The sequence below is a fragment of the Lygodium microphyllum genome, chromosome 5 (assembly GCF_053477565.2).
Source record: "Lygodium microphyllum isolate KBCC chromosome 5, Lygodium_microphyllum_v1.1.10, whole genome shotgun sequence".
Lineage (NCBI taxonomy): Eukaryota > Viridiplantae > Streptophyta > Polypodiopsida > Schizaeales > Lygodiaceae > Lygodium > Lygodium microphyllum.
Window position 1 is genome coordinate 95,627,225 of NC_141139.1, and position 72,089 is coordinate 95,699,313.

Here is a 72,089-nt window from a genome sequence, read left to right on the forward strand (position 1 = left end):
AAGTCGGGCGCGTCTATCATCGCGTTTGTATATGCATGTAAAAGAGCATGTAAATAGATGCGAATTTTACATCTATATATCCACGCAAATAGACGCGAATATAGACGCGTATACTACAACAAGCAGCAGTTATAGACGCGCGCACAGACGCGCACTAAAATTTTAAAAAAAATTGAAAAATATAGACGCAATTGCGCGTCTATATTTGCGTCTAATTTGTAGGTGAAATCACATCTATGTGCCCATGTATATGCGCATCTATAAGCGCATGTATATGTGCATCTATAAGCGTGTGTATATGCGCATCTATATGCATATCTATAAGTGCGTTTAACTGTGCGTATATAAGCACGTCTATAAGCAATTCATGCTCTATATACATGCGCTTATAGACGCGCGCACAGACGTACACTAAAATTTTAAAATTTTAAAAAAAATATTGCTGGTGTGCCATTCTTTTCAAAGTACTCCTGTCTTGCATTTCTTTTGGGTTTTTTTTACAGGCGATGACACAGAGAGAGGAGAAAGGAAGAGGCAAAGAAGAAAGGGTAAAGAGAGGAGGAAGCAAGATGCAAAGAGAAAGAGGGAGGAGAAGGAGTTTGTAGCCCTGTCTCGCCGCCCATCACAACACCAATTCAAGGTGAGTCCTTCTTCTTGTCTCACTCACTCACTCACTCACTCTCTCTCTCTCTCCCTCTCCCTCCCTCCCTCCCTCCCTCTCTCTCTCTCTTTCTCTCTCTATCTTTGCTTTGAGTTGTATTTTGCTACCTTCTTAGCTTTTGGTATGTTTGTTGCGACGAGGAGAACAGCCAAAGAGCAAGGAGATGGAGGAGAAGAAGGAGTTTGTAGTTGTGTCGCTGCCCATCACAACAAATATTCAAGGTGAGTCCTTCTCTCTCTCTCTCTCTCTCTCTCTCTCTCTCTCTCTCTCTCTCTCTCTCTCTCTCTCTCTCTCTCTCTCTCTCTCTCTCTCTCTCTGTGTTTACTCTGAGTTGTATTTTGGTTCCTTCTTAGCTTTGGGTATGTTAGTTGTTGTTTGCTTTTCCTAGCTTTATTTTGTGCTTCACTGCTAATTCGCGTCTACAAGTGTGTCTGATATACAGAGTAGACGCTCTCGTAGACGTGCAAGTGTTGAAGATCCATAAAACCTCCTAGGTTTTTTTGAGTTTTGTGGACCTGGCGCGTGTAAGAGTGCATCTAATCCATAAAGTAGACGCGCCTATAGACGCACTCGCATTAAACAACCACATCTCCTTTGAGGTTTTTTTTTTCATACACTGTTTTCCGCGTCTATAATCGCATCTATGTGCGCATGTATATGCGCGTATATATGCGCGTGTATGTGCGTATGTATGTGCACATGTATATACACGTGTATATGAGCATCTATATGCGCATCTATAAGTGCGTCTATCTTTGGGTGTATATGCGCGTCTATATGCGTGTGTAGTTTTCACTATAAGCGCCCTTGTAGACGCGCTAGTAGACGCGGTAATAAACGCACTTGACATTTTTAAACGCAATTCAAATATTGCATCTACAAGCGCGTCTATGGAGCCTTTTTGTTGTAGTGGAAGCGTGCTCCTCTGCTCCAAAGAATTCCACCCTGCAACCAAGCAATCGAAAAGAGAGATCAAAAATCTATTATATAGATGTCTCTCACTATTCATGAGAGAAAGAGGTAGTGGGGTATTAAAGCCACATTAACCTCCCTCAACCTTGCATGCATGCAATTCAAAAATTCAAAACAGGCTTGGGATTCAAAAATAGGCTCGGGGAAAGAAATGGAGGTTTGGGAGATACCGGACCTCCAGCCAAAATGATAAATAGATATAGATTAACATTAACAATAAACAAAAACAACAACAATAATAATAAAATAGTCATGTTATCTAATCTAATAAATAAACTAATTAGATAAACTAAAAAAACTAATTAGATAACAATATAAACAAACTAATTAGATAGATAACAATAAACTAATAAAACAATTTCATCATGATCATGATCATTATCATTAATTAACATTAACAAAAATAACAATAAACGAAAACAAAAACAACAAGAAGAATAATAAAATAGTCATGTTATCTAATAAACTAATAGATTAGATAACAATAAACTAATTAACATTAACAAAAATATCAATAAACAAAAACAATAATAATAAAACAGTCATACTCATAATTACTAATAAATAAACTTATAAACTTAAACTTCATTAATTAACTTTAACTATTAACTAATTAACTAATTAGATATAATAATAATAATTAACTAATTAGATATAACAATAATAATTAGATATAACTAATTGGCGGGCAGCACCACGGGCCGGGGGGGCACTTGGTGGGCAGCGTCGCAGGCTGCGCGGGGGGGGGGGGGTTTGGGGGACTTGGCGGGCAGCGCCACGGGCCACGAGGGGGGTTGGGAGACTTGGCGGGCCGGGGGGGGTTGGAAGACTTGGCGGGGGGTGCATTTCGAAGGTGCAAAGAGAGAGAGAGAGAGAGAGAGAGAGAGAGAGAGAGAGAGAGAGAGAGAGAGAGAGAGAGAGAGAGAGAGAGAGAGAGAGAGAGAGAGAGAGAGAGAGAGAGAGAGAGAGAGAGGTGCCCCCTCCTCGACACACCACAACCCACAGAGAGAGAGAGAGAGAGAGAGAGAGAGAGAGAGAGAGAGAGAGAGAGAGAGAGAGAGAGAGAGAGAGAGAGAGAGAGAGAGAGAGAGAGAGGTGCCCCCTCCTCGACACACCACAGCCCAGAGAGAGAGAGAGAGAGAGAGAGAGGTGCCCCCTCCTCGACACACCACAACCCAGAGAGAGAGAGAGAGAGAGAGAGAGAGAGAGAGAGAGACTTGCACCTGAGCGAGCTAGCTTCCTTGCTCCAAGCAATTCCAAACGTGCTCCCTTGCTCGAAGCGTGCTTCTCTACTCCAAAGAATTCCATCATGCAACCAAGCAATTGAAAAGAGAGATAAAAAATCTATGATATAGATGTCTCTCACTAATCATGAGAGAAAGAGGTCGTGGGGTATTAAAGCCACGTTAACCTCCCTCAACCTTGCATGCATGCAATTCAAAAATTCAAAACAGGCTTGGGATTCAAAAATAGGCTCGGGGAAAGAAATGGAGGTTCAGTATTCTAGCCAAAATGATAAATAGATATAGATTAACATTAATAATAAACAAAAACAACAACAATAATAATAAAATAGTCATGTTATCTAATCTAATAATCTAATCTAATAAATAAACTAATTAGATAGATAACAATAAACTAATAAAACTAATTAGTTAGTTAGATAACAATAAACTAATTGGATAACAATAAACCAATAAACTAATCAGTAAACTAATAAACTAATTAGATAACAATAAACTAATAAAACAATTTCATCATTATCATTATCATTATCATTAACAATTAACAATAATAAAACATTCATAATCATAATTACTAATAAATAAACTTATAAACTTATAAACTTAAACTGAATTAATTAACTTTAACTATTAATAACTATTAACATAACATTAACTATTTCATTAACATTAACTATTAACTATTTTAACTAATTAACTAATTAGATATAACAATAATAATTAGATATAACTAATTGGCGGGCAGCGCCGCGGGCCGGGGGGGGGGGAGGGGGTACTTGGTGGGCAGCGCCGAGGGTCCTGTGGGGGGGGGGGTTGGGGGACTTGGCGGGTAGCGTCGCGGGCCGCGGGGGGGTGGGAGACTTGGCGGGGGTGCATTTTGAAGGTGCGGGGAGAGAGAGAGAGAGAGAGAGAGAGAGAGAGAGAGAGAGAGAGAGAGAGAGAGAGAGAGAGAGAGAGAGAGAGAGAGAGAGAGAGAGAGGCACTTGAGCGAGCTAGCTCCCCTGCTCCAAGCAATTCCAAGCGTGCTCCCTTGCTCGAAGCGTGCTCCTCTGCTCCAGAGAATTCCACCCTGCAACCAAGCAATCGAAAAGAGAGATAAAAAATCTATGATATAGATGTCTCTCACTAATCATGAGAGAAAGAGGTCGTGGGGTATTAAAGCCACGTTAACCTCCCTCAACCTTGCATGCATACAATTCAAAAATTCAAAACAGGCTTGGGATTCAAAAATAGGCTTGGGGAAAGAAATGGAGGTTCGGGAGGTACCGACCCTCCAGCCAAATGAGAGAGAGAGAGAGAGAGAGAGAGAGAGAGAGAGAGAGAGAGAGAGAGAGAGAGAGAGAGAGAGAGAGAGAGAGAGAGAGAGAGAGAGAGAGACTTGCACATGAGCGAGCTGGCTCCCTTGCTTCAAGCAATTCCAAGCGTGCTCCCTTGCTCGAAGCGTGCTCCTTTGCTCCAGAGAATTCCACCCTGCAACCAAGCAATCGAAAAGAGAGATAAAAAATCTATGATATAGATGTCTCTCACTAATCATGAGAGAAAGAGGTCGTGGGGTATTAAAGCCACGTTATCTCCCTTAACCTTGCATGCATGCAATTCAAAAATTCAAAACAAGCTTGGGATTCAAAAATAGGCTCGGGGAAAGAAATGGAGATTCGGGAGATACCCAACCTCCAGCCAAAATGATAAGTAGATATAGATATAGATGTTTGGGGGATTATCAATGGAGGGTGATTTTTTCATAGGTTATAGCCAAATTTTTTGGGTTTTGGACCTTTTTTTTTTTGTAGTCACATTTGTGGAATTTCGTGCAAAAAGAATACACTGGTACGAAGGCTTAGTCCATATGCCCACCGATTTCATAATGCCGAAGATAGGATCGCGTGATGGGAGCCCGTAGCAGCACGCATGCTGTCATGGTTAAAAGATGCAGGTAATGATGGCAATATGGGGAAGGTCTAGCCTCGTTGAGGCGACTTGCGGGTACGAGGGGGTGGTGGTTGCGTCGAGTGTGAGTTTATCAAAATTTCAATATTGTAATTCGGAGGTACGAAAAAAAAATAACAGACGAGGCCCCATTGCACATCTCCCGATTAAATACATCAGAAAATTAGGGTCAGCGACTCAGCGCAGCGGGCCACGATTCATAAGGTGGTGGGAATAAATCCATCATAATTCATCCACAGGAAAAGGGCAAACTTGATTAACCCATGCCCACTAAGACAAGGGGGGAAAATTGATCTGGAGCTGCTCTCCAACAGTGTAGCAACAAGTGCACGCAATTCGACAATTGACTGTGTCCCCTATCCAGAGTAATACGATGACCCACACGTGTATGTATATATATGTACGCGGCCCATTTCTCTCCAGCTTCCTCAAGTTACTCGCTTGCATCCATGGTGGTCGGATCTCCGTGCTCTCCCCCTTCCACCCGATGCACATTGGGGGTCTTCCGAATTAGCTCGTAGCAGTCTGCCCTGTGCCTTCTCAGGTCAGCCCACTTCCACCCTTTGTGCTGATTCACTTTCTCCATCATTGTTTTGCAGGGCTGCTCAGATTTGTTTGGGTAAGCCCCTGTCTGTGCTATCTTGCAAAGTCACCTGCAAGAAGTTTCAGAGAAATTGCCACTTTAATTAACGCATTGGTGAATTACGACAATACTATGAGCCTTCTGCGAGCGAGGGACCGCATTTCTAGCTAGGCATTGTTGGGGGCAGGGGGACTTGTGCCCCCAACTGCACCTAGGTAGGTATGGGGTGCCTCCCGACAAGAAGCTCATGATGTTGAATGCTATAGGTAAAAACAAGGGAAGAGAGCCCGTTTCCCCAGATGAGAAATTCTCACTTACTTCTTGTGACTTCTTCTGATGACAAATGCTTACCTGCACTCAGTGAAAAATTAGTTTCAGTGGTATTGGATATTTAATGACAGGGAACATTTCGGGTAAAGTATACACAGAAAGTTAGGTTAGTGGTATTGGCTATCGGATCCAAATGCAGACAGAGAGTGGGGAGGCCAAGCAGAAGGTGCATTGACTCAGAAAGAAAATAAGAAAATCCATCTGATTCTCACAGCTCGACCAATCACGGAAGCATGTTGGCAATCAAGAGCTGCTTTGCCTGCTTTGCTCGCAGAAAGTTTGAGATGGATCTGTCACCACCACCGGATATTGAAGCTCTTTTCAAACAGTACAGTGAGAACAATCAAATGAAACTTGACAACTTCCAGAAGTTTTTAAGAGAGGTGCAGCACGAGTCAAAGAGTGATGAAGAAGTGCTTGCTATCATGAGTAGCCCGACTGAGAAGGGCCATCTGCGGGACAAGCTGTTTCGACCCAATGTATTCAATCTGGATAGTTTCTTTGCCTATTTATTTAATGAGCTCCTGAACCCACCGATTTCTTCATCTGTAAGTTATCTCCAGAAAGGATTGTGTGATTACTCCGAAGCTTTTTGATTAACTTTGGATTGTGTGCTTTCTCTTAGTTACGAGTTTATGACTTCATTACTTCTGTTCCATTGGCTAAAACACATCTTTGAAGTATATTGCTCTCATGCTGTATTCTTTTCAGGTTCATCATGATATGACCCAGCCAATGTCACATTACTTTATTTATACTGGGCACAATTCCTACCTTACCGGCAATCAACTTAGTAGTGACTGTAGTGAGAAACCAATCATTGAAGCATTACATAGAGGAGTGCGGGTGATTGAATTGGACCTTTGGCCAAATTCAGATAAAACAAGGGTTCTAGTTCTTCATGGAAGGTATACTGTTTGGCATTCCAAATCTATATGGCTATTCATTTCTGTCATTTCTGCGAATCCACCAGTAGTGCTCCCTATGGACCTTTTTTGGTTGCATAAACAGAACTCTGACAGCACCAGTTGACTTTGAGAAGTGCATAGTGGCAATAAAAGAAAATGCTTTTGTTAAAAGTGAGTATCCTGTTGTGATCACCTTTGAGGACCACCTTCCAGCTCCCTTACAAGCCCAAGTAGCTGAGGTATGTTAATGCCTTATTTGCAGACCTTTTCTTTTAAGCAGGTTCTGTTACATATTATGCTAAGTAATTCAAGGTTTCCCTTCATCCTCTCAAGTCTTAGAATTTGTAAACAAATGAATAGTGATAGATTACCTGAAGGCTAAAGTTTACTGCCAGGACAGATTGTTCATCGGGTTATTGGGGACACTTTGTACTACCCAGATGGACAGGAGGGGTTTGTTGAGTTTCCATCCCCAGAGGATTTAAAGAAGAGAATTTTGATCTCGACCAAACCACCAAAGGAGTACCTCTCAGCTGGTGCACAGGCAGATAATAATGCAGGAGCAACAGCAGGTACAGGACAGAGTGAACAAACAGAACCAGCAGAAAAGGAAGAGCCATGGGGTGAGGAGATTCTTGATAGCACACAAGATTGTGCAGCTTTGGCAGATGAGGTAATCTTATGCTTATAACTCCAAATTTTTTTGTACATTAGTTTGACTTTGAGAGTGGAATGAATGAATGTTACTGATCAATCTCCCAGGGCCAGAGCTTACATGAATTGTTGGCATTTTAACTGAATTATTCTCCAAGGGGACAGAAGGTAGAGCGAGCTTACTGCTGCTTGTCTTTGATAGGAAGCTGAGCAAGCTGCATCTCAACATATGCTTGACGTTGACCTGTCTTATGAGGAAAAGCCACCAGAGAAGCAAGATGAGAGCAAAGTTGCACCTGAGTACAAAAGGATTATCACAATACGAGCAGGAAAGCCTCAGGGTGATTCCTTGAAAGATTCTCTGATTCCACATGATAAGTATGCAAGGAGAGTCAGCTTAAGTAATCCGCAACTTTCAAAAGTATCAAAGGCACATCCGGATCTGGTTTTGAGGTTTGTGCACAGAGGCAGATGCTAAGTACTGGAATTACTGTTGACTATTAGAGTGTGCAATTGTCTTGATTTTACAGTGCCTACATGCTTACATCACTACTATCTGTTATCAGCTTTACCCAAAAAAATCTTCTGCGAATATACCCTTATGGATTGCGGGTTGATTCTTCAAATTATAATCCCTTCCAAGCATGGGCACATGGAGCACAGATGGTGGCTTTCAATATGCAGGTTTGCATTCTTTTGTTCCGTCGATAGAGGATGTAAATCAGCCTTCTCTTGCATGAATTGTCAAGTTTAAAAATATCGATCCTATTGCCTTTTTTTTCCTCTTTTTTTTTGGGGGGGGGGGGGGGGAATGGGGGGTGGCAATAGAAGACCTGCACAAGCATCGTCCTGCAATGGAAGTTTAAGTAAGATAAGTTGAACCCTTGATGCCCATTCACTCGAACTGTCAAGTTTGATATGCAGGGCTATGGAAGACCACTTTGGTTAGTGCATGGGCTTTTCAGAGCAAATGGTGGCTGTGGGTATGTGAAAAAGCCCAATTATCTTCTCTCTCCAATTGCGGATGGGTCAGTTGTACAAAGTGTATATGATCCACAGCCGCCTGGTTCAGTAAAGAAAACTTTAAAGGTAAAGAATGTTCAGTATTTGGGTTTTTGTAATCCTTAGTGCAATCAGTGGTATCAATGAGCTGTTTTTACACGAAGTAGTAAAGAGCATTGGGTAGATCAGGTGCCTCACCATTTTTGTCAAAGAGCTCAATCCACTTGGTTGCCTACTATTGGAATTATAGACTAAACAAGGCACAGTGGGCAGTGCATAACTTTCAAGGTGATGCAAAATTGTTCGAAACCTCAAATGAATTTTACAAGTAGAAGGGTGCATGGAGTTGCCACTCCATCTTAGCTTGTTCCAACTCGGCAACATCCCCACTCTACAAGCTATCTCATTATTTTTGGACCAACATTCAAGACCTTTTACACTAGGAACTTTTGTTGTCTGTTGCTTATGATTCCTTCTCCATATAAATAAAGGAGCACTCAATGTTGGTTTGGATTATTACTAGTGGCTACTTGAGATGTGCGGGCATTGAATGTTTTCCAATACACTCCTCTACATGTAACTGAGCAAGCTAGTTCCTTTATATCAATGCCAAGTTGATGAACATATTAGTTATCCTTGATCTAATTACCTCACGTGCAACAAAAAACTTTGCCTTATGTTTAATGTTTATAGAAGATAGTGCCACTCAGGTTATGAGTAGACATAATTTCAGACTCAGTAAAAATATTGGACATAGTGGATGCATGATCTCCTGTCCGATCCAAGCGGTTGTTACATGTTAAGATGTTGCTTGATGTACTAGTAGTGCTTTACTTTGTTATTGTGAGAGTGTGTAGTGGACAAGGAAACACGAGAATGGAGAGAGAAGGGAAGAGAAAGACTGCAATGAAAGAAGAGAATGGAAGAAAGAAATCTACACTGAACTCCAAAAGAATGCTGAATACAAAGAGGACTGATCAGTCCCTGCTTGCAGCCCAAGACATCAATGAGGGCACCGGATCAGGTTGATGACAGAAGGTAGCATTGGAAGATGGAGAATCCTTGAATCTGGGAGTGTCTGAAATCTATAGAAGATAACTTGTGAATGTGTGGCAACAACCAATTGCCTTGCTATGTATAGCAAAGGGCTGCAAAAGCTGGCTGATCGGATCATGCAGGTGACGAAAATACTAGCCAGCTTGCATACTGGAAATAAAATAATGCTGGCAGCTACGAAAAATGCTGATTGCCGCCTGATAAGTGGAATAGGTCCCAGTGCCACTGGAAAAGAAATGCACAAGCTGAAAAATAACCAGCTTGTTGCACTTATCATGTTCCTCCGCAGCTCTACCATGAATGCTCCCTTATCCATGGGCAATTTTTACCTTCTAGCTAGAAGGGTTTTAACCTTGTGTGAACGCCTGTAACGTGTTAGTGGGTGTGGTACTTTAGTACCTTAGGGATTGTACTTTGATTATCATTCTCACATAGTGGATATAAGTTTCTAGTAAAACTCTCCATTTGTTGTTCACTTGTTCTTTGTGAATGTGTGTCAGTGTGTGTGCATTGTGGAATCCTAATTTGACAGTGGTATCAGAGCTATACTTCCTTTTAGTTGCTACAACCACCAACTCAGCTATGCCATTGAGTCTTAAACTTGACATTTGTTGCTCCTCATGCATCTTCTTCCTTTTGCACATTTGATGAATTGATCGCTTTAGCATGTTTGAGTTGTTCTTTTGATTGCATAGCCTATACCTGCACTTGAAAATCTACCATCAACTGCCTATCACATAGCCTACTTGTCATCATTAGCTTGCATGCAATCAGTCTGCTTCAAAATGTTGCTTGTTGTAGGTTGTGAGCCATGTTGCGTGCTTATATTTGTTGCTTGCTTGTGCTAGGTTTGTCGCCTACCTCTCCATGATTCGGTGCTGCTTGTTTAAGACATTTGCCATTGACAACTTGCATTTTTGCGCTAGACCTTGATGTGACAGCTTCGTGAAGGTCGTTTGGTCAACACCTTGTGGGCATGGATGCAACAACAATTGACAAATTTGCATGTTTAGCGAGTTTGGACAATCGTTAGTCTTATATTTTTATTTGCATTGTTTGTATGATTCTTTTTCACATGCACATGGTTTATTTGTTTCTAAAAATAGGAGGACATGATATTTTGACAATAGAGCTTCCCAACACATAACATCTTTCCATGACTTGTTTGTATCATATGTAAATGCACATGAAGTGACTTAGTGTGAAGACATTGGTCAAAGCATTTGTACACTGGGGTGGTGGTATGGGATGCCAACCCTTGGGATGTGGTCGTGCCCTGAAGTGTTGCTAGCTTCCAAGCTTGGGGTTGAGCCCTTTTGGCTCTATGATTGGGAGGTGAGTCTAATGACTAGTTCCTTTTGTGTTGAGTTTGGCTTGCGTCGTGTCTCATGTGCAGGTTGGATTTGTTAGCAGATATGTCAGTTCATGGTTGAGCCTATGCATGTGATTCAGAGAGCTAGGACACTAGTATATTTCCTAGATTCTTTTTGTTGCTGTTTGAACTGGTTCTTGCTGCTATGATTGGTTTACAGCCTTGGTGACCTTCCTCTACTAAATTCTGGTTTGTTTTTTTGCTATTTTCTGAGCGTGATTGCAGTCTGCCATCTAGATTTATAGTTTTTTGGGGCTGTTCAGGGCTGGGGATCTCTTTTTCCCCCTTCTACATCAGTGTTTTGGTGTCTGCTAGCTGAGGTGACCTGTTTTCGTGCAAGATGATTGCATTTAGTGCCATTCTTGCTCGCATTTTATTGATCCGCCTCTACATTTTGCTTTTTTGCTTTTGTGCAGGGCTGGGTGATACTATTTTGGGCTGGTTTTGGTTGTGTTTGGTTTGTATTTCCTTATGTGATACAATACTCAGCTTCAGGGGGAGTTCATGTGCATTTGGTGGTTGTGTTTTCATCACTACACTCTGGTTATTGTTGATCTTTTCTTTATGTGCTTTCTTTGTTGCATTGAACTCGGGCAATCCTTGTGAGTTTGTATTTTTTGGCACACTTTTCTCCCTGCAGATCCCTTGTTTTTTTCCCCCCATCTTCTGTGTATCTATCTCATCATGGCTCCTCCGGTATCTCATCCTAATAGTCAATATGCAGATATTATTTACTCATCTACAAGTGTTATATTGGAGACTTGTTGTATTTAGCTTTAGGTTTTTGTGAGGATATTTTCTCTTGGTGCTTCAGATGTTCAAGTTTTAGAGAGGTGCCATACGACGGCAGATGAAGAAATCTTAGTGCTATTATTGTGGCAAGAAGCGACATCTCTGAAAGGACTGCAAGACATTTGCAACTTTTAGACAGGAGTAGGAGTGGATAGTGATGACTCTCCTTGCGAGTCTTTCTCATTTCTAGGTCCAAGATTAGGATTTGGCTATGTGGCCTTGGTGATGGCTGCAAGGGCCTCCCTTCCAGGTTGCTAGTATAGATGATGCATTCATCCCTCACAACTCTCCAGTGCTGAGAGGGAGTGAGAGAGGGTGGTGAGATGGGGTTAGAGAGCCTCGTTTATATAGGTATACAGGTGGCAGGTGCACAGGTTCCCGAGAGGGTTTCCTGATACATTGCCCAAAGTTCGGCAGGTTCAAAACTTGGAGCTAGGATTGACATTCAGGTACATGATGAGTTGGTTCTTTGCTAGAGAGTAGAATTGGCTCCTAGTTTGAGCTCACATGAGGAGACACTTTGGCGGTTGCGGAATCCATGGTCACATATATTCAGAGGTATTTTTGACAGGTTGGGCTTGTATGCTACTGTGAGACCTTCTTGATAGATATTGAGAGTTGCTATGATTCTTCTCTATTTTTAGGAGCTAATATGATAGGTTTTCTTTGAGGCACCTTGGTGGTGGCTTGTGTAGCTACTGCTCGGGTATCCATGGTTCTACTTTGGTAGTCCCTGTTGTATGTCTTATGATGGGATTTTATCATTGTATATTGTATTGTATGAGATGACCCATGATCTGAGAGAGGGTGTTGGCAAATATGATAGTTCATGGTTGAGTTTGTGCATGTGATTCAAAGGGCTAGGGCACCTGTATATTTCCTAGATTGTTTAGGTGTTATCTAGCATTTTATGATGGCTATTTTAGCATTTTATGCTGGCCGACATGCTGCCATTTATGGCATTATTTTGCCTATTTATTTCGGGCTCCTCATTCATAGTCATCATTCATCATCTGATAGGTTTTTTTTGGAGAGAGAGGAGCAAGTCCTAGTGCCTTCACAGTTGGTGATTCACATTTGTTTTGTACTCTCTCATATCTTGGTATATGGATTTCATTTCCCGAGCATCTCTTTGCTTCTGAGTTCTTTGTGCAGTGTTCTTTTCTTTTCTTTTGCAATGTTTCTCTTTCCTTTGTCTCGTGTTCAGCAGTCTATTACAACAATTTTCCACCCTTCCATTACTACATCTACTTCTGACAGGATCTTAGGGAGATGTTTCATACGTATCAAAGCGTCAACCTGCAATTGGATGCAAGATCCAATGACGTACACAAAACCAATTTTGTTGACGAAGCCATGATGGTTCATGCTTGACTAGTACGCCTTTATCTGATTAAGGGTGGTATGGGACATTGTTGGCGGGAGAGGTGTGCACGAGGGGTACATGTTGTGGGTGGTGGATACAAAAACAATGTATGTTTTTTGTTTCATACCCATTCTCAGGTTTTGTGTTGAGTTGATCATTGTGCGTGAGATTTTTCAGTGGATTTTTTTTTGACAAGAGTCCAAGGAGTTGCCACTCTAGGGCTATGTCAGACTATTGTCAAAAGCTGTAATCCTGTAGCCTAGATAAGCATGAGACTATTACTTGATTGTAAATTTTGTCAATTTAGCATTTAATTCTAATGATTTAGCATTTAATGTTATTATCATATTAATTTCAAGGTTTCATTAATATTAAATGTTACCATTGACTTAGCATTTGATGTTAGCATTGCTTTAAATTCTAGCACTAAGATTAAATGTTATATTAGTATTGCAGTCAATATGAGACGATTGCTAGGGAAAGCATTAAAATAGTCAAGGATCGTGCCATGTTTTATGCTAACCAACATCATACTCCTAGGGAGCTCTAGAAAGGCATGTGGGTTTACATTAAAAGTCCCAAAGGACTTTGATTCAATGACTACCGGCAAGTACTATAAGTTATCTTCGAAGTATTGTGGTCCTTTCTAAATTACCAAGAAAATAAGTAGTGTATCCTATGAATTAGACTTACCTTCTAAAATCTGAGTTCACCTTGTGTTCCACGTGAGTCGTTTGAAAAAATGATTGGGATAAGGTGACCATACGATCCTGATCGAGGACATCTCGAGGTTTGAGGATGCTGCTTATTATGTTCCACTCAAACCCGAATTGGTTCTTGACCTTAGGACTAAATGATCTTGTTGAACTGTTTATCCCAAGTATTTGGTCAAGTGGAAAAACCGCCTAGAGACGGAGGTTGCTTGGGAGTCGGTATGTTCATTGAAGAGTCGTTTTCCTCACTTTGTCCTTGGGGATATTGTTGAGGATAGCAATCATTTATAAGGGGGGAAGTGTTATGTCCCTGGACATCCAAATGGGCGCTAGTAGCATTGGTCACTTTGGTCATTAAGTGACTTAGTGCAAACGCACTAAGGGCACTTCGGATTTAGGGCAATCAAGTCCTATTTATAGGACTCAAGGCCCTATTGTGCACATTCATTGTGTGATTACATCGCTTGGATTGTTAGCCCACTGGCCAACGCATCTGTACATCAAGGTGGTGGTATGGGATGCCATCCCTTGGATGTGGTTGTGGCTTGGAGTGTTGCTAGCTCCTAGGCTTGAGGGTGAGCCCATTTGGCTTGATGGTTGGGAGGTGAGTCTAATGTTCAATCCCTTCTTTGTTGAGTTTGGCAAGCATCGTGTGTTGTGTGTAGGTTGGATCCTAGGGGGACGTTTTAGTCACCATTAACAGTAATGGCCAATTGAATGTTCTAGGCCAAGTTTTGATACTTGGTACCACCTAGTACCCGTCAAGCATAATTTTTTATAACTTTTGCCTTTGGTACCGATTGATATCTTGGGGTCCTAGGTCCCACACTGTGAGATAATTATTGTGCATCTCACATGTGCACACATTTGTACTTAGTTAAATGGGAAGCAACACAATAAAATTTCACATCCTCATGATAGACCACCCCCTTGAAATCCCTACAATCGTCCTCGATTGCATTGCAATGTACCAAAACAAAACATTTTGCACTAATTTCCCAAAAGGCACCATAGTAATGTGAGAGTGCGCAACGGAAGAAGAACACGAACACGGAGGAGAGGAGAGAGAAAGCAGAGAATGAAGGAAGAAAATCTGCACTGACTGAAATGAATGCTGAATACACTGAAATGGACTGATCAGTCCCTGCACGCAGCCCAAAGCGTCAGTGAGGGTACCAGATCAGGCTGATGATGACGGCAGCACCGAAGACGGAGGAAGATGACGGAGTCGGAGTGTGCACCTGCCAAAGAAGGAGGGAAGTTGATAATACAACTGACTGCCAAGTGGGAAATGGCTATAAATAGCCAAAAAACCCAAAAACTGGCCGACCTGAAATTTGAGGCCATAAATATGTCCGACCAGCATTTAATGCTGATCTGACCAGCATTTAATGCTGGTAAAAATGCCAGGAATGCTTAGAAAAATCTCGGAAAGGGTGGACAATGTCTGGCAGGTGAGGCAGGCTGATGAATGCAGAAACTGCCCCGGGAAATGCACATCTGAGTGCTCTAGAATGAGCTACTTCCTCCGTCAAAACAAGTGATAGACAAGTCAGAGCTCCTAAAGTCCTCGTCTGACTCAGACTGAGGCTCACAGGCAGGAGATGACAAGGCATGACAAACATGACTGCTAACACCCCCTCTCAGATCCTGGATGTGGCGGAAGGCCAAGGGAGAAACGGATCTTGGGGTGGCAAGAGGAATGCCAAGGTCGATTAAGTCCGTCGATGTAGACTGTTGCTGAAGGAGCTTCTCACGATCCTGGAAACCCCCCTCTAAAACACTAGGGGCCAGGGAATCCACAGCCGCATCACCGAGATCGTCCCCCTCTGAAAGGGATGGGGGGTACGAGGGAACCACCGGAGGAGAAGGTGGGGGATGGGAAGGAACCTGTGGAATAGAAGGTGCACAAGCGGGAACAGGTGTAGCAATAGACTGCCTCGGAGGACCCTGCATCAAAGAAGGGGAATGGAGCCTGTAAAGCTCGCTCTCCTGCCAACCTGTAGATAAGACAGCTCCTGTAAAAGAATCCTCAATAACAACGGCATGCTCGGTGAAGATCATTCGTGTGCCAAGCCTCGTAAGGCCATAAACTGAGAGGAGGGGAAGGCCCAAATCTGGAACATGTAGGGCCTGTGAAAAGGAGCTCGAAGGTTGGTCGGTAAACAAAGGCAATGTGCCAACACCACTAATAGGCACCGATAAAATGTCACCAACAGTGACTGAACCCTCTGATGGACGGAGATCCTATAATAAATCACCTCGGGGAGTCATATGACTCGAAGCACCACTGTCCACTAACCAAGGCTGTGCAGAAGACACTGCAGCCACGAAAGAAGGATCCTCCTCCAAAGCATGGATATGAAGGAACACTGACTCATGGGTAACAGCTGGTGTAGAGGTAGAAGAAGGCTCTGATGTAGATCCACCCTTCGCTCCCGGACGAAGGTGAGGGTACTTCTTCCAACATTTCTCCTCTGGATGTGTCCCTTTCCCACAGTGTGGGCACTTCGGTCTCTCTGAATCTGAGTCAGAGCCTGAAGAACTGTCCTTCTGCTTAGCCTTTGACTTCGTCTTCTTCTTCTTCTGTCCTCCCAAACCTGCAACAAAGGCTCTAGTGGAGTCGGATCCACTAGCACTGACCTCTCTGAGTCGCTCGTCATGCTCTAAGACAAGCGGGGATAGCTCCTCCCATAGAACCTTCTCACGGGTCCTCCATGTAAGAAGGCTGGTGTAGAAGACATCAAGCCGAGGCGATGGCAGCTGAGTCAAAAGAATCATAGCCATGTCTTTAGAAGATATCGTCCGACCGAGGGATGCAAGTTCATCCCTCATATCCTGTAATCTGTTGATGTGGTCCTTCATGGAAGGACTATCATCAATAGCGAGCATCCGCAACTTCTTTTCAAGAGATATCCGGTGGGCAAACGTCTTCTGTTGATAGAGAGACGCGAGCTTTCTCCACACGTCTGCTGCAGTCTTCAACCTGTGAACATGAACAAGGACAGAATCCTACAAACTCAGAAAGAGGAAAGATCGGGCTCTTGAATTGAGCCGATCCCATAAGGCTGCACAATCCATAGATGTCCCATCTGCGGGATCCACCTTAGGCCGGGGAATAGGAACAGAAACAAGCTCCCAAAGATCGAAGGAGTCCAAGATACACTCCACCTTGCAGGACCATAGAGAAAAGTTGGAGCCATCCAACTGGTCCTCTTTGGGCAGCTGAGGAAGTACGGGTACCTGTATAGGGGGTACCAAAGGCTGCATCGTCGGTCCACTAGAAGGGGATCGCCGAGATACATGAATAGAAGGGGGACGGGAAAGAGGAATAGACTCCGGACGACGGTCCTCGTGATAGAAATCACGCCTCCGTTTAGATGAATGTCGAGACAAAAGCTCATCATCTGAATCATCAAAACCTGTAAACTGATGATAAGACATCTTCTAAATCTGCAAAATACCAAACACCAAAGAAAACTGTGCCGATGCCGAAGAATGACCACCAGAAGGGTCACCAACCACCAGAAGAACCACCAAACTCCAGGAAATCAGGTCGCCTATCACCAGGAGGTGAAAACGCAGCTGTGTAGGGCACAAAATCCGGAGGGAAAGTTGCCAGGCACCAAAACGCAGCCAAGAAAAGAAGCGCCAGCTGGAGATGAGCCGCCAGGAGGGAAAACAACCACCTTGGATGCAAAACGCAGCCTGTAGTGGAGTCGCCCAGCTGAAGAGAAGGCCGCCCAGCTGAAAACGCAAGTAGACAGTGGCTGGTTGATGACGTGGCAGCCTCTGGAAGGGGCTGATGCAGCAAACGCAAATGTATAGACCACCTGGAGGGGCCGCTTGGCTGTTGGAGAAAAGGGGGGCAGCAACAGATGATAGGTGTGGTGTCTCTCCAGTCGATGAAGACCTCCGTGCTCTCAGTTTGGCGATGATACCATATGAGAGTGCGCAACGGAAGAAGAACACGAACACGGAGGAGAGGAGAGAGAAAGCAGAGAATGAAGGAAGAAAATCTGCACTGACTGAAATGAATGCTGAATACACTGAAATGGACTGATCAGTCCCTGCACGCAGCCCAAAGCGTCAGTGAGGGCACCAGATCAGGCTGATGATGACGGCAGCACCGAAGACGGAGGAAGATGACGGAGTCGGAGCGTGCACCTGCCAAAGAAGGAGGGAAGTTGATAATACAACTGACTGCCAAGTGGGAAATGGCTATAAATAGCCAAAAAACCCAAAAACTGACCGACCTGAAATTTGAGGCCATAAATATGTCCGACCAGCATTTAATGCTGATCTGACCAGCATTTAATTCTGGTAAAAATGCCAGGAATGCTCAGAAAAATCCCGGAAAGGGTGGACAATGTCCGGCAGGTGAGGCAGGCTGATGAATGTAGAAATTGCCCCGGGAAATGCACATCTGAGTGCTCTAGAATGAGCTACCTCCTCCGTCAAAACAAGTGATAGACAAGTCAGAGCTCCTAAAGTCCTCGTCTGACTCAGACTGAGGCTCACAGGCAGGAGATGACAAGGCATGACAAACATGACTGCTAACAAGTAAAAGAAACATTTGCCATTGTTGCGTAACTATGCTAATGCCAAAGACTTGCTGAAAATTTCCAGTTAGAACACATAAAACATAAGACTTGTAAAGAATCCAATATTTTTGCTAGAAACCCATAGAATGCATATGCTAGACACAGTGAATTTAATGCAAAAATCCATTGTTCCCTTAGGTAGCTTACATGCATAACTTTTCCACTTGCTCATAAAGAGGAGTTGGATGATAAGAAGTTACAGGCAGTAGGGCATCCCAAAACTTCTTATTATATTGTTCCAAGTTCTTGCATGGCGTTGCATCAAGCTCGTTCCAGGCTGTCATGGTGTCCACCTTAAATGTATTAGTCAACCAATTTGATGCAAACATTTGCTTGAATTGTACCTATATTGACGATGCTCTACCTTGCATTAAGAGGGTGAACCACCTCTACACTGCATTCATTCCCCTTTGAGAAAGTAGCTACCTTTCGAATCTTAGAGGATCCGGTGAAGTTTCCTTGCAAATAGGCTACATCAAACTGCTGAATAAAAGTCAAGGCTTTTAGCTTGTCTTGTGCACCAAAGGACTCAAACTTCACCCTTCCACCCTCATCATAGTCTTTTGCTGCCCCTTTGGGAGTCAAGTTGTCATACACTGGCTATTGCAAAAAGGGTGTATTTGTTGTATTTGCATCATGACCAATACCAAAAGAAGCATTTGCATGACCAACAGTCATTCCTTGAGCTCCATAAACATTCGGGGATGAAGATGCATTACCAAACATGCCACTTTGTGCCCTAGGTATCATAGCAATGCTGCCATACATAGGGTTACGCATATTACTAGCCATATTTGGATCCATTGGAACTTACACACCATGTGTCGGTTGCTGCATACTATAAGGAGTTGTGCCATATATTCCCATATGTGGTCCCTAACCCACCATAGCATGAAAAATAGTGCCACTACCAAAGTATTTTGGTTGCCCCATCATTGTATGCATGCCTAGCTGTCCAAAACCCATTGGATTGGCACTATCAAGATGGTCTTGCATTTGGGTATCCAATCCACTAGTACCATTTGCTTTTGATCATCCCTAACCTTGGGTGCATCTTTAGGTTGTGGTGGCTGTCCTTTGGAAGCTTCTTGCTGCCCAAAAGCCTTTGAGGATGACAACATCTTCTTGCTCTTGCTGTCCTTTTTGGGAGAATTCAAAAATCTCTCAAATTGTGGATCTTTAGCCAATTGAACAAAGATGTTAGCTGCTACCTTCGATGGAGCCTTTGAATTGGTCATCGTACCTTGCTGGTCATTTATTATCTTGTGGCCTTGATTGACCTGCTGGTTATTAGTATCTTGTGGCCTTGAAGGACCTGCTTCTTGGTCAACAACTGCATTTTCTCCTTGATGTCCATGCTGTAAGTCTATTCCAAGATTAGGCATTGGATTTTTCCTTTCATTATGTGCATTTTTAGAATGAGATGCATCATCATTGCTTGATCCCATCTCACTGTAAGATGACATTCTTATTGTAAATGCTTAGTTGAGCACAAATTCAATACTTGAGCAAAACTTTTGACCCTCAATCCGGTGCCTTGGGGCCTACCAAGTCAAGGGATTTGATGGTATCCTGGCAATGGAACCATGAAACCAGCCTTCCTCCTCAGATAGGGTGGTGTTAACCTGATTTAACACAAATTACAGTAATATAAAATTCACACAAACTAAAAATACAAAATGTTACCACTTAATCTTGGACATTGGATAGCTTGTTGGTCCCAAAACTTGGCGCTCCTTGTGGTATTTCTTTATCTTGTATTGCAAATGGATGGAACCTTAATTTTTTTTGTAAGTTAGGATTTATAGTAGGGATTCACTAGAATCTCTACCTTCGATGGTTGGACTGTTGTAAAACTTGGAGCAAAGCTGAGAAATGGTTGAAGAAAGAGAGAGAATATTGTAGAGAGGGAAAATTTAGAGATTTTTCACGAGAATTTGATGAAGAAGAGTTGATGTCCCAATTTTCCAGCCCCAAATGGATTCACAAACAGCAAAAGGAGCATTAGAAGCTGTAATCTTCAGGAGAAAGTGCATCAACTGTGACACTAGCGTCCCATGGTTAGGAATATGCATTTGTATTCACCAAAGTGGTCTACAATGGCTAAGAAATGTCCCCAAAATGGGCAACAATAGCCAACCTCTCTTTCCAATAGCTCCAATCTGCAAAAAATGAGATTTTCTTATCCCTTCAACCCCAATTCAGCTTTCCCAAACTTGTATGTGCAAGTTTTGCAAAGTGACAAACCTCTAACCTGGAATTGCAGCGTTATCCAGCCCATTAAATTAAATTTCAGAATATAAATTTTGAAGAATGAATTAATAATTATAGCTTATGCATAGTGATATTTGTGGACCATGCTTGCCAAATCCATTGAAAGATACTTATACTTTGTTACCTTCATTGATGACGCGACTCATCATTGTTGGGTATTTGTTTTGAGGCACAAATTAGAAGTGTTTTTATGCTTTAAAACCTTCTTGGCTTTGGTTGAGAATGATAGTGCATGCAAGTTGATCACACTCTGTGTAGATGGAGGGGGGCAATACATGTCATGAGAGTTTAACTGTTTTTTGGCTGAAACGGGCATTACACATCAATGTACTACGCCTTACACACCTCAACAAAATGGTGTGCTTGAAATAAAAATTGCACTTTGATGGAAATGGCACATTGTATGCTATCGCACAATAAGTTGCACCCAAAGTTTTGGCTTGATGCTATTATGTATGTAGTATATATGTTGCGTTGTAGTCCTAAAAATTGGTTGAACGTATGCCTTACGAGGCTTGGAATGGCCGGAAACCACTGGTGTCACACATTTGTTTCTTTGGTTGTTTGGCATATGCTTTGGTGCCACAGCCACGAAGACATAAATTGTAAGACAAGGCTATCAAATGCATTTTTATTGGTTATAGTGCAGAAAGTAAAGGATACCAGTTGTGCCAACCCTCCATGGACAAGATTTTTGCTATTAGAGATATGATATTTGTTGAACATGCTGGCCAGCCCTTCATGGATTGTAAAAATCAGCCCAATGTGGGGCCTATGGACATGTTTGACAATTGTTGCCATTGTTTCGGCAAAGTCCATTTGCTTGTGGTCAATTTCAGCAATCTATTGAGGGTTTACAATAGCATAATCAGCAGCAAACACATGTTGAACAACCACCTGATTTTCAGCCCATTTGTAAGTATGGGGAAGAATGTGAGAATGATGATACTTTAAACGTAACCAACTTGATTAATCATAGAGAGAGAGAGAGAGAGAGAGAGAGAGAGAGAGAGAGTTGACACCATGTTGAGAGGGGAATCAACTCCTCCCCCTTACAAGAATTTATTTAAACAAACCATAGGCACCAGGTGTCTGGACCATATACAAAAGGACTGATTTGTTGCAATTTTGAAAATTAGGATTTCAAAATTTTCAAACTTTGGGCAGCAAGCTGATTTTCTTCTTTAGTGCTTGGATTAGATCAAGCTAAGTAAAGAGTGCTTCTTAAATGAGATATAGATAGGAGAGTACAAAGCATGTGATTGAAATTTCAGCATGAGAGCTTATTGCAAATGAAGAGATGGATCTCCAATATATAGATGTGGGGCTTGCGCGTTAAAAAGTGGAAAGTAGAGGCTACAAATGACAAGTGCTTAATGAAAATGACAAGTGTAGAGACACGGCTTTTCAAAATGACACATGTTCTATTCTTGATGCCATATGTCACTTTCTAGAGAAAGAAGCTTCTAAACCTTTTACTCTAAAAATTTCTTAAATGGTTAAGAATTTGAGATAGCTGTTGAAGACAAAATTGTTTCTTGTGAAATGTTGAAGTCTTTGATACGAATAGAATTTTCATTTGAGGAATTTCCAAAAATAGTAACCTCCAAAATGTTAAGAGTCGTCAAATTTTGATTCTGGAGAGCTTTATTATATAGGTTTCACTGGTTCATTGTTTATTTCTTTGATCACGACTATCTGGTTTCACTTTCTAAAACCACTCATTATATGGGCTTTTAGTTAATGTGACTATCAATCATTACTGAGAGAGAGAGAGAGAGAGAGAGAGAGAGAGAGAGAGAGAGAGAGAGAGTTGACACCACGTTGAGAGGGGAATCAACTCCTCCTCCCTCTTTACAAGAATTTATTTAAACAAACCATAGACACCAGGTGTCTGGACCATATACAAAGGGGCTGATTTGTTGCAATTCTGAAAATTAGGGTTTCGATTTCTTCAAACTTTGGGCAGTAAGCTGATTTTCTTTAGTGCTTGGATTAGATCAAGCTAAGTAGAGAGTGCTTCTTGAATGAGATATAGATAGGAGAGTACAAAGTATGTGATTGAAATTTCAGCATGAGAGCTTATTGCAAATGAAGAGATGGATCTCCAATATATAGATGTGGGGCTTGGGTGTTAAAAAGTGGAAAGTAGAGGCTACAAATGACAAGTGTAGGGACACGGCTTTTCAAAATGACACATGTCCTATTCTTGATGCCACATGTTACTTTCTAGAGAAAGAAGCTTCTAAACCTTTTACTCTAAAAATTTCTTAAATGGTTAAGAATTTGAGATAGCTGTTGAAGACAAAATTGTTTCTTGTGAAATGTTGAAGTCTTTGATACGAATAGAATTTTCATTTGAGGAATTTCCAAAAATAGTAACCTCCAAAATGTTAAGAGTCGTCAAATTTTGATTCTGGAGAGCTTTATTATATAGGTTTCACTGGTTCATTGTTTATTTCTTTGATCACGACTATCTGGTTTCACTTTCTAAAACCACTCATTATATGGGCTTTTAGTTAATGTGACTATCAATCATTACTGAGAGAGAGAGAGAGAGAGAGAGAGAGAGAGAGAGAGAGAGTTGACACCACGTTGAGAGGGGAATCAACTCCTCCTCCCTCTTTACAAGAATTTATTTAAACAAACCATAGACACCAGGTGTCTGGACCATATACAAAGGGGCTGATTTGTTGCAATTCTGAAAATTAGGGTTTCGATTTCTTCAAACTTTGGGCAGTAAGCTGATTTTCTTTAGTGCTTGGATTAGATCAAGCTAAGTAGAGAGTGCTTCTTGAATGAGATATAGATAGGAGAGTACAAAGTATGTGATTGAAATTTCAGCATGAGAGCTTATTGCAAATGAAGAGATGGATCTCCAATATATAGATGTGGGGCTTGGGTGTTAAAAAGTGGAAAGTAGAGGCTACAAATGACAAGTGTAGGGACACGGCTTTTCAAAATGACACATGTCCTATTCTTGATGCCACATGTTACTTTCTAGAGAAAGAAGCTTCTAAACCTTTTACTCTAAAAATTTCTTAAATGGTTAAGAATTTGAGATAGCTGTTGAAGACAAAATTGTTTCTTGAAGCCTTTGATACGAATAGAATTTTCATTTGAGCAACTTTCAAAAATAGTAACCTCCAAAATTTTAAGAGTCATCAAATTTTGATTATGGAGAGCTTTATTATATAGGTTTCACCGGTTCATTGTTTATTTCTTTGATCATGACTATCTGGTTTCACTTTCTAAAACCACTCATTATATGGGCTTTTAGTCAATGCGACTATCTAAGTGTAAAAGTCTAAGTCATTTTAGCTTTTTGGTCAATTTGATGACTCGACTAAACTTTTAACTTCTCTTGGACATCTCGTCAATGACAACTCAAGTACAATTGTAGGGCTTTCTGTTTACTTGTTCATTGTGAGTGTGTGTGAGTGTGCAGGTGTTGCTGAATTCTAGCCTAATAGTGGTATTAGAGCCATATCTTCTTTTATTTGCTACCTTGCTTATGCTCCATCATAGCAGCTATTGAGTCTCGAGCTCAATTGCACTTCTTCTTCTCAGCATGTGTGCCACCTTCAATTCGAGCTTGGCTACCTGCTGCGTGTCTACGTTGACAAGCTTGCATGTTGTCCAATCTACTATGATTGCTCATCGACCGGCCACGTTGCCCCTCTATAGTTCTTTTTTTGACTGCATTGACCAGAAGACTAGAATTGACAAATCTGATGCCTCACGCTTGTCGTTTACTCCCATCAAGTCCAACTTTGCTACCTTGTCCCTTGTCCCATTCACGCAGCCCAACAGACCTATGTCTACTCATTCACATCTACTTCTACTTGCACTGACAACTCTGTACGTATGCAAAATAAGGCCTTGATTAGCTTGCGAGGTGAGCGCCTGTTAGCCGCTTGTTGACAACTCACCCATTAATCGCCGACTAGCTATGTCATGATCATTCGATAGTTTACTGCATGCTCGATAATCGGTAGGATTAAAATATTAAAAAATTCAACCCTTCAAGCCTTAATCAAAATTAAGTCAAACAAATAGCTCTTGTTAACACTTCCCTAATGGTCACAAAATTTAGGATTTCATAGCACACAAAAATTTCCAAATTTCTTTCAGAATTCTAGGGCTTTTGCTTGAAAACCTTGAATCTCACCAAAATTTTGGGGATTTTGCACTTGGTGCTCTGAAATTGCTAGGTCTTGTATCAAAATTTAGGGCTTTTCACATTTAAGCTTCAATTTCACTGACACCGAATAAATTTAGGGCTTTTATGAAATTTCTCCAAATTCACTGACATTGAGGCCAATTATACCTTCTATATTGACATTTGCGCAAATTGAAGCCCTTCTAGCTGAAAATTCTTCATTGATGTCATCAATTTTTCGAAAAATTGTGAGTTTTTGTATTTTCTTCGATTTATTTTTGTGTTGCAACTGCATTTGTACTTTGGACAGCAGCTGGTTACAAAACAATAAAAAATTTCTGCAAGCAATGGCTGGGCAAAATGATTTGCTCAACATGTTTGGAGACTCAAACAAATTAGATGGCACTATTTATCCCATGTGGGCTTATACGATGAAGCACGTACTTGTTGCTAAGTAGCTTTGGGGCTACATATGTCATTCAAAAGTTAGGCTTGTAGGCTCTGCTACTCAGAATATTACAGGTTCTTCTAGCTTGTCCACAATTATCAGTGTTTCTTCAGCTTCAGCTTTTCTTGCACCTCCCACAACAGATTAGTTGAGATGGGACGTGTGATGCCCAAGCTCATGCTTTGATTGCACTTTTCTGCAAGAGACAAGTTATCTTGCACTTTCTGTTGTGCACAATGGCCAAGGATGCTAGGGATAAACTTGCCTCGTTGTATTAGGTGCGCAATGAGTCTCGTGTAGCCTACTTGCATAAGCAACTTGAGATGGAGTAGGGGATGATTTTGTGGATGCATATATTACGTGTGTCAAGGATGTTATTGAGCAACTTGCTAACATTGATTAAATAATTCATGATGCATCTATTGTATCTAGAGTCCTGGCTGGTCTACATGATACTTTAGAGTTTTGCCACTACACTCAGTTTACTTGCAAAAGGAGGTGCTAATACTTACACATTTGATGCATTGGTATCATTATTGTTGCAAGAAAGGCAATCAAAGCTGAATTGCTCTAATATAAGTATGGATAATCAAGCATTTGCAGCGAGCCATTGAAACAAAGGGAAGTCACGGCAGCCCCCAAATTCCAAAGTAAAAGTCAAATAGATTTTTCTATGGACTCCTCAAGCACCAAGGATGATGATGCTAAGAAAAAAAGGTGCAATTGTTACAAGAAGAAGGGGCATATTATTGAAGAATGTAGAAAGAGGATGGCAAGTGAAAATAGGAAACAATTGGATACAAGTGTTGCTGAAACTTTAGCAAATGCAAAGGATGCAACCGCACATTTGGTAAGCTTGGACATTGGTTAGTCTTATGCCTTTGCTATGCATTGTTCGTATGATCCTTTTGTCAGAGTGCAGCGATGTGGAAGCGTGGGACCAAGACTGAGAGAGTAGAGTGACCATAGAGAGGAGAGAGAGAGAAAGAGACATAAGAACAAGAAGATCCGTTGTATGAAGTATGCCGAATACAAAGGAATGCAGATATGTACACAGGCGTAGTGCATATGCTTGTGTATCTCCACCTCGATGATGCCACCTGCTGTACACCTCGAAGTACTCTGCAATCTGCCTGATCTCTGCCCTGAAATCTGCAATCGCAAGTGTGGAACAATGTGCTGGAGAGTTGCTATATATAGCAGAAAAGAAATGCCAAATAACTAACTGATGCAGAACTGTTCGCTGTCCGACTGCAGAGTGCCACGTGGCCTCTGACCTGGCAGCGATGACGTGGTTGCTGATGTGGCATCTGCGTGTCTGCTTCTCTGATCTTGACAGCTCTATCAACTTGCTCCGCACACTGTAACACTCGAATGGCTGCCTGGCTGGAAAATACATATGTACACAGCCTAATTGAGGAAAATGCTTGTCCAGGGGATGGCAGTCTCTAACACCCCCTCTCAGATCTTGGACAAGACATAAGGCTAAGGGATCTGGCATGTCTCTGAAGAAGAGCCTGGGGAAGTGCCTTCGTGAACAAATCGGCAAGATTGTTCTCCGTCTTTTAGTACTCCACATCTATGGTCTTATCCAGAAGCTTCTCCCTTATGAAGTGGTACTGGATCTCTTTGTGCTTCGTTCGGGCATGGAAAACAGGATTCCATGCGAAGGAAATGCAACTCTCATTGTTGCACCACAGAAGAGTAGGATGAGTTTGGGGGCAGCCAAGCACCTCCAACAATCTCTGAAGCCACACAACCTCACATGTGGTGGAAGACGCGGCTCGATACTTTTCGTAAGTAGAAGATAGGACTACCGTGGTTTGCTTTTTGCTACTCCATGAGATAACACCTGCACCCAAGGTAAAACAAAAGGCTGGAGTAGACCGCCTGTGGTCTATATCGCTAGCCCAATCCGAATCGCTCCAACCTGCAAGAACAAGAGCGGAAGCATCTATACTTGTTGGATAATGAATCCCAAAAGTATCATGGAAATCAACACCTGGGTGTTGTGCAAAACGTTTAGCAACAAGGCGAGCCTTGTGCTTGTCCAAAGAGCCATCACTATGGTACTTGGTCTTGAAGACCCACTTGTCACCGATCATCGTCTTATGAGAGGGACGAGGCACAAGAACTAAGTGCCATTGCGCTCAATAGCCTCCAACTCTTCTTCCATCACTTTCCACCAATGATCAGACTTTAAAGCTTCCTTCACTGATAAAGGCTCTCTATCTTGCATAATACGAGACATCAAACAGTAGTTACAGCAAACAAGCTCCATAGAATGTGCTTGGTGCCTTTGTCACCTCCACGGTCCACCCTGCGGTTCCTACTCCTCAGGGATCCCCTCGATCCTTGAATCTCAGAGTGTGTCATGGGCCCAACAAGGAGGAGGCAAGATCTCTCCTCGTCACTCTTCATCGACTGAAGACTCAGGTACATCCACCAGCGAAACCTCCACTGGGGTGGCTGGTGGAAGAGAAGACTCTGTATTCCAAGAAGAATCTCCAACAAGAGGCTCTGGCTCCAAAGGAACTGGCTCGAGAGCCTAACTCTTCCTTAGATCTCCAAGTACAGGGTGCCTTTTCACCCCCCTCTATAGTCGGAACTTCCATGAACTGCACATCTCGGCTCGTGTAGACATCCTGCTTCACGAGATCATACAAGTGATAACCTTGGGACTGGGAGCTGTAGCCAACAAATACCTATCATCGGGAAGCCGCTTCAAATTTGTCATGTTGCGCCTTTAGGATGTGCACATAGGCATCACACCAAAAGATCCAGAAATAAGAGACATTACGCTTAGTCCCAAAATATGCCTCAAAAGGTGTCATCCCGTCAACGGCCGAAGTGGGGGATCGATTGAGAATGTGGATTGCCGTAGCCATTGCCTTGGCCCACAGAAGTTGAGATGTCTGTTGGTTCTCCATCATGGTGCATGCCATCTCGATCACACTTCGGTTCTTCCGTTCCAAGATGCCATTTTCTTGAGGGGTGTTGGTATTAGCAAATTCTTGATGAATGTCTCTATCTGCACAAAAACAAGCAAACTCTTTAGAAATAAATTCACCACCCTTGTCTAATCGTAAGGTCTTCAATCTTCGGCCCGATCGGTTCTCCTCGAAGGGAAGCCAATCCGTGAAGTGAGAGAAAGCCTCCGACTTCAGTGCCAAGGAATAGACCACGTCATCTTGCTGTAGTCATCTACGATCAACATGAAGTAAGAGCTCTCCTTCAAGGACTTGTTCCTTATAGGGCCACAAAGATCCGTAGATACAAGCTCCATAGGTGAAGTAGACTGCCTCGAAGCTGTAGTGATGGGTTGGGCACGTAGATCGAGACAGACCGTTGTTACGCGCAGTGAGAGACAGAGAGAGTAAGATAGAGCAGAGTCAAGAGTGAGCACGTTTTTAGGTACAATGACGAGAGTACCTTTAGGTTTTTAGATAGATATATATGTGTAAGTACAAGTGCTAAGGGTGTGTTCACACGCGAGCATATTTAAAAGGCACGAGGCCTTTATTTCCAACAACCTCCCACCTAAAGGCAATGTGCCTTAAGAGGAGAAAAGAATCAGCTAAGTCTAGGTATGTACAAAGCTGAAATACATATATCTATCCAACTCCCATCATCTGTCGGCAATGAGCAAACCGCTCTGCTGGAAGACCCTTCACAAGGTCTGCAGGGTTATCATCTCTGTATGCACTTTGACAAGCTTAATGCTCTTGCTATCAAGTATATCTCTAATGAAGTGGTACTTCACCTGTATGTGCTTTGTCTTTGCATTAAAGACAGGATTCCGTGCTAGCATGATAGCACTCTGACTATCATAATGGAGAATAGGTAACTCTGAGATGCCAAGCTCTCCTACCAGACATGAAAGCCATAAAGTCTCCTTGCATGTCTTGGTGGCAACCACATAATCTGCCTCTGTAGTAGACAATGCAATACTCATCAGATGTAGGGCTGTCCTCTGCACTAAGTTTCACATATGGAGGCAATGGAACCCCAATTGTTTTCCCCCCCTCCATATTGAAACGCTGCAAAACTTTGGAGATATATTCATGTTGAGATAGATAGAGTAAGCCTTTCGATCTATCTTTGAGTATTCGCATGCCAAGAATGTGATTTGGATTACCAAGATCCTTCATGTCAAAGCTGCCATGAAGACTTTGCTTCAATGAATCCAAGGCATGAGTATCCTTGCTAGCAATCAGCATGTTATCAACATACAAAATCAAGATAATCAGGCTGCCATCTGTTGCCTTCTTGGTATACAAGCAGTGATCCACTTGACTTCTATGAAAGCCTTGGGATTGCATGAATGTATCAAACTTATGATACCATTCTCTTGGTGCTTGTTTCAGCCCATACAAACTCCTTTCGAGTTTACATACCATTTTTTCTTTCCCTTGTTTAACAAACCCTTTAGGCTGTTGCATATAGATGTCTTCATGCATATCACCATGTAAAAACGCAGTCTTGACACCCATTTGTATGAGCTCCATATCCTCAATTGCAACCAAGCCCAAAATGGTTCTTAATGTAGTCATCTTGACTACAGGAGAGAAAATCTCATCAAAGTCAATTCCGTGTTCCTATTTGTACCCCTTTGCAACCAATCTTGCTTCGTACTTTGGTGAGGAACTAAAAGTGACCTTCATCTTGTAAACCCATTTGCATGGAAGTGTTTTTTGTCCCTTAGGCAACTGCACCAAGTCCCAAGTGTCTTTTTTTTCAAGAGATTCCATTTTTGACAACATGGCTTTATACCATTTCTTTCTATCCTGTCTATGCATTGCTTCCTTGAAGCATGACGGTTCACCACAGTCTGTCAATATGACATAATCAGCCATATTATTTGCACCAGGAACAAATCTGTTAGGTTGTCTAGTTGTTCTACACGATCTTCTAACCCAATGGTCATTGTTTGCTGGTTGTTCCTGCAAATTTCCATTTTCAGCATGCTGTCCTGGCATTTCAGCCTGCAAATCAGCATTAACAGCTTCCTGTCCTGGTTGTTCTTGCACATGTTCTTTATTCCCAACAGAAGCTTTGTTGGAAATCACATCTTTATGCTGTTTCCCACGAATGCGGGAGACGCATGGTAGCTGGCTTATCATTACGTCCGGCAAACCTTGAACAAGCGATCCTCGTGACGCCTTCCGAAGATACTCATAGTTCAGGTGGCCAAATTGAGCATGCCATAGCTTGGACTGTTTGAGAGGTAAGAGCGGAAGAAGACTTCAATTTGTAGATGCCATTCTCCTCATATCGCGAAGAGAGAACCTTTTTCAATCCACGATCAAGGACTCGAACAGTGTCACTGTCAAATTCCACCAAAAGCCCAAGAGAACAAATCTTATGTACCGAAAGAAAATGATACCCTAAACTTGGCACATGCAATACCTCAAAAGTATGGGTACCACCATGTCTATCTGAAATCAGCTGCATCTCATCCCGTGTAGCAATAGACACAGAAGAGCTGTCTCCTATGAGAATCTGCCCATGCGAGGGTTGCAAATGGGAAAAACCAACTGTCGAAGGAGTCATGTGCCGTGAGGCACCACTGTCCACGATCCACTCTCGAGCCTAGGGAGCTGTCATCGCAGCATCAGAAGTCTTTGTTGAAGAGTCCTCAAAAACCGTTAAGTGTAGAAAAGCAGTTGGTGAGGGCGCATCAACCGTGCTAGAATCCTTCGTGTCCTTCTTCTTGTTGTCCTTGTCCTTACTGGGGCAGTCCTTCTTCCAATGGCTGGTCTTACCACAAATATGGCATGTCGATTCTTTCTCTTTGTCCTTCTTGGGCTTGTTGTCCTCCTCCTCCTTCTTTTGGTCCTTTCCCTTCTTCTGAGAGGCTTGATCAGTCAATGCCTCTGATTTGGAAGCATTGTGTCCCTTCAATTGTTCCTCTTGGTCCAAGACCATAGGAACTAACTCTTCCCAACGAAGAGTCGACTCCTGCTCTGAAGCAATAAGAGTGGAATATAAAGCACCGAATCGTGGTGGCAACTGGGACAGTAAGGTAATCGCCATGTCTTCGGAGGAAATTTGCTTCCTTGCATTTTGAACCTGCATTTGAAGCTGTCGAAGTTCGTTGATGTGTTCCCGAAGCAAAGAAGACTTATTCACGGACAGGGTCCGCATTTGCACCTCCAAAGAAACCCTCTTCATAAGGGTCATCCGGTTGTACATCTGGTCAAGCTCCAGCCATATCTCTCGAGTCACCCTCAAGTGCTCTATATGGGCTATCACGGCTGTTGTACAAGACAGAAAAATAAAAGAATGAATCCGGGCATTCAACTTGTCCCAATGAGATTGGGCCTTGGTCAACTCCTCACGAGCATTTGAAGAGAGTTTGGACTCCTCTCTCAAGGAGGGCCGGTCAATCTCCTTCGTTGCAAGCTCCGCCAAATCGTAAGACTTCAGTATGGCCAACATCATCACACGCGAGATGTGGTAATTGTCGCCATCGAGCTTTTGATCTGATGGAAGAGCCGGTAAGACAGGCACCTTCTTGTCCATGATCGCTTCGAACTCCACGTCAGTCTTGGTAGATATCTTCACCTGCAATGCTTGCACAAACGCAAAAGAAACCCCCTCTGACTGTGAAAACACAGTGTGCTAGGGCCCTTTTCTCCGCTTCCCAAACCTTCTTTAGCCGTGAGAGGCAATGAAAAGGTAAAATTGCACTTGAAGGCCAAGAACTCAGCCTTCCTCTTCAAACAGCAACAAATTGCAGTAAATTCACCAATTGTGCTCCTTTCCCATGCGCCCACGCTCGCTTCAGCCTTGTTCCGATACGCAGCCCTCCCGCTCGCCCTCGAACGCTGAAAACGCAGCCTTGTGTCGCGCTGAAATCTCCTCTTCAGGTAGGTTCTTCACTTAGTCAGTCCTTCTTCACTACTCTGATACCATGTCAGAGTGCAGCGATGCGGAAGCGCGGGACCAAGACTGAGAGAGTAGAGTGAACACAAAGAGAGGAGAGACAGAAATTGATAGAAGAACAAGAAGATCTGCTGTCTGAAGTATGCTGAATACAAAGGAATGCAGATATGTACATGGGCATAGTGCATATGTCTACGTATCTCCACCTCGATGATGCCACCTGCTGTACACCTCGAAGTACGCTGCAATCTGCTCGATCTCTGCCCTTAAATCTGCAATTGCAAGTGTGGAACAATGTGCTGGAGAGCTGCTACATATAGCAGAAAAGAAATGCCAAATAATGAGGTCGTCGGCATGCAGCCGATTGATGCAGAACTGTCTGAGACCTGTACCTGTCTGACTGCAGACTGCCACGTGGCATCTGACCTGGCAGCGATGATGTGGCTGCTGACGTGGCATCTATGTGTCTGCTGCTCTGACCCTGACAGCTCTGTCAACCTGCTCTGCACATTGTAACACTCTTGAATGGCTGCCTGGGTGGAAAATACATATGTACACAGCCTAACCGAGGAAAATGCCTATCTAGGGGATGACAGCCTCTAACACCTTCTTCAAATGAGCATGGTCTTTCAGTTGCTGACAATTGCAACACATGGTATTTTGATAGTGGCGCTTCTAAGCATATAACATCCTTTCGCAACTTGTTTGTATCATATGCATGCTCACCTACCTGCTTTAGTCATATCAGTCTGTCATCTTCTAGTTGTGAGCTCTTGTCAGAGTTTGACGGAGACATGGGAGCTTTGGCAATTTAGTGTGCATTTCTTCCATTTTAGGCGCATTTCTTGTGCATTTCCCTAGTCTATCAAGAGGTTTCCACTTGTGGTCAGCACTAGATTGCTCCATGACTGCTGGTTATTTTTGTCATCGTTTTCCCATTTTTTCAGCAGTCGGACTGCATTTAATGCAGCCATTTTTGTGCATTTACTGCAGTTGGCTAGATTTGGGGCCTCCTACAATAGTCAGCCAGATTTGGAGGGGTTTGGCTATTTATAGCCACCTCACTAATCACTCTCTCACTTCTACAGGTTATCTTCAAGACACTCCACTCCGACACTCTCCGTCATTGGTGCTGCCTTCATCATCTCAGTTTGATTTGGTGTCCTCGTTGACGTTTTGGGCTGCGTGCAAGGATTGATCAGTCCTCATCATTGTATTCAGCATTCTTCTTCAGTGGGTGTAGTATTTCTTCCTTCATCTTTTGCTTCCTCTCTCTCTCTCTCTCTCTCTCTCTCTGTGCTTGTATTTCTTCTTCCGTTGTGCACTCACATGGTATAAGAGCCTAATTGAGAATATGGAGGTGAGATCTTTTGCAGAGGAGTCATCCAACCATCAAATGTAGTCTTGAGCTCTTGCTTTTGCTACAACGCAACATTCTATGGTGGAGGTGTCAACTTTTTGGTAGTAAAATCTATGTTTTGTTGCAAGCGCAGCCATCCAGGAGGAGGCAACAACATTCGAAGAGGAGGTGACATTATCTAGTGGGGTGGCGGCAGCTTTTATTCCCTAGGTGTCAGCTTTTTTCCCTCTCTCTTCCTCAGGCAACAACATCTTTTGGTGCATGCGACGATCCTTGTGTGCAGGTGGCACATTCTGTTACTTGATTCTTGTCTTGTGTTGTGGCTTTTTGGTAATTGCAGATTTGGAAGATGTCTTACCAGTTTCAAGGCTTTGATGACTCAGACGAGGAGCTTATCTCATATCACCGTCTGAGTGAAGACATAATTATCAGGAGTTTCGTGACTACCAATAACGGGAGGAGTCTCCTCAAACCTGTCCTCGTGCTCATCTATCATAGTGGGCCCCATCTGAAGTGAAGTTGCCTTCCTCGATACTCTCTATTTGGGTGCCTATTCTCCCTTCTATACCTAAAGAAGACAAATGCGGATGGTTCCAACTATTCCTTGCGGTCCTGCAAGGCGGAGTGTATACTTGATACCTTTGATCCCATCGTCTATGAAGTGGGTAAAGACCAATTAAGTGCACGAATCAAGGGGCAAAACAGATTGAAGACTTGCTGGTCACTTTGGACAGCAAGGGGAGTTTGGATTGCGAAGGAGATCGGGAGAATCCCATTGTAAATCAAATTCTTCTTCAATAAAGCTAAAGAAATACCGAAAGGGAGCATCAATTTTGGGGCCAATCAGGTGTGTATTGTCCAAGATCAGTAGGTAAATTTGTATTTCCAGATTTGTATTTATTGTGCTGCTGTAATTAAGTTGTAATCTGGGATTTACCACCCATCCACGGAATGATAGTGCTGGTTCAGTTTGTGTCCCATAAGCACAAATCCACTTGGGAGGGCCCAAACTTTCTATAAATAGGTATGCTGCCCTCCATTCAGCCTAGATCTTGTTTTTGCAAGTTTCAAGTGTTTTCAGCTTGCTGCCCACATCCCTTTTGCGGAGGACATCGCAATCTCAACTGCCTCTTACTGTCATCTACAATCGGGTTGCGTTTGCTGTTTTCTCTCTCCTGCAGCCTGCGTTTTTAGTATTTCTCTCTCCTCAATTGCGTTTTTAGTCTTTCTTTCTCTTGCACTGTCGCGTGCATCAGATCTAGCCTTCGTTGGCTGCGTTTGCTGGTGTTCGACATCTGGAGGCTGCCTTGCTGCGATTTGGGATCCGTTCGGAGTACGACACACTCTCCAGCTCATTACCCTTGCCTTGATCCGTGAGATACAGGAGTTCGAGGTTCAATTTTTATTCACTGTAGTGTGTTTGCTGCATGAGCATTGTATATTCAGCAATTATATCACTTCATTTATTTTTTGTGTTCATTGTCTTTGAGCTACCCTAACCCTAATTGTGTTCTTTTATCAGTCTCTGCTTTGTCATACGGTTTTTGTTTGTGTTTCTGTGTTAGGGTATTTCTTTACAAAGCGTCCTTTGGAGGTCTAGTTTTCGGATACATCTTCACATTCCTTGCTATGCAAGCACAATCCTTTGAGGATATCTTGTCACAACCTTTGATACCATGGCCAAGAACATTAAGGAGATGCGCCATCGCTTGATCAACGCCTCCACCTCGTTTGATGCCTCAAAACACCTTGCTGTACCTGCCTTGCTATTATATGATCCCATCACACTAACTTACTGCCACCAATAATCGGCTTGGGTCATTTTGTTAAGTTCGTCTTCCATGGTTTAAGGCCTCATTATGAGGTAAGAAGGAGACAAATTGTGTGTGCACGTGTGCGGGGGGGAGAGAGAGAGAGAGAGAGAGAGAGAGAGAGAGAGAGAGAGAGAGAGAGAGAGAGATTTTCTGTTGCAGCATGTGTGGTTAGTGGTTACTAATAGATTGTACTATTGTAGTCGTTTGTTGTAACCACATAGAAATACTTTTGTGGTACAGTAGTGGTAGGTACTACTTGGAGGAAGAGAGAGAGAGAGAGAGAGAGAGAGAGAGAGAGAGAGAGAGAGGTGATTCGAATATCTGTAACAGTCTAATCAGAGTTGAGGTGAAACGGAAGAGAAAGTGGATATTAGTGATACCATCATGACATTGTGGCGGTCACTGATTTTTTGTTGGAATGTCTTGGATTAATCTAGAGTTTGGATTCATTCATTTGGCAGTCTTTAAGGAAAGAGTTTTAAAAGAAATGCTCAACGTTTTATGTTAACACTTGTTTTAAATTAAATGCTTAGCGTTTTATGCTATCTAAAAGAAATGTTTAATGCCTTGTTTTATTAAAATGTTTTATGTAAAAAAAATGTTTAACGCTTTGTTTTATTAAAGCATTTTAGATAAAATGTTTTATGTAAAACCTTGGAGTTGAATTGTGTTACGTCAAAGTTCACGTGTTTTCTAGTAGCTGTTTCGTTTTCCAGTATCATGCCTTGAAACCCCAGTCGAAAAGTTTCGTTGGGGGGTTGAAATGCCATGTGCCACTTCATTGAAACACCTAAAATGCTTCATATGCCGGAACGGTTTCGCTTGTCTAGTCTCTTGTTTCCACGTTGTTGACGTGTCTAAGAGCCGTCTCGGGCCGTTTTGTGTAACTATGATGACCGACATGTATTGTTTTGGGAATCACACTAAAGAAGAATAAGTTGTTGCGCATTGGATTTTCTTTTGCGATATATCCAAAGGACGTTATTTTGGTATGATGACTTGTCTTTTAAGATAAGGTTTGTTGAATTGGAAAGAGGTGGTTTCCTTATCCAAGATAAGTTGATTGATTCATAAGGAGTATTCGAAATGGTTCTTTGGATTGATGCTATGAAAAAGGAATCTTTTCCTAGCTGATGATGATAGGCAGATTGCTTGAATGTGTGTTGCACAAAAGTTCTTGTGCTGTCATGGACAGATTTATAGCTATGTACTAAACCTCCCCAAAGGTTAGTAGCAAGATCTCTTCACCAAGGGGTGGTTTAATTGCATTGGAGGTTAGGACTGGCCCTAAATGCAAGAGGTTCTCTTTCTAGGGAGGATGTTAGGTTAGGAGGCGACAAGGGTGCTAGGGGGGGTTTGGCTATAAATCCCTTGGGTTTGTCGAGGATCAGCCTAATCCCTATGAGCCCAAGATGGACTTCTTGGAAGGCTTTGATGTTAGATAAGGGTGGATTGGTAGATCGTATGCTTGAGATTTAGACAGGAGTCCTGAATTAAGGGATAGATTGCTAAGGTAACATTGCATCTTGGAGAAGAGGCATGATAAATACATTGTTTTGTAACTACTTTCAAAGGATTGTTTGGCATTATCTTTGTGTCTGAGATTGTAAATTACGTGAAGGAATCAATGTTTAATGGATAATTAAGGAAATTGTCTTTGCGTGTCAAACGTAAATGTGTTAGAATAATCAGATAACTAAAACAAACTCTTGAGAAAATCGGGAGGACGAGATTCCCGACGGATCTGTCCTACGGATGGGTCTCGGTAAGCTGAGGGTTTTCCTTCAAGGTGAGGTAATTAGGAAAGGACCGAGTACTTGATTGCCTAGCATGTTGTCTTAGATTGTAATCAATGCCATTTTAGGGGGGGTGGAGTTGAGACTATACCCTATGGGTATTGGGTTGATGTGTATCACTCCCTCTCATTTCTCACTCACTATGAACCAAGTGTGGCATCGGTTTGCTTTGGTTTGAGTTGCCTCGCGATTGTAGTGGCTTAAGGATTGATGCTAGTCAAGTTGTGAGGTTACCTTAAGTACCAAATTAGGAATGCATATTCAGGTCAATCGTTATTGGTTAGGGCCAAAACCTTCTATTGCGAAGTGGACTCCAGAGAACTTGGGCAATAAGCCTCATGCTATTTTAAGGAGTACCAGGGTGCATTGCCTAGGAAAATTGTCTTGATGGACCACTAAATGGTACCGCTAAGGGCTCCTTAGCCAGGCATATTACAATTTTTGGGTTTCTTTGTCTCAATGTTTGCCTTACCCATTCGCCTTGCACTCTATATTTCTCCTTGGAATCCGTACCATTTCTTGACATGGTATTAGAGTATAGCATTTTGTCTTTCAACACCCTCTTACCATGGTTGTCTCTATATGTCATACAAACTAGTATGTACGGCATTGCACCATACTAGTTAGTATGGTTCCGTAAAAAAGCACTGCAGCCTTTGGATGTTGCATTGGTGCATTTTTGTGCATAGATTTCGTATTTGTTTGCGTGTTTGCTTACACAACACTTTTTGTTAGAAGTGATGTAGCAATGGAAGCATCAATAAATACTAATAAATTGCTAAACACAAGACAAAAAAGAAAGAAAGAGAGAACAATGCAAAGAAGAGAACTTAGAAGAATGCTCAGGAAATGGAATTGTATACCAAACACGAGATAGTCGCGTACAATAGTGAGTCACTGGTTGCATGGGCATTGGCACCGGCTCCATCTCCACCAAAGTGTGCACTGGATCTGCAAGTGATGAATGAGTGGAGAAGGAACATAAGTAATAGGCCAAAAGAATGCCATAAACGGTTGCAGGTCGGCTAGCATTTAATGCTGGTGAGCCAACCATAAAATAAGGGCATATAAAATGCAAGATATAATCCTAAATAATCTGGGACGTACCTAGTTCACTTTGCATGCACAAACTCACACATGAGCTAACAATATTGCCAACACTTTTTGCTAGCCCACTTGGCCTTGGATACAACTCACTTTGGCTCTTTTATAGTTGTGCATCATCTTCCACAACCCCCCTTCTCCCCTCTCTCTCTCTCTCTCTCTCTCTGTGTGACATTAATGTGACATTAAAAGTGATATTTAATGTTACATTAAGGTCATAAATATGGAATGTGACATTAAAAGTGACATTTAATGCCACATTAAGGTAAATCTAGGGGAACATGCACGAGAATGACCGTCCGGGCTTTTGGGCGCCCGAACGGGGCTAGGGGGAGCCTAGAGAGTAAGAGAGTCCAGAAATAGTAGGACTTCAGGAAGTTGACGGCTGGCAAAGAAATCTGGACTGAGGGCCAGCACATATCTAGGCGTGGTTGGGAGGTGAAGGATACTCGTGCTTTCATCATTTTGAGTTTTGAGTCTCTCCGTCATCTATCATTGGTATCAGAGCCGTGAGGATTCCTGGAGGTCTTCAACGGAAGGGCAGTGACGAATTTGCCCGCAATCTGTTCAGGCGAAAGTTTGATGGACCAGACGTGACGTGACTCGTCACGAAAAGTAATCGCTGGAGTCGTAATCGCTGGAGTCGTTGGTCATAAGAGACGTCGATAATAATCGACGGATTGTGAAGAAAACGGGTTGTGAAGAAAACGGGTCGTGAAGAAAAACGAAAGCCAGAAGCGCCCCGTCCCGTCGCGTGAGAATCGACAGGCCGTGAAGGAAAATAAAAGGGGAGAAGAGAAGCGCCACGTCACGTAAGTGACATTTCTTTTGGGAGAAACGACTGACGTAAGGACTCGTTTCTGGTCCGTCGACTGGCGAAAGGCAAAAAGAGGATTTCGTTTCTGGTCAACACCTGCACAATGAACCAGAACCAGCGCGAGATAACACGATTCCGTTTCTGGTCAATAAAAGAAGAGGCGTCAGCTGCATTGGCCGTGAGGCAAAACGTGATCTGATGGTGCTCAACGGAGGCAAAATGTGTCACGATTGCTGTGCGTGAGACAATTGCTGTGAGACAGACAGAAAAATATCATACACGACTGAAGCCACAACCTGCCATTAAAAATCAGGGAAGTACTTTACTTGTATGCAAATTTCTTATTTTTGCTTTCCAATTCCAGTGTATTAATGGCAGAAAAAGGGAAAGAAAGGGTAATGGAAAGTTCTAGTTCCGGGGATCAACCTATGGTAGATCCCCATGAACCAGATATACAAGAAGAACAATGGGAAGAATTTTTTGCCACGCGAGAGCAATTCGATGATCTTACTGCTCGTGTGCAAACTCAGGGGGTTCAAATGGAATTTTTAACCCAAACACTTACTGAAATAAAATCTCAACTAACTTTATTGTTGGAAAGAGATAAAAATAAGATAGAAACCTTGGATGTCCCATCTTCATCGAAAGATTTAGATGTGACTATGCGAGATCCTAAGGAACCCCAAACTTACCATAAATTGAGGGATAATCCAGTTTTAAAGGATATGAAACCACCTCAATTTTACGGGGAGGAAAAAGATAGGAATAAAGATACAATCTTTAATTTCCTCCAAAAATGGGAAGATTTACATAAATTGAAAAATACCCCACCACATCTCCAAGCACTGGAGGCCAGTTTAACTTTGGGGCCCAAAGCATATAAGTGGTGGCGAACTTTAAAGGAGGCGAATAAAATACCTGAAACTTGGGCTCAATTTGAATCCGTCTTTTTAAAAGAATTTCTTCCTGAAAATGAAATGGAAAGAAATTGGGAAGATTGGGATTATGTCAGACAAAAGGGACGACCCCTACTGACATATCTGGAGGAATATCGTGAGATAATCCTCAAACTAGAAGGAATTGATGAATTCCAAAAAACAAGAGGATTCATTAGGGGACTGGATAAAGCCTGCAAAAAGGAAGTAAAACGGAGTTTACCGAAGACGCTGGAAGAGGCAATTAAATTTGCATTAATTTATGAAGATAGTACGCGTTCAGGTACACTCACTAGTCTCACTGATACGGAGCCCAAGTCTAAGGAATTGGAAACCTCAAAATTTGTGGGCAAATTTAAAAGGAAAATGCTATTTTTCAAGGGTAAAAAACAACCTTTTGAAAAGAAACCATATATGAGGCCAAAGTTAAGTCCTGATGACTTTGATAAGGCCAAAAAAGAAAAATTGTGTTTTAATTGCCTATCCCCTAACCATGCTGCTTGGAATTGCCCTCAAAAGAAAAAGGGGGAAGACAAAGGAAAGGACAAGGGCAAGGGAAAAGAAAAACAAATCCATGTAGTGCAGACCTTAGAATTAAAGGGCCATGAAAAGTATAAATCTTTAGAGGTCTTGCACATGGATGTACAACATAAGTGTTGTATGTCAACTTCTTTGTGGCAGCCTACTTTTGGGCCACATGATTTACTTAGAGTACATGGATTGATAGCTGGAAAACGGGTTAGAGTCATGATTGATGACTCTGCCACACATAATTTTATAAATTATGCACTTGTCAAAAAATTGAAACTTCCCCAACAAAACAGTGAGCATCAATATGTTGTTCATATGATGCAAGGCCAAGACAATAAAATATGGGATACAATGATATCCAATTTGGAAATCGAGATTCAAGGATATAAAGATAAGCTTGATTTCCAAATAATGAACATGGAAAGAGCTGATATTGCTCTAGGGAGGGAGTGGCTATGGGGATTGGAACCATCCTTAAAACGTAGCTATCACCATAATACACTGGAATTTGAAAGGGATGGTAAGACTTTTGTTATTCAAGGTGAACATGAAGTATCTGATAATCCTTTGCTGTGTTCTACTGAAGTTCAGAAGCTGCTAAAGAAGGAAGTTTGTGAGGTATATATGCTATGGTCTCTTCCTGTACAGAATACTTTTACTTTCTGTAATATAAAACAACAATTTTCTTATGTTTGTGAATTGAATGTTAATAATGAATTGAACAGTTTGTTAGATGATTTTAAAGATGTGTTTCCTTCTGATTTACCAAGTGGCCTTCCACCAGATAGGGGTGAAATAAATCACCCAATTGATATAAATAAGGATACACACCCAATTTCAAAACCACCATATAGGTTAAGTGAAACACAACATCAAGAAGTTGAAAGACAAATTAAGGATTACCTGGATAAAGGATTTATTCAACCTAGTAATTCACCTTGGGCTTCACCAATTTTATTGGTAAAGAAAAAAGATGGTTCTATGCGACTTTGTGTTGACTATATAGCACTAAATAAAATAACGGTGATGAATAAATTTCCTATGCCCAGAATGGAAGATCTTTTTGATCAATTGCAAGGGGCCAAATTCTTCACAAAGATAGATTTAAGATCAGGCTATCACCAAATAAGAATTAAGGCACAAGATGTTTCCAAGACGGCATTTCGTACTAGATACGGGCATTATGATTTTTTGGTGATGCCTTTTGGCCTCACTAATGCACCAGCTACCTTTATGAAGCTGATGAATAGTGTTTTACGGCCCTATCTAGGACATTTTGTAGTAGTTTTCTTGGATGATATCTTGATCTTTAGTAAATCAAGAGAAGAACATTTGGAACACTTACAATTAGTATTTCAACTGTTAAGAACACATTCCCTTTATGCAAAGAAAACTAAATGTGAATTCTTTGCACAAGAGGTCAAATATCTAGGGCATATTATCTCGAAAGAGGGAATCAACATGGATCCAGAAAAAGTAAGGGCAATTATTGAATGGCCACCTCCAAGGAACCTGGAAGAGCTGCAGATCTTCCTACGTTATCTAGGGCATATTATCTCGAAAGAGGGAATCAACATGGATCCAGAAAAAGTAAGGGCAATTATTGAATGGCCACCTCCAAGGAACCTGGAAGAGCTGCAGATCTTCCTAGGTTTATCTGGATTTTATCGTAGATTCATTCGAGATTATGCCAAAATAGCTGTTCCAATGACATACCAACTTAAAGGGAAAGGGAAAAGTTTTAATCGGGGAACAGATCAAAATGAAAGTTTTCAAAAACTTAAGGTAGCTATTGCTACAGCTCCAGTACTATTAATAGTGGATCCCAATAAACCATTTGTGGTTGAAGCTGATGCCAGTGATAAGGCAATAGGCGCGGACTTATTACAAGAAGGTCGACCAGTTGCTTTTGAAAGCAAGAAATTAGATCGTGCTAAGCAGAATTATTCTGTTTATGAGAGGGAGCTGTATGCAATAGTACATGCAATGAAGAAATGGAGGCACTATTTGTATGGTGCCAAACTTCTGATTTTATCGGATCATGAAAGCATTAAGTGGCTTAATGATCAACCAGATTTACACGGGCGTAAAGCCAGATGGGCCGAACTCCTCCAAGAGTTCAACTATGAGATAAGATATAGAAAAGGAAAGTATAATATAGTAGCTGATGCACTCAGCAGAATGCCCATCATTAATGAATTGAGTTTTACTCAGTTCACTTCCAACTTGCTTGAATCTTTAAAAGGGAAATGCCAGGTTGATCCGGCATATTCCAACATATGGGAAGCAATAAAAAATGGGGATCCAAATGAAAGTGCTTCTACTGAGGAAGGAATATCTAAGGATGTTCAACAAGGAAATGGAGCATCAGGGGTTGCTCAACCTGGATTCAAGTGGAAGAATTTTACCATTGATAATGGTTATTTACTCTACAAGGGTAGGGTATGTGTCCCGAAAGATATAGAAATAAGGCGCCAGATACTCTTTGAGTGTCATGATACTCCTAGTGCGGGACATCCAGGAGTTAATAAGACTTATAGTCTTATTAAAAGGCAGTTCTATTGGCCTGGAATGAATAAGGACGTCCTTGACTATGTGGTCAAATGTAATAAATGCCAGGTTAATAAAGCTGAAAAATTAAAAATGGGAGGACTTCTCCATCCATTAGAAATTCCTTCGGGAAAATGGGAGAGTATCTCCATGGACTTTATTGTTGCTCTACCTAGAACACAGAGGGGGCACGACTCTGTGTGGGTGATTGTGGATAGGTTAACCAAAATGGCTAGGTTTATTGCAACTTCAACTGATGTTAAAACACCAGAATTGGCTAGATTGTTCGTAGAGAACATATACCGATTGTATGGCCTTCCGGCAAATATAGTTTCTGATCGGGATAGAAAATTTGATAGCCATTTTTGGCGTGCGGTATTTAGGAAATTGGATACTAAACTTAGCATGAGTACGGCGGATCACCCGCAAACAGATGGGCAAACTGAAAGGGTTAACCAAATTCTTGAAGATATGCTTAGGGCATATGTAAGTAAAAGGTAAACTAATTGGGAAGAGTATTTACCGATAGCAGAGTTTACATATAACAGTGCCAAGCACTCTTCCACTGGATATAGTCCATTTATGTTAATGTATGGGTTTCAACCCAGAGCTCCTTTTGCAGTAGGACTGCATAAGGAAAAGGTTCAGGCGGCTAAAGATTTTTTGGAGGATATGAATAGTATGTTAAAATTTGCTCAAGAAAATATTAAAAAAGCTCAAAATCGAGCTAGAGCATATGCAGATCCTCACCGAAGAGACATCTCCTTTGAAGAAGGAGAATTGGTCTATCTTAAGGTGCCTGAACAAACTAAAACTATGAAAAAGAGACATTGTCCAAAACTTTCACCAAGGTATTGTGGTCCTTTCATAATACTTAAAAGGGTGGGAGAATTGGCTTACAAGCTCCAACTACCTACTGGTAGTAAAATACATCCAGTTTTTCATGTAAGCAAACTAAGGAAGAAGCTGGGTGATTTGGATAATCTAATCTTAAATGATGATATTGAGGAGTTATTCTATGACCAATCTAATTCACATGAACCAGAAAAAATATTAAATGTTCGTAATAGACGAACGAGGAATACTATTTATCAAGAATGTTTGGTTAAGTGGAAAGATTGTTCAGAAGAAAGCTCAACATGGGAGCGAGTAAGTACTTTAAAGAAAAGGTTTCCCGATTTACAGTTAGACCTTCCAAGTATCGTTTTCGAGGACGAAACCGATTCTTAAGGGGAAGGAAATGTGACATTAATGTGACATTAAAAGTGATATTTAATGTTACATTAAGGTCATAAATATGGAATGTGACATTAAAAGTGACATTTAATGCCACATTAAGGTAAATCTAGGGGAACATGCATGAGAATGACCGTCCGGGCTTTTGGGCGCCCGAACGGGGCTAAGGGGAGCCTAGAGAGTAAGAGAGTCCAGAAATAGTAGGACTTCAGGAAGTTGACGGCTGGCAAAGAAATCTGGACTGAGGGCCAGCACATATCTAGGCATGGTTGGGAGGTGAAGGATACTCGTGCTTTCATCATTTTGAGTTTTGAGTCTCTCCGTCATCTATCACTCTCTCTCTCTCTCACCCGGTCCAAAAAACCCATCCACCCAGCAACACACAAAAAAAGCCTTGCAAGTCTCCATCGGCTTTAGGAGGAGTGAGAAACATGACGCCTCGAATTTGCGTGCCTTCTATTTGGAGGATACAAAGAAGTCCAATTCCCACCATTGGACATGCATGTAGTGCAAGAAGTATTACACAATTGGTGTGATCTCACTTCGTCAACATCATTTGAAGACTTGTAGGGGAGGGGGGAGGCAAGTTGCTCTATGCAAGGAGATTCCTCAAACATCATAGATAAGATTCTTGCCAAGATGAGAGGGGGATCGACAAGAGGAGGAGGTGATGTGTTGGGACTACCACTTATGGCTACTCACGATGAAGCCTCGAACATAGGCTTATCTTCAATCGATGCGTCCATCGCTGGTGGTGCTAATTCCACATCTGCGTTTGGATCTAGTAAAAGTTAAAGAACAGATGCTGATGTGATACTGAAAAGGTAATCCATCGTCTCTTGAGCCCCCTGTCATGTGCACAGGTTGGTTGCCTTTATTAGAGAAAGGCAAGACTCGTAGACATTTAGATTGCACACATCTTTATTGAGTAGAATCTCGTATTTAATGTCCTAAAGGAAGAGCAATAGAAAAATACGGTAAAAGGCATTGCCAATGTGGGTCCATGCGAAGGATGGACCGGTGTCACCTATCATGACATGCGGACCAAGAAAATTGATAAAGAGAAGTAGAGGATTGATAGAGCCCTTGATCCTGTTCAAGCCACATGGATGAAGTATGGTTGCTCCATTGTCATTAATGATGGAGTGACCATAGGAAATGGGTCATCATCAACCTACTTGTGTCTTGTCTACTTGGCATATACTTTTGGATGGCTGGAGACATTGGCAAGATGGGGAGAAAAATCACATGTATATTCAACTATTATCACTTTTGACAAGCCATCATTGATGTATACATTGTATCTACCATGACATGTGGACTCAGAAAATTTATGAAGAGAAGTTGACATGTGGACTAAGAAAATTTATGAAGAGAAGTAGAGGATCGATAGAGCCTTCCATCATATTTGAATTGCATGGATGAAGTATGATTTCTCCACGTCTCATTGACGGATGGAGTGACCATAGGAAAGGAGGCCTCACACTGATAAGAGGGGGAGAAAAATCATGGGCACATTTATCTATTGTCACATTTGACAAGTCATCATCAACATATACATTGTCTTTTAAAAGTTGCAACTATCTTAAGCTTTCAAGCTTTGTATTATTAAATGATCATGAAGCCTCTCTCTCTCCCCCCCTCCCCCTCCCCCTCCCCCCCCCCCCTTCTCTCTGTGTGTGTGCCTTCCCTTGGTCAAGCCTCTATTTCTCTTGATTCTTGAATCTTTCAAGGTTTCTCTCTCTCTTTCACTCTCACAGAAAAGTAGTGTATGTAGGTGGGCCTCTTAAATGTGGTGCATGTAGTTACTGACAATGCATTCAATTGTTGGCACATGGGTCACTTGCTTGAGGTTGAGTTTCTGACAATGGTATGGACTCCATGTGCAAGTCACTGTATGGGCTTGCTCATGGAGGACATTGGGAAGCTCAAGTGGGTGGTGCTTAAAGCTACATTGATTGTCACATTCTTCGCGATAAAGGTGAATGTGCTTGGAATGTAGCACGAGCATAGTATGCGGGAATTGAATAATCTTTCTTTGACTTGATTTGCTCTCAGGTGGTTGCATTTGGAGCTGTTAGCAGTCATGTTTGTCATGCCTTGTCATCTCCTGCTTGTGAGCCTCAGTTTGAGTCAGACAAGGACTTTAGGAGCTCTGACTTGTCTATCACTTGTTTTGACGGAGGAGGTAGCTCATTTTAGAGCACTCAGTTTATTGCATTTCAATGCATTTTCTCCTCCAGTCGGGATTTTATGTGCATTTCCCGGGGCAATTTCTGCATTCTTCAGCCTGCCTCACCTGCCGGACATTGTCCACCCTTTCCGGGATTTTCTGAGCATTCCTAGCATTTTTACCAGCATTAAATGCTGGTCGGACATATTTATGGCCTCAAATTTCAGGTCGGCCAGTTTTTGGGGGTTTTTTGGCTATTTATAGCCATTTCCCACTTGGCAGTCAGTTGTATTATCATCTTCCCTTCTTCTTGGGCAGGTGCACACTCCGACTCCGTCATCTTCCTCCGTCTTCGGTGCTGCCGTCATCATCAGCCTGATCTACTGCCCTCACTGATGCTTTGGGCTGCGTGCAGGGACTGATCAATCCACAGTTTTGTATTCAGCATTCATTTCAGTCAGTGCAGATTTTCTTCCTTCATTTTCTGCTTTCTCTCTCTCTCCCTCTGTGTTCGTGTTTCTTCTTTCGTTGTGCACTCTCACATGGTATCAGAGCCTAACTGAGAGCACGGAGGACCTCATCGATTGGAGAGACACCACACCCCTCTTTTGTTGCTGCCGTCTCATCCCCAACAGCCAAGGTGGCCCTTCCAAGAGGTCACAATCCTTGCGTTTGCTGCAGGCGCCTTCTCCAATGGCTGCCACGTCATCAACAACCTCTTATTGCTTGTGTTTTCAGCTAGGCGGCCCCCCCAACAGCTGGGCGACATCTTCCTTATTGGCGTTTTGCTCATTAGGCGGTGTCTACGACTACTGGCGGCTGATCTTCAGCTGACGACTCTTTTGCAGCCTGCGTTTTTGGTGTTTGGCTACTGCCACTCCAGAGTTTGCTCCATCTTTAGCTGCGTTTTCACCTTCTGGTGATAGGCGACCTCATTTATTGGTGTTTGGTGGTCCGCTCGGTGGTTGGTGGCCCTTTGGTGGTCATTATTTGGCATTGGCAAAGTTTTCTTTGGTGTTTGGTGATTGCAGATATATACGAAGATGTCTTATCACCAGTTCTTTGCTGATTCAGAGGATGAGGTCTCTATTCCTTCCTCTGAGAGATGGAGAGACTTTCGTGCTAGTTCACGCGATGATCGGAGGTCACCTAGCCCATTTGACCGAAATCCCTCTATTCCCCGTTCTCTCCATGTTTCATAGAAGGCTCGTTCTGCTGGCCTTCATATGCCTTCCATGGCACCCTCTATACAGGTGCCCGTACTCCCTTCTTTGCCCAAAGAAGACCGGCTTGATGATTCCAACTACTCGCTTTGGTCGTGTAAGGTGGAGTGTATCCTTGATACGTTCGATCTTTGGGAGTTTGTTATCCACTCTATTTCTCGTCCAGTGGAGGATCTCACCGTTGGATCATCGATGGATCGTGCGGCCTTATGGGATCGGCTCAACTCACGAGCTCGATCTTTCCTCTTTATGAGCTTACAGGATTTTGTCCTAGTGCATGTGCGCAGGTTGCAGAAAGCAGCGGAAGTGTGGACAAAGCTTGCTTCTTTGTACCATCAGAAGACTTTTGCCCATCGGATTACTCTCGAGAAGAAATTATGGATGCTCGTTGTTGATGATTCTTCTTCCATGAAGGATCATATCAACAGGTTGGAGGACACGAGGGATGAGCTTGCGTCCCTTGATAGGATGATCTCTTTCGAGGATATGGCCATGATTCTTTTGACTCAGCTGCCATCTCCCCGTTTTGATGTCTTCTACACCAGCCTTCTTACATCGAGGACCTGTGAGAAGCTTCTATGGGAGGAGCTTGCCCCGCTTGTCTTGGAGCATGACGAGCGCGCCACAGAGGTAGCTAGTGGATCCACCTCGATCAAAGCTTTTGTTGCAGGTTCGAGAGGGGGGACACAAAAGAAAGGAAAGTCACAGGCTAAAAGATAGGAGAGTTCTTCAGGTTCTGACTCCGACTCGGAGAAGCCTAAATGCCCATATTGTGGGAAGGGGACACATCGAGAGGAGAAATGTTGGAAGAAGTACCCTCACCTTCGTCCAGGAGCGAAGGATGGAGCTAAAACATCTGAGCCTTCTACCTCTACTCCAGCGGTTACCCAACATGAGTCAGTGTTCCTTCATATTGTTGACTTAGAGGAGCCTTCTTTAGTGGTTGCCTCATCTTCTGAGAGGCCTTGGCTGGTTGATAGTGGAGCTTCTAGTCATATGACTCCCCGAGGTGATTTGTTGCAGGATCTATGTCCTTTTGAGGGTTCAGTCACTGTTGGTGACATACTGTTGGTGACATTGTTTCGGTGCCTATTTGTGGTGTTGGCACTTTGCCTTTATTTCCCGACCGCGTGTCGCTCTCCCTTTCCTAGGCTCTTTATGTTCCTGACTTGGGCTTTCCACTCCTCTCAGTCTATGGCCTTACTAGGCTTGGTACCCGGGTTGTCTTCACCGAGCAGGCCGTTTGTATTGAGGATTCTTCTACAGGGGCTGTTATTGCGACTGGTTGGCAGGAGAGCGGGCTTTATAGGCTCCATTACCCTTCTCTTATGCAGGGACCTCCGAGGCAGCTGTCTATTGCTACACCCGTTCCCACTTGTGCACCCTCTTTTCCACAGGTTTCTTCCCATCCCCCACCCTCTCCTCCGGTGGTTCCCTCGTACCTCCCATTCCTTTCAGAGGGGGACGATCTCGGTGATGCGGCTGTGAATTTCCTGGCCCCTACTGTTTTAGAGGGGGCTTCCTAAGATCGCGAGAAGTTTCTTCATCGACAATCTTTATCGACGGACTTCATCGACCTTGGCATTCCTCTTGCCACCCCAGGATCCGTTTCTCCCTTGGCCTTCCGCCACATCCAGGATATGTTTGTCATGCCTTGTCATCTCCTGCCTGTGAGCCTCAGTCTGAGTCAGATGAGGACTTTAGGAGCTCTGACTTGTCTATCACTTGTTTTGACGGAGTAGGTAGCTCATTTTAGAGCACTCAGTTTATTGCATTTCAGTGCATTTTCTCCTCCAGTCGGGATTTTATGTGCATTTCCCGGGGCAGTTTCTGCATTCTTCAGCCTGCCTCACCTGCCGGACATTGTCCACCCTTTCCGGGATTTTTCTGAGCATTCGTGGCATTTTTACCAGCATTGAATGCTGGTCGGATATATTTATGGCCTCAAATTTCAGGTTGGCCAGTTTTTGGGTTTTTTGGCTATTTATAGCCATTTCCCACTTGGCAGTCAGTTGTATTATCATCTTCCCTTCTTCTTTGGCAGGTGCACACTCCAACTCCGTCATCTTCCTCCATTTTCGGTGCTGTCGTCATCATCAGCTTGATCTGGTGCCCTCACTGACGCTTTAGGCTGCGTGCAGGGATTGATCAGTCCACAGTTTTGTATTCAGCATTCATTTCAGTCAGTGCAGATTTTCTTCCTTCATTTTCTGCTTTCTCTCTCTCTCTCCCTTTGTGTTCGTGTTTCTTCTTCCGTTGCGCACTCTCACAGGAGCATCTTTATGAGGTGTGGCCTGACAGTGGTGTCCACTCTATAGAATGAGTAGGATGAGCACAAGATAGAGGAGGCCAAATCCATGCAACACTCATGTCTCAGTGAAAAGTTCTAACAGAAGGTCTGGGCTATTGTGATTGTGGTGACTTGCATATGAGTGATTGTGAGGGGTCCACCATGGGCCTTCTTGCTCACTTCTTTAGAGCAGCATTAGTGGAGATGTAGGCTTGCACAATGATTATAGAGACACAATGTGCATACCTTGTTGACATAGTAGAGAGGAGATGGAGATGGATGCATAAGTCCATCTAGGATTTGCAACTTTGGTGCATTCGATCTACAAGCCGTCGGCTATCATGGATGATAGAGAGCTTTGATTAGACCAGCTTGCATACTTGACTTGTGTGGTGCCCGTGGATGCCCGCAATGCAATGCTAGAGGAGCTTGTGTGTACGCAGATTGGAAAGGTATATGGCATTTGCTTCTCCCACTTGTTGGAGGAGAGATTTACTTGTGAAGCCTCTCCTTTGGTGGTAGGATTTTGGCTACCTACTGTAGACTCTTCAACCCTTGGCCATGAGTTGCTCTTCCAGTGTATGTGGGAGAAATTAGAGTGCCTATTCTCTCACACACATGAAGATGCACAATCGACTTAGCACACGGTAGTTAGAGTGGCTAGTCTATTGCTGCACTAACTTGCGCATGATAAGGGCCACGCTTAGCATGGGTAGTCCGAAGTAGATAAATACTTAACCATAAAGGATACATCAACTTATTGTTTTCAATTTCATGCTTTACAAGTTGGGATTTACAATTTTTATTTGCATTGTGTAGGTGAATGTTGATGTCTTCAAGTTGACAAGGGACAATCTTGTGTCTGAATTAGGACATTGATGATCAGGAGTTGAACTTTGTGGAGCTCTATAGAGAGCTAATGGTAGCTGACACTTGTGACTCTCGTGTAGTCTCGCGCAATCAGGGTGCTTGTGGATGAGGAGTTTAGGTAGATAGCAATAGGGGCTTGGTTATTTGATGTCCTTCCACATCGATGAGGGGTGGTTTGAGTGGTTTGCAGACATATGTGAGGCACTGCTGTAATAGCTCCAATCCCGTGCCTCATGATGGCATTTTCCCCTTGGCTAGACAATCATTGCCTAGGGAGCCATCTTTTGATGATAATGGTAAGAATCAATATGAGAGTGTCTCAACATTTGATCTTGAGGAGTGATCTTTAGACTCTCTTAATGGGTACTTCGATGCAGATGGTCTCGATGATGATGATGATGATGATGATACTTCATTCAAGACCTCTCTCTTTTTTGTATTTGGTCTTGTGATCTATCCATGTATGATGTAACTTACAAGTTGTAGTGCATGCTGTGCATGCAATTGCTAGGGCCTATCACATTGCTATTTTGGCTTTGAACATGTGATCTATTATTCAAGACCCCTCTCTTTTTTGTATTTGGTCTTGTGATCTATCCATGTATGATGTAACTTACAAGTTGTAGTGCATGCTGTGCATCCGGGTTGCTAGGGCCTATGACATTACTATTTTGGCTTTAAACATGTGATCTATCATTTGTAGTTTTAAAAAATCAACTTACATTATACTATACCTTATCAAATCTTAAGATGCCATTTAGTACCATATTTCACTGTACTGTATTGTACCTTTCCCGCACCTCTTCTACCACAAATCTTCCACCTCTACATGTGCCCACTTCTAGCATCAATCACTGGTTCTCAAGAGCCCCATATTTGGGACCTGTGCAATGGGTTATCACATGGCCAAAGCATGGTTGCCTATAATGATACAAGCTGGAAAAGAGTCAAACTTGTAGTGCTCTGTTGCTACTCCAAATCTCCTAGGCAATTAACTTTTGCTGCATTAAATGGCTGCTCTAAAAGAAGCTGTCAAACTTTAGACAAATGCTTCAAAAAGTCATGAAACAGAACATAAGCTACTGCTGGTCAACAATCACCATATCAAAGAACCAAAATCTTACTTGTCTTATCAAGATAAATTTGTCTTTGTAGGTAACGGTAAGAAGTTGGTCTGTTTTTGTAAGCAATCCAATGTTTTAGGTGAAATATTTGTGTTTCTAATTGCAATCACTCGTGCCACAGATTGCCAGGATTGCTGCCATGTAAGGGATTGCTACCTGTGTTGCTACGTAGGTGTGACTGTGAGGGGATGGCTTGGGCTCTTTGTCGTAAGCTGGAGATGTCATGATGCTGCTTTTGAAGATGCGAGTTGTCACCTGTTGTTGCCATTGACCTACATTCGCCATGTTCGCTTTCACTCCTATGCACCTATGTTTGATTTTGCCACTTGTCACAATGTGCTATGTTGATTGAGGGGGCCCTACATTGTGAAGAAAACTGCTAGGGTTTGCACTGAGGACACACAAAGTGTACGACCACGACAGAAACACAAAGAGACAGACATAGACTCAGAGGGCAAAACTCAAACCCTAAACACAAAACTTAAAACTCAAACACAGAAACTGAAACACAAACAGAAGAAGGGAGAGAGAGAACACAACTTTGAAGTGAATGAATGCTGTAATTGAATGTAAGAGTGTACAGTGTGCTCAAGGGCAAAGCAATGTTGGAGTGTGATGTCCACCGGAGATGGATCCCAAGTCTATGACCACCAGTCAGAGTGCAGGAGTGTTGAATAGTGAATGGCAGAAGGCTGGTCACCAAAACGTAGCAGTTTGGAGGCTGGAAACTGGTAAACGTAGCAGTGTACTGCCGATCGGAGGCTGGAAACTGTGCACAGTCTGCTGTAAACAGCAAGCTGAAACAGTGTCTGATGTGGTTGGCGATGACTGGATGATCAGATCGCAGCAGATAATGATGTTGCCAGCAGCTGATGTCAGCATGGATGAAGGTGCCAACAGCAGGAGCAAACACGGATGGAGTGGCAGCAGTCTCGAGGGCTGGACAGCCACGTGGGAGGAGGCTGATGGCTGAAATCTGCACGTGGAGTGAGAAACCTACACAGACGGGATGAGGCTGAATGGGGGCAGCCTGTCTATTTATAGATGTGGAAGGGCGCCCCAAAAATTAGGGTTTCCATTGAACTCTCTCGAACGGCTCCCCGTTTTAGGGTTTCCACTGAACTCTCTCGAACTACTCCCCATTTTAGGGTTTTACTCTAAAAAAGCATTTTTTAATGTGTTTTGGGGCTGTTTGAGATGCTAATCAGCAAGGAATGCATGTTTTAGCTCAACATACACTTGCGTTAAATTCGGTGTTTGTGTGGTGCCTGACGATCTGCCTTGAGTGTTAGCTCTCACTGCTCTTGAGGTTAGATTGGATGCGGAAGGTCACATGTCCTCTCATTCAAGATCCTGATTACTTTGACTCCTATGTTTGTTGCTTTTGGCCTCTGCTAGCCTCTTTCTTGTTGCTCAAAGCTTGCTCTTCTTTAATATTTGTCTTGTCCGATTGCAGACCATTGCTGCAAGCTCCTCTTCTTCTTTGCCACAAACACTGTGATCAAGATCAACAAGGACATGCTTTGATACCATAAGAAAATTGAATGCAGGAACACACAATTATGCTCAACTCGCAAGGATGGAGGGAGGAATGGAAATGTACAAGGAACTGGCTCACTAAATGATTGACAGAACTATTAACTAGGCTAACTAATACTGAATGTGTGGGATACAACCCATCTTATTGAATAGACAATTGTGGGAAGTGCATCAAATGTGTTAAATAGTGGGGTGCCCTAGGGCAATAGATGGGCATGTCCGAAATGGAGCTGGACACTATCTCAACACCACCCGTTGTAAGAGGATGCCAACATTCTTTTAGTTAGCGTAAGGGAGATTGCTGATAAATTGAGTGGAATTTGGCAATCTAGGGCATGTGTATGGATATACTCCATATGTAGGGCATGAAGAACATGGTTCATGAAAGTCTTTTGATCATCACGTTGCAACAACTATAGCAACTAGTGGTGTGACCTCCATATTCATTTGGATCTCTTTGATAGTGCCAACTTGGCGGGGCCTAGATTTGGTTGGGTGTGGCTTAGGAGGCTATGATGCAATCCCTTGTTTGGGATATGGATCTTTGTACAATGGGTATGTGTAACATTCTGATTTCTTGGACATCAGATTCACCTCCCAGCCATGGAGCCAAATAGGCTCGTTCCCAAGCTTGGGAGCTAGTAGCACATTGGGTCACAGCCATGTCCCAAGAATGGGCATCCCATACCACCAGCCCACACCGTCCCAGTGTACGGACGCATCAGCTTACAAGCCAAGGGTCCAAGAGTGGTGATTACACAATGATGTGCACAATAGGGCCTTGAGTTCTATAAATGGGACTTGGTTGCCCTAACCGTGAGGTGCTCTTAGTCACCTCATGACCACTATAACCAATGCTACTAGCGCCCATCCGGATGCCCAAGGATGTACCATAAATAGGAGTAAGATGCCCATAACCTTGAAGTGCTCTTAGTGCATTTGCACTAAGTTGCTTCATGACCACTGCGACTACTGCTACAAGTGACCATCTGGATGACCAAAGATGTAATAATTTACCCCAGAGCTTAACGTTGACTTTGACACCAAATGTAAGACCCCTAATCATTCCCTTGCAAAGCGTCAGGTGCAAGAGTGAATCCTTTACGTAGTGAAAGGTAGCTGGTTTGTCTAGCTGGCTCAACCAGTTCTTCAGTTTGAGTAGATCGGTCTGCAATGTGGCAGCTGATTAGACTGCCATGTCACTTGTAGCCTCTGTCCATGCCATTACTGATTCTGTCCAGCTTCATCTATCTTTAGTGGTATATACCTGGTCCTTCATTGTAGCATGTGGGATGATATCTTTTGTATTTGCTTTGTCTCTGGGTGGTACACAATCCATAAGGCAGATGACATAGATTTTGGTACAAATAATCCATAAATTCAGTGAGATGGGAAAGTGGGTTGTGGGGTCATATATAAATCTGGCCGATAGATATGCAATTGCCTTGTTGACTAGATGGCCATGCTATATGCTTCTACACACGACTGCATCGGCCTTCAGATGCAGGGTTGCAAAGGAAACTCAATTGACTTGAGCATCGGCCTTCAGCTGGAGGGCTGCAAAGAAGACCTTATTGACTCCAACTGATGAATCTTAGAAGTAGTAGCTTAACGATCACAATTAACCAAAACTCACTGATGTTTTGTTGAGTGCACATACTCACTTTGTGCTCTTTTTTTCAGGTTAAGGTTTTCATGGGGCAGGGGTGGAAAGAGAGATTCAGTGAGACTCATTTTGACACATTCTCCCCTCCTGACTTTTACACAAGGGTATTTCTCTTCTCTAGTTGTGGTTTAAACTGTGGTTAAGGTAGCCAAGTACCTTTCTAGATTAACTCCTTATTATGAGATGATTGCGGAGGTTCGATGATTGTGGAGGTTCTAGTACAGCATTGGAAAATAATGTCGAGATTTGTGAATGTTGTATTTCTGATTCAAACAAGTTGGGTGACAGGTTGGAATTGCTGGAGTAAAGGCCGACACAATTATGAAGAAGACAAAGACAAAGTTGGATGATTGGACCCCGCATTGGAATGAAGAGTTTGAGTTTCCATTGCGGGCTCCAGAGCTAGCACTGATGCGCGTGGAAGTCCATGAGTACGATGCTGCTGGGCAGGATGATTTCGGAGGTCAGACCTGCTTGCCAGTTTCAGAATTGAAACCTGGTATAAGAACAGTCCCCTTGTATGACAAGAAGGGAAGAGACTTGTCTCCTGTTAGATTGCTGATGTCTTTCAGTTTCATCGAGTAGTATTGTGTGAGCTGGGTCTCCTATTGTATTGCATTTGAATGCGTTACTTTTAGACACTTCTGGTTCAAATAAATTGCCCATAGGGCACTGATTCTTTTAGTGTTCCCTAATATCTCTACCTTGACTATCTACCTGTGATGCAAAGCTATTTAATTAGCATCGGAATACTCTATTTAATTTGCATATACACAAGAAATGGCTGCACAAGAGCACTTAATTAGTATTTGAAGGGAAGAGTCTAGTGTTTGATAAATATCAGAACATATTAGCCATAACATTCCTACTATCATCCCCATTTTACTGAGGAACGCTACTGTGCTTGATCTTACAGGAAACTTAAACCTACTTATTATACTCTCTACTGCATGAAACGTGGCAAGGTCTGCATGACATGTATTTCAAATTATTGACTACACTTTTATTGGTCTTATTACTTTGTCACAAAAACGTCACCTTTGAACTGCCAAATATTGGGCTCAATTTTTGATAATTCATGTTTTTCACTAAAGCAGCACATTTCGAGTACGAGATGCAGAAAGGCTATGCATACCCTTGCAATTAGGCTTAGAGTCTATTGTCAGATCCCGTAAGTGAGAGTTTCTCTGAAGTTATCTTGCATATTTGAAGAGACAAGGCTGAGAGGTGTTGTATGCCATGTTTTCTTGAAATGATCCTCATGCATTCACTCAACATCACTTGTGAACAATTGTTGAACCTGATCATATATCTGTCATCTCAAAATGTACAATTTTCCAAGACTTTTTGAAAATGAAACTGGATGTTAATCCATTTTTGGTAGATTATCAAGAATTGCTTCATTTGCGCTTCCACATCTTTCTTCATGATTTACATGGGAAGCATTGTGAGTCTTTCCAATGGTTTAAGTAACAGTAATGTCAACCCTTATCAAAGTTAGTACCACATTGTCTCCTTTGTTTTGCACATCCTTCCAATGTTTGTATGAATCTTTCTTTTGTTTGAGATGAGACCTTGTAATAGCAGTTTTAAGCTTTAAACTTTAGTTCTTATTACAGGCAGCCATCAAAATTCTTATTAAAAATCTCAAATGGAGGATGAACTATATATGTTCTGGAGAATAGTTACGTCACCCTATTTGATTGGATGGGAAAGAGATGGTGAAAAGCTCATGCTTTATGATTGCCAAATATGCCAACTAGAACTAACTAGAGCCTAAAGATCCTCAACCCCCATTATTGACTTGGGAGCCTATGATATAGCTTAAACAATGGTTATGTCCATTCTTTAGGTTAAGAGTTTGCATAATTATATCCATGGCTCTCCATAGTTTATAAGGCATTGTAGAAGAAACCTATGAGTCACGTGTTTGTCAAAGGCTGCAAACAGCTTTGAAAGACCTCGAGTAGAAGAAACATCTCATTATATTATGTGTAGGAGCATTAATTTTTGTAATTCTACACAAGGGATTACCTTCGTTTTGTCAAGCACCATTTGTTAATTGAATAAGGTTTCTCTCCTGTTGCTCCAAAGTCACTTCAAATTATTTTATTACAGCTTTCCATCAAAAGCAAAAAACATAACCCTTCTTAATTCAAGTTTGCACCAAATGTACTCTATTAAAGCATCATTATGAGCTTCAAAGATTCTAAAAAGTTGAGTTAATTAACAATGGATGCGTATTGATTTAGTGCACCTTTTGTTCTCATTGTTAATCACAATGAATTAACCATTCTTCTTATATACAAGTCAATCTTCCATAATTTTCATGTCCTCAAGGTCTACCTATAGAAGGCAGTAAAAAACAACAAACTCCAAATAACAAAATTTTCAACATGAAGAATTCACTTTTCTTTCCAATTGATAATTGTCATGCCTTTGTTATTCTCGGAAAACTAGGTGTTTATGCTCTGTCTTGGAATTGACAATCATGTTGCTAGAACTTTATGTGCAAACTTCCAAGGTGTTTGGAATAGTCAACTTATCATCTTGTTGGAAGTATTTGTGGGATTGAAAGGCATTACATATGTTAACAATTGTTTTCAAGTTTGTTTTGTGAACAAGTTCAAGGTTGATGATATAATAGCATCTTTGTCAAACAGGTTTCTAATCCATAGATGCACAAAGATCCATCCTTCTTAAGCACGAGTAGTTGAACACGAATAGTTGGGTCTAATGGGTCTTGTTTCACAAGTTCACTAACCTTTGCATAATCTCCTCTTTCTAGGTTTTAGCAATCCTATGTCATACCATTGGTTTATCCCATTCAAAAGTCTTCAAGAAAGCTTCTCTCTACATAATGAGTGGAGCTTTTGGTTCCTTAGACATTCACTAATTAGTTTCACCTTCATTCTTGTATTTAATAAAGGCCAAGCACAAACAAAAAAGTATTTTCGTTGCTCTCAAGATGTATATGTTGGTGACAATATTGTGTTAGAAATGCTTCTTAGCGTGTTCTAAATCAATTACTACTCTCTTGACATGGTGCTTAACATTATCTAGATCACTTTAATCTTCTAGAGCCAAGGTTGTCTAACAATGGCATCATTCCAAGCAATGTTTACAATGACAAACTCCAAGACAAAGTCAACTCATGCATCCATTATTATTTTTCAAAGAAGACTTCACAAATAATCATTATTTGGTAATAAGGTTCTCAACTTGAGAGGTACCTTATCACATGTTGCTATATATATTTTTAATGAATGTTTATGGATATCTATACTTTTTCTCTATAGAAATAACCATTTTAGGTGATCAAAACTCAAATTTATGCCAAATTTTTTGATATTCAATGATAATTATGATTTTTGGGGCTAAAAAATGACCTGGTTTTTGCTTGATTGTCCTTGGATCAACATTTTTAGCCTAAAAAGAGAAAATTCACCTTTTAAAAAAACATTGCTCATGTTTTGCAGCTTCTCAATGATAGGTCTATAGGACAATTATAACCTCTCACAACATCTATTGCCAATAGGTTCTAGTTTTGCAATAAGACTTCTCATTGGCAATATTTACAAGAAGGAAATGGACGCATAGCGATAGCTGCTTTTGATGAAATTTAGTGGCGTCGTTATGCGTGATAATGACATAGATAGCAAAAATAGCAACATTTTGCAACGCAAATAGCAATGACATATTGTTGAAAAAAAAAGCACTAACAACCGAGCACAATATTTTTGGGTTGTAAACGATATATATATCTACACACACACACACACACACACACACACACACACACACACACACACACACACACACACACACACACACACACACAGAGAGAGAGAGAGAGAGAGAGAGAGAGAGAGAGAGAGAGAGAGAGAGAGAGAGAGAGAGAGAGAGAGAGAGAGAGAGAGAGAGAGAGAGAGAGAGGAATACAAATAGAGAGAGAAAAAAAGAAAAAGAGGGAGGAATAGAGATAAAGAGGAGGGAGGGAGAGAGAAGAAAAGAGGGAGGGAGAAATAAAAGAAAAGGAGAGAAAATAGAGAGGGAGAGAGAGAAATAGAGAGAGGAAGGGGAAGGGAGAGAGGGAAATAGAGAAAGGGAGGGGGGGAGAAATAGAGTGAGGCTAGGAAGAGAGAAAAATAGGGAGAGGAGAGAGAGGGAGAGAGAAATAAAGAAAAGGGGGAGAAGAGAGAGAGAGAGAGGGAGATAGAAAAATATATGTATAGAGAGGAAGAGAGAGAAATAAAGAAAATAGAGGGAGGGAAAATGGATAGAGATAGAGATAGAGATAGAGAGAGAGAGAAATAGAGAGAAGAAAATGGATAGAGGGAGAGGGAAATAGACTGATATAGAGAGAAGTAGAGAAATAAAGAAAAGGGGTGAGAATAGAGAGAGGAAGATATATATATATATATATATATATAAAACGAGAACTAAAGAAGAGAGAGAGAGAGAGAGAGAGAGAGAGAGAGAGAGAGAGAGAGAGAGAGAGAGAGAGAGAGAGAGAGAGAGAGAGAGAGAGAAGAGATATAAATAGAGAGAGAAAGAGATAGAGATAAAAATAGGAAGAGGGATAGAGAAAGAGGAAAAGTGATAGAGATAGAGAAGGAAGGAGAGGTAGAAAGAGAAATAGATAGAGTGATAGGTGGAGAGGAAGGGGGATAGAGAGAGAGAGAGGGAGGGTAAAGATAGATAGAGAGCAAGGGAGAGAGGAAGGGAGAGAGGGAGTGATGAATTGAGAGAGAGAAATGTATTACCCGTTACATAGAAAAAATGGACAACAATGAGAGTTGCGATGTTGGAGATCGAGGGACATATCTCAATCAGGGTGTCTCATATCCTTGCGCTCAATGCAAGCTCACAATTTGGTGCAAATTTCACTAGTCTATAGACCATGTATTATGCTTCAGCGAGTTTCAACTGGAACTAATTGATCGAGTGGTCTTAGACTTTGAGTTGATAGTGGAACTAATTGATCGAGTGTCTTAGACTTTGATGCAAATTTCACTAGTCTATAGACCATGTATAATGCTTCAGCGAGTTTCAACTGGAACTAATTGATCGAGTGGTCTTAGACTTTGATGCAAATTTCACTAGTCTATAGACCATGTATAATGCTTCAGCGAGTTTCAACTGGAACTAATTGATCGAGTGGTCTTAGACTTTGAGTTGATAGTGAGGAAAGTGTGTACTAATCATGCTTTACAATCAAACTTTAATTGAAATAATTTTCAATAATATCAAACGTGTATGAAAAATATTCATAGAGAGGTGTGATCCATCCCAAGTAATGGATATTTTGTGATAAATAAGAATTCATGGGCATATAATAAAAGAAACACCCGAGCCAATAAACCCGCCGCTGGAGGGTACTTTGTCTAGAGCACTCTCTACTCGAGAAGATATTGGGGACCCATTGTGGCTTTCTTAGAACTTGGAGCTTGAGATGAAGGCGATGATCGATGCATTACTACCCATGGATACTGAGTCATCTGATCCATTGAGATAGGAGGTGTCTATACCATTATATGATGGGTGGGGGGTATCTTAATTAAAGGTGCTTTTTGCCCCCATGAGTATACATATAAAGTATGGATGGAGTGATACAAGTGTGATTGATTTATATAGGTACATACTATACTCTTTTGTTTTTGTTGCATAAGCAAGAAATATTTCTGATTTCTTCAAGGTATTGGATTTCTTTTAGACTACTAAGATGTAAAAAGTATAGAGCTTAGAGTTTGAGATGAAGGCGATGATAGATGCATTACTACCCATGGATGATGAGTCATCTGATCCATTGAGATAGGAGGTGTCGATACCATTATATGATGGGTGCGGGGTATCTTAATTAAAGATGCTTCTTGCGCCCATGACTATACATGTAAAGTATGGATGGAGCGATGCAAGTGTGATTGAGTTTTTTTTTTTTGTTGCATAAACAAGAAATATTTCTGATTTCTTCAAGGTATTGGATTTCTTTTAGACTACTAAGATGTAAAAAGTATAGAACTTGGAGCTTGAGATGAAGGCGATGATCGATGCATTACTACCCATGGATGCTGAGTCATCTGATCCATTGAGATAGGAGGTGTTCATACCATTATATGATGGGTGCGGGGTATAGTTAAAGATGCTTCTTGCACCCATGAGTATACATGTAAAGTATGGATGGAGCGATGCAAGTGTGATTGAGTTATTTAGATATAGATTATACTCTTTTGTTTTTGTTGCATAAACAAGAAATATTTCTGATTTCTTCAAGGTATTGGATTTCTTTTAGACTCCTAAGATGTAAAAAGTAATACTTGAAAAATACAATACTCGAGTCTCATGATGATGCACAATGTGCTACAAAAGTTGGGCATGGATTATAGTAACATTCATGCATGTATCAATGCCTGTGTGCTCTTTCAAGGAGAATGTGTGTCCATGGAAATATGTCAAAAGTGTGGTGCTACTCACAAGTATTGACAAGAACTTTAGGGCCAAACTATCCCTCATCACATATTTTGCACGTCATGTATAGCGAGCTTGACAATGTGGCATGCACAAAATAGGCCAACAGATGGAATCTAGTGAATAGGAGTAGACTTATAGGAATGGGGTCACATTGATTCCACCTTTCTCGGCTTTGCGCAAGAGACAAGGAATCTTTGGCTTGGTCTTGCTATAGCTAGTGTGAATCCATTCCAACTTCTTATAGTGTGTGACTAATAGTCCTTGTAAATAACCTTATGTCATGGCTTTCTATGATGAAAGGACTCTTGATCCTTAGCTTTCTTGTACTCAGATGTTATAAAGTCAAGAATATGGATGTCTATCTCCGTCCATTAATTGATGAGCTTGAGATCTTGTGGGAGGAGGGATTACTATGGAAGAAATGAGTAAGCATATTGGGAGATGTTCCATTAATATACGAGCCATTCAAATGTGGACCATGCATAAATTTTTTGGGTTTGAGAGAGCAGTCAGGTAAATGAGCTTCTATTCTCATTGCTGGTATCTAACATTGCACGTTTATGTTTGTGTTGACTAGACATAGAAGTTGTGATAGGCTTGGTCACCTCAAGTTACTATACATGACCATTGTGTGGTGTTGGACTCTTGAAGGTTGCAAACAATGATAATGGGCACACTGCGTTCTTGCCGAAGAGCCATGATTTGAGAGAAGGATTCCTTGGAGGACACCTTGCATGAATGAATGCCCAAAGCTGGTATGAGTGGAAGATGGTCCACGAGAAGTCTCTTCCAAGTGGAATGTGATAGTTCTCAAATTTTTATGAGTTGCCATATTGGACCCATTTACAGATCAACCATATTGGATCCCATGTACATTTTCAAGAATATTGGCTGTGGGATCATATCACAGGAAAGAGAGACTCTCATGTCACTGGTGGACTTGAAGGAGATAGGTAAGATAGAGATGTATTGGTCACAGGCAATATTTGATAGCCGTATACAACTAACTCATGCTCTTGGGTTCTATCCACTATAGAGGAGCATATGGTGAAGCAAATCATTAGGTCTATCCACACAACGATGGGTATAATGTGTTCTTTCATGTTCGCATTTTCTAAAGATGACCAGTTAATAGGACTAAAATCCTATGATTGGCACAATATATGCCATGTTTGCCTTAGCCTTGATAGTGCTTGACTTGAGTAAGTACTAGTAGTATTTTTTGCTTTGCATTGATCTATAGTATTTAATGCATTAAATTTTTGGTAGTTCATACTATTGATTAATGATTGCGAATTGTCTCACTCCAGAGATATGTTCAAAAATTTATAAATTGTCAAACTTATTGCAATGGATTCCCAAAAGGAGTTAAGGACATTCTCGATTGAATTTGCAAGAGGCAAGGAGTAATGGTGACACTTTATCTCTTTGCGAAGTATTTACCCATAAGCATGCTTCTGATACAAACTCATCTGCTAGTATATATTGTGGATGAAGTGGAGACTTGAAGATTGGTCCATACCCAATGTATGTTATTTTTTAAGCCTTTCATGAAAACCTTGAAAGGCTTTGTGTGACAATGGGCTCATCTAGAGGGCAGGATGGCTGAAGTTTGGCTAGTGTCAAAGGCATTGGTATATATTTCGGAGTGGTTGTTGAGGGTGAATTCAGATAACAGGATGTTATGGACGTTGAAGCTACATCCCTCAACTTCTTTTGCTACCCAAATCTAGATGAAATTTCTATTGTTCTTACTTTGTTTCCAAACCCCCTAAGGTAGCATTCAGTCAGCTTGGGCCACTTTGGGATTCTCGATTACTCTTGTAATGGTTAGCACACACCTTGGGAAACCTATGGACCTGGGTGTTTGTTACCTTGGATTGGTCGCCATCCTTGGTCACTACTTCATCCTACTCTGCTCATGCACATGAGACTTTTCCTACTCATGGTCGTGAACATGGACAACCCCTTCACAATCCAGCTCATGCACATGGTGCCCTCACCAAATTGATCCCCTCAAACTCTTGTATGCATTCTAAATCATGCTTGTTGAGGACTTGTAGGACTTGTATGCATGACAATTATCCACTTAGGCACATTGTATTCTTGCACGCGGTCACATTTCAAACCATTCTACCACATAGTCACCGAGATAAGGATTTCTGCATGTGCACCCACATAAACCCTTGTGCACCTACATATTGGGCACTAGGCATGGAGGGGCACTCAAGATGCAATCACAACGATTCACATTCATACATGAAAGGTGTAGCTCATAAACACTTATGCACACTATACTCCCACATAGGCGTCCTTTTACTAGGGCTAGTATGAACTAAGTACATCCTGCACATGCTCTAACCTAAGCACATGTCTATTTTATGAAAATTTGACTATATTATGCATGTATGGTGAGGTGCACTACACACACCTAGCACCCCACAATTGTAGCACAAAATCACCTACATGTACATCCAACATAGGGGCTAGCAATAGTGCATAAGATAATAATCAACATCTTAGGTAGGGTGGGCACACATGCATATGCACCTTTCTTGGGTTGCATCCATACACTCTTAGAATCCTAGGCTACCACAAGCATAAATGGCTACTCACAAGCACATAAACACATATTTATGAATACTTGTGCATGAGGGAATAAGGGCCCACAACCTTAAGAGTCTTAGCCATATGGGCATATGCCTAAGACACATAGGGTAACACCTTTACATGTAATAGGGTAGGTCCACACAGAGACACCAAAGAATACACCCTTTTCGATTGAAGGAAGACAATTAACTCTTGTACATTAGGAATCACCCCTAGAAATCATCCACAACCTAGCCTAGAAATCATCTCAAAACTTGATAGTGAAGCTGGAAACTTAGTGAGGGTGCAATGATTTGGCACACTCCTGAAGCTTCTGGTTGCACATGTGCTCCATGATTGAGCACCATTGAAAACCAACATACTCCAAACACTTGACCTTGAAGCCTTCTTGTGGAACAAAAGCCCCTTGATTGCAACTTGAATCTAATTAATTATCTAGCTTTTGAGGAATTCTTTGGCTTGAATTGTACCCATGTATCATAGCAAGATTGTTGCTCATATATCCCATGAATTGATTACTAAGAACCACCCCAATCCAATTCGCAACTGATCCAAGGACCAAACATCTTGAGTTGTTTACTCATATTGGAAGCTATGGAACAGACAAGGAAGAATCTTGAAGGGAGGAGGAGAAATATAAGCAAAGGTAACAAGAGAAAGAGGAGGAGCTCAAACAAAAAGAAATGGAAGACTTATCCCTAGCCATCAAGAGATTAGTGGAGTAGACAACTAGAGCCGAAGAATTAGTGCTCATGGGTCCTAACCTTAGAATTCTAATGGAAGTGGGAACCAATAGAGAAGCATGCTTGAGTGTGATAGGATTCATGACACATCCATCCACGACTAGTAAGAGTAAGGCACCACTAGAGGCTCCGTTACTATTAGTCATGATCATCATGTGCTCTATCGTAGTACCCACAATAGAAAACAACATCGAAAATAGATTGGATGATAGGGTGCATAAATTCAAAGTACAAGTTATATCCCTCTCTCAACTAAGGTTTAAAGGATGTTTGTATATTGCGGCCAAGGGAGTCGGACTTACAAAACAAAAGGCCTAAATATGATCAACATCTTAATAACTAAAGAATTGACTCTTATCACAAAAGGACCACTTGCCCCCCCACCATCCTATGAAGTGGAAGAATGGGATCCAATGGATACCACAGAGCCTACACCATATTAGTCGACACCCACCATGAGCACTCATGATGAACCCCACTCCCTCAAACATAATGATAGATGATAGGCAAAGATGAAGGCATGAAGTGAAAAGAATCAAGAGGAAGTTAGCAACCTCAACTCAGGATCATGTGCTCGATACACTCCTCTAAAAAATATTGGGGGTAAAAGCGCATGTGCCTAGTTGCCCACATTTACTCATTGTACATTTTACTCACACACTTATACACTATAGGTGGTGAACACTCATCACTATCACTTTTTTCTTTATTCTCTTAGTGACTATTGAACAACAAAAGGCCGGTCACACATTGTGATTGTTGGAGTTTCCACATACATTGTTCCTCTCTCTTGCTCTCTTGCTCCATCTACCATAGCTCTTGCTTCACTCTTGCTTCCACTTGTGTGCTTCCATTCAGGCTCTACCTTTCAATTGATATTAGAACTTGGAATCAAGGAGTTTCATTGATCATTTTCTTTAGCTCGTGAAGAAGCTTCAACTCAAAGTTTCATGGCAGCATTGCTTCTTCCTTTTGAGATATAAATTGAGTCTTCCCTTCTCTTGGCTTGTTTCGGCTTACTTCTGGCTTGTCAAGAGCTTCCTAGGGCTTAGCTAAGCCTTGTTGAGTGCTTATTGAGCTTAGAAGCAGCCATTCTATCCATTTAGTTGGTGTAGAGCATGTTGTAAAAGTCATGGACAACTATGGAAACTCAATAAGACTTTCGTATTTTAGCCATAGCTTTTGCATATGATATTGGATTCAGATGTTCTATAGCTAGAAATGAAGACTAATGAGAGCTACAAATTAGAGAACTCACAGAGTTGATTTTTGGTAGGTTTTAATTCTTTGTTTAACACAATACATAACAATTTTGGTTTAAATAGCAAGCATTTGATTGGTTTATGCTCCATTGATGCTTAAGGGAGATGTTTGCAATACCTACATGATGCATTGATGCTTTGGAAATGATTTTTGGCCTATTAGAACTTGATTACCTCAGTCATTGAAGTGTTTATTACCATAATAAGAGTTTAGGTAGTGAGCATATAACAATAAGCTTCATGCTTTGAATGTCTATTGTGCCTACATGGCATTTTGATTATGCCACATGTCTACTATTGTGATATTTAGCATTGATGTATGAGCTTGGATATGGTTATAAAATGCTTTGATACTTGGATTTGAGCTACATTTGATGTATGTAGGCTTTAGTTAGTTGATTTGAGTTGATGTGCTTACTCATTTACAAGTATTGAAGCTTCATTGGACACCTGCTCTTGGATGTATTTGTGATGTGCTTGGACTTCTTGGATGCTTTGATGTATATGTCTTGAGCTTTGCTTACTCACTTTGCATTCCAAATTGTTTCTAGTGGGAGACACTTGTACTTACTTGGCAGAGCTTGGTTCTTTGAGAGAGTGGGACTCTTGATTCATGTTGATACTCTCTTATATGCTATTAGATGTAGTTATCTCCACTTGTGGGCTGATTTGATTTTGTATACTTTGGACCCCTATTAGCAATTTGTTAGTGATATATACATGCATATATTGATTATGTAATAAGTGCCACTTATTTTTGCTTAGTTAGTTGTGCATTTTGACTAATATCTACAATAAGTCTTGAGATATTGTACATGCATGATGCATATGCTTACGGGATGTATGGTTTATTGATACTTTAAGTTCGTGATAATCTTTAGTACTAGTGGTCTATGCTCAATCACTACTAGTTTCATTCTTTGTATACCGGTTGCTACCCATATATCCCTGGAAGTGGGACTTGCTTTCTTGCCTACTTTCCCACAATTGGATTGACATATACGATTATCATTATTTCAATATTATTGTAATTATAGTTTTCAACATTCTTTTGGGAGTAGAAAATTTGTTTTTGGCACTCTTTTGATTGTAGTTTGTGGACAGTTATATCCTCATTTGTTCCCACTCTTTTGCCCATCCTTTTGCATCAATTTTGGGGACTTTTTATTGAATTTATAGTAGTCCATCCTCTTGTCATTTGCACACATTTGTAGTCATTATGAAAGGTTCATAAGCAAATAGTGATATTTTCAACATTGGAAAGCTTGATGGCAATAATGAAGAGAGATATGGCAAACCTGGGTGTAGAAGAAGCATGTTAAGACACTGTGAGAGTGGATTTTTGGAGTCAATTTAGAGCATAAAAGTGGCTTGGGAGGTGTAAAAGAGCAAAATTTCATGGAAAATGAATCAAACGCAGATCAAGGAGTTGGAGTTTTCCTAGATGCATTTTGAAATTGGGAATCCAACACAAGTCTTCGTTCATCAATCAAAGGTTGTTTGATCCCCCATTTAAAGAAGCTGAAGGTTTTCTATACGCATTTCGACGCCAATAATCTAGTGCAAGTCTCCACTCATCAATCGGAGGTCATTTGACCCCCCATTTAGTGGTTGCAAGATATGGTACTATGAAGCATCTATTTGATCCAGGAGCCAAAAAAGTTTTCAATGCCACAAAGTCAGTCGTCTAGTTGGATTGGAATTCAGAGACCGTTTACCTCTCCAACAAGGCTGAAACCACTTGTCGGGAAGTGTGAACACATGAAACTTGAATCGATTAATAATATTTAAGCCTCAGAGGCTTTAAAAGACACAAAAATTTAGTATGAAGAGGAGGGGGTCGTAGTTTTTTTGTGGCCTATCGATTTGGATCAAGATGTCTCTTTATGCCGAGCAAGATCGTCAGTGATGGAAGGCAAGGCTTCGATGTACGCGTGAGGCTCTTCATTTTGACAGTATACATGCAAGAAATGATGCAAGGAATGGAATTCTCAATATACATGTGAGAAATGATGTAAGGAATGGAATTCTCAGTTTTTAGTGTTTCTGTCTCCTCTTTGTTCCCATGGCTTACTCTACGTGAGGAGAAGGGAGTGTGCTGAGATGAAAGATTTTGGATGTGATGGTGCTAAAGTGTTATGGAGCATAGATCGAAGATTGAGGATGCATTAATGGCCTAGAAGAGTGTCAGTGGCTTTCCGACTTGGAAATGCATGTGGATTTGTATGAAATTAATCGCATAAGTGCTTGTTTTTGACGTTTCATGATGATTCTTTCATTTGTATATTATAGAAAATGGTTTAAAATGATTGAATATGATTTTAATTGCTTAAAAAATCAAAATTTTTAATTGGTTCTTGGTATTCATATAATAAAAATTAAACCAAGAGAACCTGCAATGTAGGAATTGTGGGATTTTGGGGGAATTGAGGGTTTTATAAGTTTTCATAGTTCTTATAGTGTTCAAATGTTGGTTCCTGGTTCATACAAGCTCTACATGTCTGAAAATAAAAATATATTAATGAATAATAAGATAAGTAAAAATGAAAAAAAAAGAGATATTACACATGAACAAATTACAAAAAATTATGAATGTGTCCATGAATGTATGGTGGGGCTAGGGCATGAAATTTAGCCCCAAATTATCCCCATTCTTTATGTTATAGTGTGTATTTATCACTTTTCATATAAGAAAACACATTAAAAAAACTATTTAGACCTACCATTGAATGCAAAATCATAAACGATAGAAAGAAGGGATTGTGGAAAATTGAATTATCATTGGAATGTTGATTTTATGCATAACTTGACATATAGGACTTGTTTGATTTAAGTCTAAGAAGAGCAGTAGCATGGATTATTTTGATACTGCATTCTTAGCAATGACACAATGCGTTAGACTAAAATCATGAAAGGCGTTTTTTCTGCACATCCACACTGTTTGATCAACAGTTTCACTTGTTTGTGCACTTAAAGAGGCATTCACTTTGTCTGCATTTTAATATGTCGTATCAACAGAATTATCTCCTACATGCACAACAGTTGTTTTCAAATGATTGACCTGCATTAAGTGAGAGGTTCCCTAAGCTGTAGGTTGAGATAATTGTTTCCTTTGGGGATTGATATGGTAAGGATTATATGATCTTCTGGAACATTTATTAAAAGAGAGGACTATAGTGCATATGTGCTTTATGTTGAAAGGCACATCCTAGGGATAAACCTTGTGGCGTAGGAGAGCTGTAGTGGGGCCACAGCAATAAGTTGGAGGATGCTCCCTTTGTTTGTGCAACAAAGTGCTAGATACCATTATGTTTAGGTACTCCAATTGCTTAGAGAGTTAGGAAGGGCGAGACATTGGACTATGCTTTAGAAATAGTATCTACAAATGCATTCTTTGATTAAATCAGTTCATAGTGTCTATATGTTCCTAGTGCCGCGAGGTCATAGAGTTGTTTGAGTGAGTTTAGAGCCAGTTAGAGCCCTAGAGCCAATGTCGGGCCTATTTTTGGTCTCGACAGGTGGTGCATTTGTCGGAGTTGCTAATAAGTGGTGGTTTTTGAATTTTGATTAATTAGGAACTAATCAATTAGTTTACACAAAACAACACTGAGATTGATCCATTATTTCCTGATAAACACCGTCAAGCCAAGATCCAAAAACAAGAAAGTGCTAAAAGAACTAGATGGTGGGCTGAAATCATTAGAAAGTATTCCCCTCAATGTAGTAGCCCAACACCCTTAATGAGGGAGTGGTATTAGTAACACTAGTGCCACAAATGTCCATTAGGAGGAGGGGGAAGCTTGAGTGCTCTCCCCTTCTCCTAGTAAGTCAACCCACCTCGAGTGGAGTTGTAGTCACGTCATCATGTCAGATTTGTCAGCTTTAGGGTTCCCCCTATCCATCTTTAATGGGTTAGCCGAGGAGGATGTAGAGCTTTACATTAGTGAGTTTCAAAAGCTCATGTTTAATTGTCAAACTCAGGATGAAGGACATCTAATGATGTTCTTTAACATGACCCTAAAAGGAAGGGCCACAATGTGGTATCACGGCTTAGAAGCAGGTACCATAACCACAATCAATATATTCTTTATAGCTTTTTGAAGAGAAATTTTCCCTGAATGAGGTGGTCAGTATTGGCTATGTGTGCTAAATGTGACATGTCAAGTGCCCCATGAAAATGCCTGAGCATATGCTAAGAAGATGAAATAGGTCTTTCAGAAGTTGCAAGCCTCTATTCCTATTCCACTTGCTACCCAACTGCAATATTTTTTGCATGGATTGGACATTAATATCCAAGTGCAATTGAGTAGTGTGCCTCTAGCGAATATATATATTGCTTTCGTGAGTATTGCATAGCGTTGAATCCTCGAAAGTGTGTATTTGGGGTGCCATTATGGTTTGCTATTGAATCATCTTATGAGTGTAGCTTGGTATTGCCCGTGAAATGGTGGTTGTTATTGTGGCCTTAAGTCCATCCACTTGCCCTAGGGAAGTTCATAGTCTCGTTTCATCTGTGGGATATTATTATCGATTCATTAATAATGCATTGGTTGAACATTGGTTACCCTTGATGAATCTGTTATCTCATAGCCTTGTTTTTGAATGGATAGAATCGTGTGAAGTGGCACTTGAAGATGTTAAAATGGAATTATCCAAAGCATCGGTTTTCAAAGATCCAAAAAGGGGTGAGGTTTTTTATATATTTACAACTACAATAAGCCATAGTATTAGTTATTTCTTATCCCAAATTTGGGAGGCACAACTTTATCATCCTATTGCATTTAAAAACCAAAAGTTGGGAATCATAGAGATTCATTACAACTATTTGGAGAAGGTTTTCTTAGCTATGGTATTCACCACCAAGAAGTTTTGACACTATAATCTTTATGAGAAGATGGTGTTTTTCACCAATGTGGTAGAGGCATCACACTTATTACTGAATAGCTTCAACCCCCTAATCACCTAGCCATGTAGTTGATTTCTTTGCACGAGTTTGACTATGAGATTAGGAGTAAGCCATCAAAGTTGTAGGGTATTGTAGAGTGCCTAATGGATTTTGGTGAGACTAAGGAAGAGTGGTGACCACGGTCAAAGACCAAGCCACTTTTAATCGGGTTGCCAAGCCAACTCCTAAGAGTTATTGCACCAGATAGGTGATAATTGTCACTAATTTTGATAACTCTATCTAGCCTTTTGGGTATTTATGACACTGTTTTGCCATAGTAGTCAAACTAATATCACTCAATGCCTAAGAACTAAGAAAATCTACTCAAATCTTTTGTTTCCCTTTTCAATAATCAGTCACACAGGGAGGTCTCTAGATTGGGAACTAGAATGGTAAGCATAGGATAGCTATGGTTTCCACACCATCTTTCAGGGGCGGATCCTCATAATTTGCTCTTGCCATACTCATGGCGGTTAATTCGGGAAATTTTTTTAACTTTAGGAAGATTGGTTTCAGAATATAGATCTAATGGATTTATCAGTACAGCTCTATTTAAGTTTCTTTTAATTTTTTTTTGTCCACCTTTTATACAATTAGAGAGAGAGAGAGAGAGAGAGAGAGAGAGAGAGAGAGAGAGAGAGAGAGAGAGAGAGAGAGAGAGAGAGAGAGAGAGGAGGGTATGCGTGTGTATGTATACATGTCAGAGCGACACATGAGAGAGAGGGAGGGAGGGAGAGAGGGTATGTGTGTGTATGTATACATGTCAGAGCAACACGTGAGAGAGAGGGGATGAGGTTAATTTAAAGAAGTTTGATTAAAAAAGAGAGGGGAGAGGAGAAGAGAGAGACATAGGGAGATTTGGGACACTATCTAGGTTTGATAGGTACTCTAGAGTTTCGAGGTCTCCCAAAGCCACAAGAAAAATAATGTTGTAGTATAGATGTATTTAGTATTTTTATTTATTTATTTCAACAAACATTAAGAGAAAATCAACTAATGTTTCACAAACCATAAAATTTAATTCCCCTTTTTAAAGCGCAAACCCTCTCCATAT

The 72,089-nt window shown here is 41.5% G+C and overlaps 1 protein-coding gene across 4 annotated transcripts; it reads left to right on the plus strand.

Moving 5' to 3' along the window:
• The first annotated feature begins 4,919 nt into the window (after positions 1 to 4,919).
• Positions 4,920 to 55,694, plus strand: LOC148036161 (phosphoinositide phospholipase C 2-like). Of its 4 annotated transcripts, none has more exons than XM_087678184.1 (10): positions 4,920 to 5,368; positions 5,952 to 6,285; positions 6,449 to 6,645; positions 6,749 to 6,884; positions 7,046 to 7,318; positions 7,502 to 7,752; positions 7,866 to 7,983; positions 8,224 to 8,388; positions 55,022 to 55,108; positions 55,293 to 55,694. In XM_087678184.1, the coding sequence occupies exons 2-10, from the start codon at positions 5,971 to 5,973 to the stop codon at positions 55,587 to 55,589; spliced, it is 1,839 nt and encodes a 612-aa protein (XP_087534310.1). In that variant the 5' UTR covers positions 4,920 to 5,368; positions 5,952 to 5,970; the 3' UTR covers positions 55,590 to 55,694. The 4 variants fall into 4 exon arrangements, with proteins under 4 accessions (XP_087534310.1, XP_087534308.1, XP_087534307.1 ...); XM_087678182.1 differs by having other exon boundaries at positions 4,922 to 5,368; positions 5,786 to 6,285; XM_087678181.1 differs by having other exon boundaries at positions 4,922 to 5,368; positions 5,809 to 6,285.
• The last annotated feature ends 16,395 nt before the right edge of the window (positions 55,695 to 72,089 follow it).

What these genes read in the sequence shown, in the direction of transcription:
- LOC148036161 (XM_087678184.1), top strand. Translation starts at nt 5,971, where the DNA reads ATGTTGGCAATCAAGAGCTGCTTTGCCTGCTTTGCTCGCAGAAAGTTT. An exon ending in TACAAGCCCAAGTAGCTGAG is followed by an intron (nt 6,885 to 7,045) that starts GTATGTTAATGC and finishes CTGCCAGGACAG; the next exon opens with ATTGTTCATCGGGTTATTGG. An exon ending in GTGCAGCTTTGGCAGATGAG is followed by an intron (nt 7,319 to 7,501) that starts GTAATCTTATGC and finishes TGTCTTTGATAG; the next exon opens with GAAGCTGAGCAAGCTGCATC.